We start from the raw sequence: 71,729 nt of genomic DNA on the forward strand, positions 1-71,729 counted from the left end.
GAGATGTTGAAATTAGACTAAATGCAAATAGAGTCTATTAATACTTAATATGGCGTTAAAAGATTGAAAGTAAGGACTCACTTTAGTAAGCTACTTCTGCAAAAGTATAAGTTGATTTTTGCTAAAGCCTCTCCTTGATTCCTATTTATCCAGCATACCCTTGAGAGTCTTTTCCTTAGTCGGGTAAGACTTGCTGAGTAATTCCATACTCAGGGTTTATCCCTTTGTTGTTTTTAGGTGAGGAAGCGACAAATTTTTGTTGCTTTTGCTCCAAGGTGGTACCCAATGAAGAAAAACAAGACTGAAGTGCGGGAGGACTTGGTCCTCCATATAGAACTTTTACTTAAAACTTATCGGGAGGAGTTTGTGCCTCCCTTGGTTTGTATAATGTTACTACTCAGCACTCGCCTTTTTAGTTCTGGTCTGTAATAAAATAACTTAAGCTTGCTTTTAAAATAAATGTAATTTATGTAATCGCTTCCGCAATTCTTTATCTCCGATGTTCTATAATGTCTGCAAGACGGGTGGGACGTTCCTGGTAAGGTAAGGAAAGATACCGAACTTGTCAAGTGACTTAGGAACATCTACAGGGTGTCTGATGTCTGTTAGACAAGGACAACTGTAGGTGGGCCTAATTACTTGGGAGGTTCCGTCGCAAGGGTCTTCTCCGAGAATCCGGCCCGAGCAGGCGGCTCGGCTGGTCACCCCGAGGCCTTGGCCAGCTGTCCCCCGAAGACATCAGCCTGGCCCGAGGCCTCGGCAGATCAACTCCGGCGTCGGTCCCGCTAACGGACGACCCGGCCAGGCTCCGGCCGACCAAGTCCTCTTTTCGGGCCAACTCTGCCTCTGTCCGTGCTGACACCGCTACCCCTGGCCTCAGCTCATCGAAGAGCGGCCGAGGGGTTCCTTTAACTAAGCAAGAGAAGCCTCGGACAACAAGGCTGACCGAGCCGAGGGACTCCTACGCCTCCGAGATACGGATATCTCACTCGTCACCTTTACACGGGGCGACTCACGCTTGGTGAAGCGGTTCAGACAACCAACAGGCGAGTCTTAGTGCTCGAAAATGAGGAAAAAACACGGCTCCGTGCCCAAAATTACATACTTGTTCAAGCCTCGACAGCCACAATGAACAAAAACACTGGCATTCACAGTGCCATTACAAACGGAACTCCGGTTCCGTCCCTGCGGGTATGAACAACCTCCACACCGGGGAGCCTGCAGGGCGACGAGTTCCGGGTGACTCGCCAGCGACCTCTGCAGCAGCAGCCATGGTCCCAGGACGGACGCGACCGTCGGAAGGCTCTCGTTCGTGTTCCCGCTCAAGGGACGCGAACCAGCCATCAAAGCTAAAGAGCGGGCCGCTCCGAAGCGCACCGGCAGGTCCTCGTTCCCGTCCTCGCCACGAAAGCGAGGAAGAGGGGGGAATGTTGCATCCTAGCTGGGCAGCAACAGTTCGCCTTCCCTGGCATGGCTGGAGGACGCCTCCTCCGCAGAGCTGGAGGATGGTTGCCACCACCAGAAGCTGGAAGAAGAGGTGGCCAGCCGGCCCGCGCGGGAGGTAGAGCCCCGGCTCGCCTCGCTCTCCGCCCCAGCAAGGATGATGAACATCCTTGAGGCTGAGGGCGGGACCAAGATCACAGCCCGGCTTGCCTCTCCCCATCCAGGGGCTGGAGGTCACCGTCTTGGGTAACCCCCGGCGGAGGGGTGCAGCCGGGCTGCATGATGAAAATCCTTGAAGCCGAACGATGGCTGAAAGGTACCAACTCCCACGGAATTGCGTTCCCCCAACGACAAGGCGGAAGGACTGCAGGCATCCCCCCATCCGGGGGCTCAGAAGGTGGAAAGACACGATGCATAAGGGAGCACGAAGACATGGTCACCTTTCAAGGGGGTCACCCTCCTTTTAAAGGCGACTCTCCCTACTTGCGTCCCCAGCCGACGTGGGCTGAGTCTTCTCCAACACGCTCCAAGGTCCTCCCCCTGCGGCGCGGGGGCTAGGTCCCACGCGTCATGCAAGCGGGCTCAGAGCAGAAGAAGCCAAACCGCCGCGCGGTGCATGCAACCGCCCAGCGGTTACAAGCGGCCCTCCACTTTTGCCCAGACCAACGGGCGAAAGGGTGGGCAGCCATGCAGGCGGCATGCAAACCGCGCCAAGTGGGCGCACTTCTCCGACTTCCAATACGCCCAGCATGGAGGCCCAGGCCCACGCGTCATGCAACCGGCGCGCCGGATGCTGCGTGCGAGCAACTGCACCGCCGCCCGCGCCACTACCGCGCCTCCTCGACTGCGGAACCAATACCGTGACTCGAGGTGACCCAGCGCACGACCCAGCAGCGCCAGCTTGGCGCGACGGTCAATGCGGCCAAAAATGGGTCGGCAGTAATGGCGGTGGCAAGCGGGCAGGAGCAGCGGTCACGTCGTCAGCCAAGCTTATGTCCCATCCGGGGGCAGCGAGAGAACCCTCTCTCACGGCGTGAAGACGACGCGCCCGTGTTCCGTTCCTCGAACGGCCCGCGCACGCGCAACGGCCGCCCCGCGAACCACTCGCCTCGTCGCATTAACTCCACGGCGGGACAGGCGGCGCCTCTGGCAGGGGAAGCGAGCGACGCTTCGCCTTCGCCATAATGACCACGTCAAAAAAGGTACGCCACGTCGTTCAAATTCTGCATCCTTTTCCTTTTCCTCTTTCTCTCTCTTACAACAGGGACCGGGAAAGGGGGATACCCCGAAAAGGATCCTTCCCCGTGAAGAAACCAGGCTCCGAGCCTCCCTACTGATTAGAGGTTCGAAGGCTGGCCCCTCGGAGGGGTTCAACAGCCGCCTCAGAGCGCGTGGGCTCCACACCCACTACTGGTCAGAGGTTCGAAGGCCGGCCCCTCGGAAGGGTTCAACGACCGCCTCAGGCTACTCGGGCTCCGCGCCCACTACTGATCAGGGGTTCGAAGGCTGGCCCTCGAAGGGTTCACAGCCGCCTCAGACGCAGAGCGAGGGATGACCATGGGTACGTTCGATACATAACCAAGGGTCGGGTTGCGCTCTCGAGGTACCCTAGGACATTTCCGAGACCAGCGGGAACGATTTTGTAATGGAATCCCATCAAAGGGAGGCATCGAGCCCTCGGACCCCGTCGACAGGGGACCGGGTCCGGCAGATCACCCGCAGGTACTTTTGGGCGCGCCTCTGAGCCTCTAGCCGACCCCTAGCAAATGGGGCACGGACATCCGCTCGGATTACCCGCCAGCAGCTCACCGGAGACACCATGTTCGGCGCCCACCGAGGGCAACATGGCGCTTTCCCCCCCCTCCTCCTTGCGGAAAGGCGACGCAGGGGCGTATGTAAAGAAGTCGAGTCTGTCCCTGATCGTCCTCTCGCCCTGTGCAGAGGCTCGGGGGCTGCTCTCGCAAACCCGGCTCCGGCCAAACCGTTGACAGCGTCAACATACCAGCCCGAGAATTTGGGACCCGACCGTGCACCCGGGCTACGGCCAGCTCGCATGAGGGAACGACCAGACCAGCCAAGGCATTGCGTGAGGCATTAAGACCTCGGAGGAGTCAAACCACTCCTCCGAGGCCTCGAGGGCTACACCCGGCGGGTGCGCTCGCGCGCACCCACCGGAACAAAACGCAACCGAGAAAGGTTGGTTCCCTTGCAAAAAAGTGCGACAAAAGCCTCCAAGCGAGTGTTAACACTCCCTTCGAGGCTCGGGGGCTACTGTCGGGGACCATAATTAGGAGTACCCTCAAGGCTCCTAATTCTCAGCTGGTAACCCCCATCAGCACAAAGCTGCAAAGGCCTGATGGGTGCGATTAAGTCAGGGATCGGTCCATTCGAGGGACTCGATCACGCCTCGCCCGAGCCTAGCCTCGGGCAAGGGCAGCCGACCCCGGAGGATCTCCGTCTCGCCCCAGGCCCCCCTCCAGCAACAAACATACTTCCGGCTTGCCCGAGGCCCTGTCTTCGCCAAGAAGCAACCCTGACCAAATCGCCGCACCGACCGACCAAATCGCAGGAGCATTTAATGCAAAGGTGGCCTGACACCTTTATCCTGACAGAGCATTCTCTGCCCGACCCAGGGCTCGGATTTGGGCACAGCCCCAGAAGACGACGAACTCCGCTCCGCCCGACCCAGGGCTCGGACTTGGGCTAAGCCCCGGAAGATGGCGAACTTCGCTCCGCCCGACCCAGGGCTCGGACTTAGGCTCAGCCCCAGAAGACGACGAACTCCGCTTCGCCTGACCCAGGGCTCGGACTTGGGCTCAGCCCTAGAAGACGACGAACTCCGCTTCGCCCGACCCCAGGGCTCGGACTCAGCCCTGGCCTCAGCCGACGGTCTCCGCCTCGCCCGACCCAGGGGCTCGGACTCGACCACGGCCACGGAAGACAGACTCGACCTCGACCTCGGAGGAGCCTCCACATCGCCCAACCTAGGGCGCGGACCGACCACGTCGACAGGAGGCGCCATCATTACCCTACCCCAAGCTGGCTCAGGCTACGGGGAACAAGACCAGCGTCCCGTCTGGCTCGATCCGCCAGATAGGCAATGATGGCGCCCCGCACGCTCCCTGACGATGGCAGCTCTCCGCCCCCTTACGGAAGCAAGAGGACGTCAGCAAGGACTCGACAGCCCCGACAGCTGTCCTTCCGCCAGGCTCCAGCGCTCCTCCGACGGCCACGACACCACACGAACCGGGTGCCAAAACCTCTCCGGCTGCCACGACGGCATGTACTTAGGGCGCTAGCTCTCCTCCGCTCGACACGTAGCACTCTGCTACACCCCCCATTGTACACCTGGATCCTCTCCTTACGCCTATAAAAGGAAGGACCAGGGCCCTCTTACAGAGGGTTGGCCGCGCGGGGACGAGGACGGGACAGGCGCTCTCGTGAGGCCGCTCGCTCCCTCTCCCGCGTGGACGCTTGTAATCCCCTACTGCAAGCGCACCCGACCTGGGCGCGGGACGAACACGAAGGCCGCGGGATTTCCACCTCTCTCACGCCTGTCTCCGGCCACCTTTCTCCCCCCTTCGCGCTCGGCCTCGCGCCGACCCATCTGGGCTGGGGCACGCGGCGACATTTCACTCGTCGGCCCAGGGACCCCCCGGTCTCGAAACGCCGACACTTTTCTTCTTCCTTCTTTCTTGATTCCAACTCAATTGTAACCAAGGCAGAAGACACCAATTGTGTGGTGGTCCTTGTGGGGACTTAGTGTCCCGTTTGATTGAGAAGAGAAGCTCACTCGGTCTAAGTGACCGTTTGAGAGAGGGAAAGGGTTGAAAGAGACCCGGTCTTTGTGACCACCTCAACGGGGAGTAGGTTTGCAAGAACCGAACCTCTGTAAAACAAATCACTGTGTCATCCACCTTATTTGCTTGTGATTTGTTTTTCGCCCTTTCTTTCGGACTCGCATTTACTTCTAACGCTAACCCCGGCTTGTAGTGTGTGCTTAAGTTTATAGATTTCAGATTCGCCCTATTCAACCCCCCTCTAGGCGACTTTCAGGGAGGCCGAGGCCGGTGTGAGGAGTTGGGGGAGCTTGGGGCGGTCCTTTTATAGGTGGCCGAGGAGGGGGAGGGAGGAGAGGTCGCGAGCACCGGCGATGCTTGCCGCGGCGGCGATGATGGCGCACAGTGGTGGCGATGGGATGGCTCGGGTAGACGGGTGACGGGATGGCTCAGTGTAACATCCCAAAATTCTAACCCAGGTTCGAAACCAAAATCTACCCCCCCCCTCTTCTTATTATCTATCCCAAAACTCCCTTAGATTTTTTCCATCATATGCATACACTTTGTTTGATCATAAGCACCTCACTTAGATTTTATTTTCCAACACCTAGATTATCCACTAAATGATTTGTTCAAAAAGAAAAGAAACAAAAATGGAAATGAGTTATTAAAAATAAAAATAAAAAGAAAAAGCTCTTCTCCCCCCTGCTGGGCCAAATCTGGCCCATGTCGCGGCCGCCTCCCCCCCTCCCCCGCGCCCGCGCATCCTCCCTTCGGCCCATTAGCCGGCCCGCTCGCGCGCGCGAAGCCGCCCGCGCGCTCCCCTCACTCTCTCTCGCTGACGAGCCAAACCCACCTGCCAGCCCCTCTCTCGCGCGCGCTCCCTCTCACTGGTAGACCGGCCCTACCGGTCAGCCGCGTCGTCTTCCTCGCGTACGACGCACCGCCGTCCCCTCCATCGCCGTCCCCTCGCCCATCCCCTCGCTGCACAGGAAGAGTTTGGCACCGCCCCGTCCTCACTGCTTGACCACGTCCTTGCCCAGTACCGCCCCGCCATGGAGTCTCATCGTCGCCGCTGTGTGACATTAATGCCGGCGCTGTGCACCTCACCGGCGCCCGCCGAGCTCCACCGCTCCCCTCCCCTCGGGCGCCTATAAAAAGGTCGCCCCGGGCACCTCCTTCCCCGCACCGGCCTTGGCCACTACCCTCCTCCCCTCGCCCGAGCGCAATTCGCGAAGCGCCGTCGTCTTCCCCCTCTCCGGTGAGTTCTTCCCCCTCTTCTCTCTTCCTCTCCGCTGGTCCAGCGAGCGATTAAGTTAACCGAGCAGCTTCCTCACGATGCCGCGAACTCAAAGCACCACTTCCCCGCCCCAATCCCTCGCCCAAAGACCACCGGCGACGATCCCCGCCGCGGAGCTCCGCCACCTCCCTGCAGACAACCCCCTCCCGGCCCCCTCTAGCCAAATCAAGCCTACCCCTAGGATCGCCAGCCCCTGCCCGTGCTAAGCCACCTCCCCGTAAGCCAAGAACCGGGCCACCGGCGGCGAATCGCCGTCGAGCCCACCGGCGGCCGGGTTTTCTCCCTCGCGGACGACCAGTTCGCCCGCGCCGTCGACCCGCGGCACCGTTTCCCCCTCCGCTCTCGCTGACATATGGGCCCCGCGGTGACGCCGTCGCTCCCGCGCACCCGCGCCGTCTCCCCGCCCGTGGACCGCAGCTGGGCCGCAAGCGCGCCCGCGCGCGTGCTTGCGCCCTGGTGGGCCGAAATTCCCCCCGGTCCAACTAGCTGGAAATTCCTTTTTCTTTTTTTCCCATTTCTTTTCCCCATTTTCATATATATACTTATATGCTGATATTTTATGTACCAAAAATAGTCCAAATAAATTATAGGGCACCAAAATAATGAGATATAAGAAATGGCACACCCCCACTAATGTCACCATGATTGATGTATTGTTATTATCTGTGTTTGATTAGCGGAAGAGGGATCCGATCCTCCGGAACTTATAGCTCCGAAAGAAGGGAAAGAATCCGACCCCTCCGAGATAAACCTCTTGTGCCAGGAAAACTTCGACGAAGGCAAGTCCATCCTTCCCTTGATGCATAAATTACCTATTCTTTCTACCACTGCCTAGGCCGGGAATTCAGGGTGGGATAATTGCATTGTGAGTGAGAGATGGCCCGCATTGACATATATATATTCTGGATATGAAATGTGGATTGGGAAAAAGGGCAATGTGTTTCTTCAAATAAAGTCTCTTTTTAAAAGGTTATGCGATGAAGGGTATTCACCCTCATCACCTTGGGAGTGGGATGGTCAAGGACTCCCTGGTTTAGGGGAGGGCCTAAGGTGTTGGCTCAGCTGGTTTAGGCGTGAGCAGAAGGATCGTCCCCTCATATAAGGACCGGCTTGTCATTTTCACTACCTGCACTGCACTCCTTAACAGTACAACCACTCGAGACTGTGTGGGCAGTCACTCAATCCGAACTCGTGCGGTCCAACCCCAGGGTTATGAAGGCTGGGGAGCACCGGGAGGATAAGGAGGGGGAAAGTTTTGTCCGGTTTGGACATGGTGGTGGCCTGACTCCTTCGGATAACCGTTAAGGTTAGGACATACGAGGAAGGAAAGGAGATCCGGCATTCGGGTCTCGCGACAGTGAGATCGCAGAAACCGGGCTAGTGGGTAAAGTGTACCCCTCTGCGCAGAGTTGAAACCTATTCGAATAGTCCGTGTCCACTGGTATGGATGAGTCTGGTATGGTATGACAATTAGAGATTTTCTATAACCTCCGTAAACAGGGAAACATGTGTAAGTGCATTTTGGAAAAAGAAAACAAGGTCACGGGAGCGGGAAGCTCAGTGGCGGTTGAGTACTTTGCTACTTTTAAGTCATTGGGAAAACCTTACAGCAACTGCCTATCTCTAAGAAAATGAAGAGTGACTTCAACTCCACCATATAAAAGCATGTATGATATAGGTCTCTTTCTCTTTAGGGGAGCGGGGTGGGCTTGCGGAATACCTAGTGTATTCACCCAGATTTATTTATGTTTTTCAGCAGCCGAAGACTTCTTTTCTGCTATGCTTGATTGAGAGGGTTGTGTCTGCACCCAGTTCTGCCTGTGGCTTGGGCTAGTATATTTTCCTACTGCGCTTCTTATTTTGGCTCTCTTGACCTTGTACCCCGGTATTGTAATAACCTTCATCTAAACTCTATACTATTTGAAGTAAGAAATGTGTTTACTAGCCTCCTGTGACTAGTAATTATATCACATTTGAGTCCCAAAGGATCGGGACGCTTCAGGTGGTATCAGAGCCCATAGGACTGGCCGTAGGTCGCAGCCCTGACCCTAAAACTCGCCCTAAAAGAAAATACCTCTTACCTCAAGAAAAGTCTTCTCTCCTCTTTCCCGATTTTAACAGACCCTTCTTTTCCTATTCCAGATGGAAGACTCTCTGGCCATTAGGATATCCTACTGCTCAGAGGTGGAAGGGTTCCCACATCTGTTGCGAAGTTGTGCGCTTCGCATGGGAATCCGCAAGAAGCCGGAATACGTCTGGAAGGAGTATCTCGAGAGCGGAATGGAGAAATGCTCTATGGCAGTCTACCTGGGAGAAAGCCGAAACTATCCGAACCATCCTTCTTTCCAAGTCACTTTTACCGGATACCGCTTCCCAGATACTTGCCAGACTGTTGCCCGAACAGCCCTCCGACAACTATGCCAGAACTACAACAAGGTGATCTTTGAAACTCCCCTTCGCTACTTTCCACCCAGCAACAAGAATACCCCCACCTGGAGGAAAAGACTTCAGGCCCTGTCAGGAGGAGATCCTATTGAGGATGATCCCACCATCGTCTACATGGCTGGATACCTTCACACCCTTGATAACCAATATGATGACCTCACCCTCCACTGCACCCACCTAACCTCCCGGGTAGAATGCCTGGAGCAAAAAGTCAGGGAACTTTCAAGGGAAAAGGTGTCCCTTCAAGAGAGCCTCGCAATAGCAGAAGGCGAGGAAACCAATACCCGTGAGGCCTACCGCACCCTAAAGATGGATTACGACAAGAAACTAAAGAAGCTCGCCCCCGCAAGAAAAATCTGCAAGAAGACCAAAAGCCAAGGATGTCAGACTGAGCAGAAGGAAGAAGCCCCTCCAGCCCTACCCCCTGTCGGGTTAAGGAACTCGTCCGACACCGAGGAGATGTCCCTAGCCAGCCTTGATGACCTCAAGGAATTTGGGGACACTTTAGAGAAGGAGTTCGGGAGTACCGTAGATAGCACTCGCGTGTAATGAGCTTATGGTAGCTATGTGTTGTATTATGTAATGGCCTGATGTAATGAATAAAGTAACTAGTTAAAAAAATGGCATGTGCATGATAGTGACTCTCTTCCCATGGCAGATGGCTTCAGATAAAACCACACCTACCGCCTCCGGGATTGGAGCAGGTTTTCCTCTGAGAGCCGAAGGAGAAGCTGGCGGAGAATGGAGTGAGACCCACCTCCCCGCACCTCCGGATCTACCACTAGACCTAGCCCAAGTTCTAGCCAACCAAACCCGACTCATTGAAGTCCTCACTAGAAGTCTGGAAAACCAGTGCCCAGGTGGTGGAAGGCCACATGACAGGATGGGAGAATTTTTTAGAATCAAGCCTCCCACGTTCGCGGGGTCCAGCAATCCCCTCGATGTAGATGATTGGCTTCACACGATCAAGAGGAAACTGGAAGCCATCGGATGCCCCGAAAATCAGCGAGTACAACTAGCTGCTCATCAGCTTTCTGGAATGGCCCTAGCATGGTGGGACACCTTCAGTGAGGCCGTCAGAGATGCTACCTGGGCAGAATTCGAAACAGCTTTCCGTGAGCACCATGTACCCCAGGGGATAGTTCAACTCAAGGAGGATGAATTCCGGGAGCTAACTCAAGGTGGGAGAACAGTCAGTGAGTATGTGCACAAGTTCACAGAGTTGGCCCGTTACGCGCCTGACGATGTCAGCACCGAGTCCAGGAAGATGGCCCGTTTTCTGAAAGGACTAAGACCCGAGCTTAAGACCATCCTCGCCAGCCAAGACTTCCTCAACTTTTCTCACCTCTCCAACAAAGCCATCCAAGTGGAAAGGGCAAAAGAGGAAGAAAAGGGGCACCTCAAGAGGAAATTCCAAGTTCTCCGAGCTTAGCAGCAAGAACATCACCAGAGGGCTCGACCCTTTGGGCTTCCACCCAGGGGACCAAGCTTCAATAAACCATTTGGACCCACTCCGTCCCACTACAGTCAACAGAGTCAGAGTTCCCTTCAGGCCCCCTCTATTGCGAGCAACCAACCACCGGCAAATGCCTGTTGGCACTGCGGAGACCCCAGTCACTTCAAAAATAACTGCCCCTAGTTGAAGGCAACCGGACCTACCTACTCCAACTCGGTGAATGGCCCCAAGATTCCCTTGGCACCTACCTCCAAGGCACCTCCTTCCAACAGTCAGCAGAGCAGGACTCAGTACCAGGGCAGAGCACGAGTCAACCACGTCGACACTCAAGAAGCCCAGCAAGCTCCGGGAGTAGTGCTCGGTGAGTTCCTTGTTGAATTTACTCCCGCTACTGTGCTTTTTGATTCAGGAGCATCCCATTCATTTATAGCCACTAAGTTTGTGGAAAAGCATGGCATCCCCTCTACACCCCTAGCTATCCCTTTGGTCACCTGAACCCCTAGATCAGACCTCCTATGCCAACTCAGGTGCTCCCAAGTCAGAATTCTCTTAAGTGGGGTAGTGTTCCTGGCGGACTTAACCGTCTTGCCATCCCAAGGGATTGATGTGATCCTAGGAATGGATTGGCTAACTAAGCACAAGGGTATCATAAGCTACGCAAGTAAGACCGTCCTTCTCACCGATCGCCAAGGAAAAGCAGTTTCCTATCAAGCCCAACTGCCCGCCAACGATCCAATGATGTTTAATCTGGCAGCAGAAAACAAGTCCGTAATAGAAGAGTTTGTGGATGTATTTCCAGAAGAGTTGCCTGGAATGCCACCAGAAAGAGGAGTGGAGTTCTATATAGATCTCATTCCTGGCACTGCGCCCATCGCAAAGAGACCATACCGCATGGCCCCCACAGAGTTAACAGAATTATAACTCCAGATTGCAGAGCTGCAACAAAAAGGGTACATCCGTCCCAGTTCGTCTCCCTGGGGAGCACTCGTCCTTTTCGTTACCAAAAAGGATGGAAGTATGAGAATGTGTATTGATTATCGATCCTTGAATGAAGTTACAATCAAGAATAAGTACCCTCTCCCTCGGATCGACGACCTCTTCGACCAGCTGCAGGGAGCCAAATATTTCTCCAAGATAGACCTCAGGTCAGGATATCACCAACTGAGGATCAAGGAAGCAGATATTTAGAAGACTGCATTCGTCACCAGATACGGACAATATGAATTTACAGTGATGCCGTTTGGGCTAACAAACGCACCCGCCTTTTTCATGAACCTCATGAATAAGGTATTTATGGAAGAATTGGATAAGTTTGTCGTGGTCTTCATCGACGACATCCTCATCTATTCCAAAAATCGCAAGGACCATGAGCGTCACCTTCGAGTCATCCTCGAAAGACTCAGGGCACATCAACTTTATGCTAAGCTCAGCAAGTGTGAGTTCTGGTTAGAAAAGATAGCCTTCCTGGGGCATATCTTGACTGCAGAAGGGATAGAAGTGGACCCATCCAAGGTGGAAGCCGTTTCAAAATGGAAACAACCATTCAACGTCAGTGAAGTACGAAGCTTTCTGGGAATGGCAGGGTATTACCGCCACATTATTAAAGGATTCTCCAGCATAGCGAAACCTATGACCGAACTTCTCAAAAAGGACAATAAGTTTGTATGGACTCCCAAATGTGAGGAAAGTTTCCAGATCATCAAGGAAAAGCTTACAACCGCGCCCGTTTTGACACTATCGGACATACACCAGGATTTCATCATTTTCTGTGACGCTTCAAGACAAGGCTTAGGGTGTGTCTTGATGCAAAATGAGAAAGTTATTGCCTACGCATCCCGCTTACTCAAGCCACACGAGCAGAACTACCCTACCCACGACTTGGAGTTGGCAGCCATAGTGCACGCCCTGAAAATATGGAGGCACTACCTGATTGGGAACAAATGCCACGTCTTCACCGATCACAAGAGTCTGAGGTACATTTTCACTCAGCCGGACCTCAACCTCCGTCAAAGAAGGTGGCTTGAATTGATCAAGGATTATGACCTCGAAATCCATTACCACCCCGGGAAGGCCAACGTGGTAGCAGACGCCCTCAGCCGAAAACCTTTCGGGGTTAAGGGGACCAACTTTTTAGAAGATTGGAAGAAAGAATTAGCTCAGCTAAATGCATGTCTGGGAAAAAACGGTAGCCTGGAAGTCAAGCCAATGCTAGAAGATCTCATATGTAAGGCTCAACGCCTGGACGCTGAGACAGCCAGACTTATGGAAAGAGCTCGCAAGGAGCAACTTCCGGATCTTAGGGCAGATGCACAAGGAGTCCTTTGGTTCAAGAACCGTCTGTGTGTACCAATGGGAGAGGCACGGGAAGTCCTGCTCAATGAAGCCCACAACTCAGCTTACTCCGTCCACCCAGGAACCACCAAAATGTACCTGGACCTCAAAACCAGATACTGGTGGAAAGGGATGAAGAAGGAAATAGCACAGTATGTGGCCCGGTGTGACACCTGCCAGTGAACAAAGGTCGAACATCAGAAGCCTGCAGGCCTGCTGCAACCCCTCCCAGTACCTGAATGGAAGTGGGAAGAAATAGGCATGGATTTTGTAACCGGACTGCCCCGAACGCAAAAAAGGGAATGATTCTATCTGGGTAATAATCGACCGTCTCACCAAGGTGACCCACTTCGTTCTAGTAAAAACCACTTTTGGAGGAGCCGCCCTTGCCCAAATATACCTTAATTAAGGAGATAGTCAGACTCCATGGCATTCCGCGGAAGATAGTGTCAGACAGAGGAACGCAGTTCACCTCAAAATTTTGGAAAGGCCTTCAGCAAGCAATGGGCACCAAGTTAGATTTCAGCACCGCTTATCACCCCCAGTCAGATGGCCAAATGGAAAGAGTCAACAAGATCCTCGAAGATCTACTAAGAGCATGTGTGTTAACATTCGGTAGGGATTGGGAGTCCAGTTTGACGTACGCCGAATTCTCATACAACAACAGCCATCAGGCCAGCATCAAAATGTCACCGTTCGAAGCACTGTATGGAAGAAAATGCCAGACTCCCCTAATGTGGTCCAATGTAGGGGAAAGGACACTAGAAGGACCCGACTTTGTTAAAGAAGCCGAAGAGAAGGTTGCCTTGATCCGCAAGAGGTTACTTGAAGCTCAGAGTCGATAGAAAAGTTACGCAGACAACAGACGAAGAGAACTCAGATTTGAGGAAGGAGATTTCGTTTATCTCAAGGTCTCCCCCATGCGTGGTGTCAAAAGGTTCCAAATGAAAGGAAAACTAGCACCGCGTTTCGTTAGCCCCTACCCCGTCATTAGCCAAGTGGGACCCGCAGCATACCGCCTTGAGCTACCAGAATCCATGTCAGACATTCACAATGTGTTCCATGTGTCCCAGCTCCGCAAATGCCTGCAAGTACCAGAAAACCACATCGAGGCAGAGGCAATTCAGATTCAAAAGGACCTCCAGTACCGAGAAAAGCCAGTGAAGATTCTCGACTCAGCAGTCCGAAGGACCCGCAACTCAGAAGCAGAGATGGAGAAGAGGAAGCCACCTAGGAAAGTGAGGACTCTCTGAGGAAGGAATACCCTTACCTTTTCTCGAGCCCCGTCTGAATCTCGAGGGCGAGATTCCTTTAAGTGGGGTAGGTTTGTAACATCCCAAAATTCTAACCCAAGTTCGAAACCCTAATCTACCCCCCTCTTCTTATTATCTATCCCAAAACTCCCTTAGATTTTTTCCATCATATGCATACACTTTGTTTGATCATAAGCACCTCACTTAGATTTTATTTTCCAACACCTAGATTATCCACTAAATGATTTGTTCAAAAAGAAAAGAAACAAAAATGGAAATGAGTTATTAAAAAGAAAAAGAAAAAGCTCTTCTCCCCCCCCCCTGCTGGGCCAAATCTGACCCATGTCGCGGCCGCCTCCCCCCCTCCCCCGCGCCCGCGCATCCTCCCTTCAGCCCATTAGCCGGCCCGCTCGCGCGCGCGAAGCCGCCCGCGCGCTCCCCTCACTCTCTCTCGCTGACGAGCCAGCCCCACCTGCCAGCCCCTCTCTCGCGCGCGCTCCCTCTCACTGGTAGACCAGCCCCACCGGTCAGCCGCGTCGTCTTCCTCGCGTACGACGCACCGCCATCCCCTCACCGTCGTCCCCTCCATCGTCGTCCCCTCGCCCATCCCCTTGCCGCACAGGAAGAGTTCGGCACCGCCCCGTCCTCACCGCTTGACCACGTCCTTGCCCAGTACCGCCCCGCCGTGGAGTCTCATCGTCGCCGCTGTGCGACATTAATGCCGGCGTTGTGCACCTCACCGGCGCCCGCCGAGCTCCGCCACTCCCCTCCCCTCGGGCGCCTATAAAAAGGTCGCCCCGGGCACCTCCTTCCCCGCACCGGCCTCGGCCACTACCCTCGCCCGAGCGCAATTCGCGAAGCGCCGCCGTCTTCCCCCTCTCCGGTGAGTTCTTCCCCCTCTTCTCTCTTCCTCTCCGCTGGTCCAGCGAGCGATTAAGTTAACCGAGCAGCTTCCTCACGATGCCGCGAACTCAAAGCACCACTTCCCCGCCCCAATCCCTCGCCCAAAGACCACCGGCGGCGATCCCCGCCGCGGAGCTCCGCCACCTCCCCGCAGACAGCCCCCTCCTGGCCCCCTCTAGCCAAATCAAGCCTACCCCTAGGATCGCCAGCCCCTGCCCGTGCTAAGCCACCTCCCCGTAAGCCAAGAACCGGGCCACCGGCGGCGAATCGCCGTCGAGCCCACCGGCGGCCGGGTTTTCTCCCCCGCGGACGGTCGGTTCGCCCGCGTCGTCGACCCGCGGCACCATTTCCCCCTCTGCTCTCGCTGACATGTGGGCCCCGCGGTGACGCCGTCGCTTCCGCGCACTCGCGCCGTCTCCCCGCCCGTGGACCGCAGCTGGGCCACAAGCGCGCCCGCGCGCGCTCGCGTCCGGGTGGGCCGAAATCCCCCCCCCCCGGCCCAGGTAGCTGGAAATTCCTTTTTCTTTTTCTTTTCCCATTTCTTTTCCCCATTTTCATATATATACTTATATGCTGATATTTTATGTACCAAAAATAGTCCAAATAAATTATAGGGCACCAAAATAATGAGATATAAGAAATGGCACACCCCCACTAATGTCACCATGATTGATGTATTGTTATTATCTGTGTTTGATTAGCGGAAGAGGGATCCGATCCTCCGGAACTTATAGCTCCGGAAGAAGGGCAAGAACCTGACCCCTCCGAGATAAACCTCTTGTGCCAGGAAAACTTCGACGAAGGCAAGTCCATCCTTCCCTTGATGCATAAATTACCTATTCTTTCTACCACTGCCTAGGCCGGGAATTCAGGGTGGGATAATTGCATTGTGAGTGAGAGATGGCCCGCATTGACATATATATATTCTAGATACGAAATGTGGATTGGGAAAAAGGGCAATGTGTTTCTTCAAATAAAGTCTCTTTTTAAAAGGTTATGCGATGAAGGGTATTCACCCTCATCACCTTGGGAGTGGGATGGTCAAGGACTCCCTGGTTTAGGGGAGGGCCTAAGGTGTTGGCTCAGCTGGTTTAGGCGTGAGCAGAAGGATCATCCCCTCATATAAGGACCGGCTTGTCATTTTCACTACCTGCACTCCTTAACAGTACAACCACTCGAGACTGTGTGGGCAGTCACTAAATCCGAACTCGTGCGGTCCAACCCCAGGGTTATGAAGGCTGGGGAGCACCGCGAGGACAAGGAGGGGGAAAGTTTTGTCCGGTTTGGACATGGTGGTGGCCTGACTCCTTCCGGATAACCGTTAAGGTTAGGACGTACGAGGAAGGAAAGGAGATTCGGCATTCGGGTCTCGCGACGGTGAGATCGCAGAAACCGGGCTAGTGGGTAAAGTGTACCCCTCTGCGCAGAGTTGAAACCTATTCGAATAGTCCTTGTCCACTGGTATGGACGAGTCTGGTATGGTATGACAATTAGAGATTTTCTATAACCTCCGTAAACAGGGAAACATGTGTAAGTGCGTTTTGGAAAAAGAAAACAAGGCCACGGGAGCGGGAAGCTCAGTGGCGGTTGAGTACTTTACTACTTTTAAGTCCTTGGGAAATCCTTACAGCAACTGCCTATTTCTAAGAAAATGAAGAGTGACTTCAACTCCACCATATAAAAGCATGTATGATATAGGTCTCTTTCTCTTTAGGGGAGCGGGGTGGGCTTGCGGAATACCTAGTGTATTCACCCAGATTTATTTATGTTTTTCAGCAGCCGAAGACTTCTTTTCTGCTATGCTTGATTGAGAGGGCTGTGTCTGCACCCAGTTCTGCCTGTGGCTTGGGCTAGTATATTTTCCTACTGCGCTTCTTATTTTGGCTCTCTTGAGCTTGTACCTTGGTATTGTAATAACCTTCATCTAAACTCTGTACTATTTGAAGTAAGAAATGTGTCTACTAGCCTCCTGTGACTAGTAATTATATCACATTTGAGTCCCAAAGGATCGGGACGCTTCAGGTGGTATCAGAGCCCATAGGACTGGCCGTAGATCGCAGCCCTGACCCTAAAACTCGCCCTAAAAGAAAATACCTCTTACCTCAAGAAAAGTCTTCTTTCCTCTTTCCCGATTTTAACAGACCCTTCTTTTCCTATTCCAGATGGAAGACTCTCTGGCCATTAGGACATCCTAATGCTCAGAGGTGGAAGGGTTCCCACATCTGTTGCGAAGTTGTGCGCTTCGCATGGGAATCCGCAAGAAGCCGGAATACGTCTGGAAGGAGTATCTCGAGAGCGGAATGGAGAAATGCTCTATGGCAGTCTACCTGGGAGAAAGCCGAAACTATCCGAACCATCCTTCTTTCCAAGTCACTTTTACCGGATACCGCGCTTCTTATTTTGGCTCTCTTGAGCTTGTACCTTGTTATTGTAATAACCTTCATCTAAACTCTGTACTATTTGAAGTAAGAAATGTGTTTACTAGCCTCCTGGGACTAGTAATTATATCACATTTGAGTCCCAAAGGATCGGGACGCTTCACTCGGGCTAGCGCAAGGAGACAGGGACGCAAGGCGCCAACCTTGCTGGCGAGCGCGTTAATGGCGAGGCGATGGGGCGGGTGGTGACCAGTGGCGATCGCGCCGATAGCTTGATCACAGGCGCGAGGGAGGGGCTGACAAGTGGGGCCCGCTTGCCAGAGGGAGCGCGGTTGTGAGCGGGTGGGGTGTTGCGGCTAACGAGTGGGGCCGAGCGGTCAGCGGGAGGGGAGGCATGACGCAAGCGAGGGCGGGCGCGCGGGAGATGGGCCATGTGGACCGGGCGGGGAACGCGGCGCGCGGGAGGGAGGGAGAGAGGGTTGGGCCAGATTCGGCCTAGCCGAGGGGGGAGATTTTCTTTTTTTCTTTTTCTATTTCTATGTCTATTTCTATTTCTCTTTCTCTTTAATCTCCTTTTTCTTTTGAACAAATATTTTTCTATATTTCTTGGGTGTCAAACATATTCTATGTGAGGTGCTACTAACAACCATGGTGTATGCATATGATGAATGAAATGTCTTATGAGGTGGGGGCCTTAGGAGATAATTAAGGGGGGTTAGGAGTTTTTGGGTTTCTAACCTTGGGATCAAATTTGGGATGTTACATCTCCTTAGCCTGAGGCAGGTATGTTGCTCAATTGGGAAGAGGGAGGACTTTTCGAAGGTGGAGGCAACAAGTCCCTCGTCATCGGAGTCAGATGACAAGCAGTCCGAGTCCCACTCCTTGCCGATTTAAGCCTCACCCTTTGCCTTTCGATAGTTCTTTTTCTTCTCCTTCTTCCATTTCTTCTCTTGTCCCGGGTCATTTTCATTATCGGGACATTGAGCAATAAAATGACCAGACTTACCGCATTTGAAGCACGAACACTTTCCCCTAGATTTATTCTTGTTGGGGTACTCCTTGCGTCCCTTTAGTGCGGTCTTGAAACACTTGATCACAAGCACCATTTCTTCCTTGTTAAGCTCGACAGCCTCCACTTGCGCCACCTTGTTAGGTAGCGCCTTCTTGCTGTTTGTTTCCTTGAGAGCAAAAGTCTGTGGCTCGTAGAGAGAAAGTGGTCCATTGGCAATGTCATCTACGTACCTTGCCTCCTTCACCATCATGCTCCCGCTTACGAATTTTCTGAGAATTTCCTCAGACGTCATCTTGGTGTCGGTGTTTGGGACCCGACCGCGCACCTGGGGTTACCCCTCGAGGTGCTTTTGGGTAGGACGGTGTTACCGACTGTAGCTCGATGGTTCGTGTCAGGCGCACGAGAGACGATAGACAATTTTATATAGGTTCGGGCCGCTTAGAGAGGCGTAACACCCTACTTCCTAGTATGGATCTTTATATGGTGGGTTACAGGGGAATTCTCTAGTATAGAGGATGCTAGAGATTTGAGTACATGGCTAATGAGTGACATGTCTTTTGATGGGGTGCCCCCTAGGCCTTATATACTCGAATGTGGGGCGTTACATGCGGGTATGATAACTATGTGCTCCTAAGTAATAGTGAACCGACTGAACTTATCTTCCTATAATCATGCCGACTTATCCTCGTTTAGTTCCGACGTCTGAGAGCACTGCGCGAGAGAATCGGATCAACACTGTGGGTGATGCTTAGACCCAATGAGCCATCTGGGCTCGAGTCTATCCAATCTTGCGTCAATCCATTCCGCCAGTGGTTCCTCCCTTGGCCCACGAATGGATGGCCTTGCGAAGTAATGGGCCCAAAGTCTTTCGAGAGGCCTTCTAGCCTTCTAGTGGACCCGGGGGATATCTGTCCCTCACAAGCCCCCAATCTTTGAGTTGATTTGGAAAAAATCGGCCCAAAGATTTTAGGTCCACCTTGCAGTTTTGATTTTAGGTCGTGGATGTTCTGAAAGTACACCTGTCGAATTGTTGCTTCTGAACTCTAATCAATCTGGTAAAAACAAACTTCTGTTATCCTTCTTCAGCTCTTTCAACGGTCTTCACTTTATACTTCGAAAATCAGTGCTCGGTTACCAGCTTATGCTTTATAGATCAACATTTTGTCCTTAGGGGTTGAGGATTCATTGGGTGCATCGGAGGTGCACCCAATGGGTGTAGCCCCCAAGCTTTGAGTGGATTACTGAAAATAATCCACTCAAAGGTCTTCATCTTATGCTTTTTAGAAATCATTGGTTGATCTTCGTCTTATGCCTTAGAAATCAGCATTTCGTCGTCGGTCCATGCTTTAGAGATCAACATTCTGTCTTTAGGGGTTGAGGATTCATTGGGTGCACCGGAGGTGCACCCAATGGGTGTAGCCCCCGAGATTTGAGTGGATTACTGGAAATAATCCACTCAAAGGTCTTCATCTCATGCTTTTAGAGGTTATTATCTTATCTTCGTCTCATGCCTTAGAACTCATCATTATATCATCAGCTTATGCTTTAGAGATCAGCATGTTGTATTCATTTCCTGTTTTAGAGAATAACAGCTTGATCTACCCATGTCCTGTTAGGTTTGAAATTTATTTGATCGGCGACAGATTGGACGTCTGGTAGATGGCTCTTGGCTGGTCTTCATTTCGCTTTGTGCTTCAATGCTTCTGTTGATTAGACTTGTACTTTAGTGGCTATATTTGGCTTTCCTCCGATCTCTATCGATATCTTTCTTCTGTCTTGATACATTCATTGCATATAATGTGTGGATGTGACTGCTTGGGAAAATCTATTGAAAATTCTTGGATGTCCTCCGAATGGTGTCGTGTTACGTGAAACGGCGCCTGCTGCCTGCCTTGCTTCCAGACGATTTGAATTGCTTATTGAATACTTGCGATTATTCAGTGACCATGGTAGGAGATGAGCGGTTGCTTCTGGCCTCTATAAATAGACTGCCTTCCTCGCTGGTGTCTTCACACATCTCCTGGCCATTTGTTGCTTATTTCCCACTATTCTCTTCTCTTCCAATCGACCATGGGCAAGAACAAGAAGGGTGGAAGTTTGTCGCACCTCTCCGGCGACAAGCGGAAGCGTGAGCCAAGTTCCCCCACGGAGGACTTTGGTGACTCTGAGTACTCGGAGGAGGAGTTTTCCTCCGAGTCTGAGGGGTCGCCGGTCTACGCCTCTCCCCCGGTGTCATCCGATGACTTGGACGATTTCCAGGGGATCGCCGCCGAGGTGTGGACGTACATCCGGCTCGTCGAGCGCTCCGGGCTCGAGGGCTCGGATGAGTTGGAGGTCTCCTCGGATGAGGAGAACTCCTCCGACTCGTTCGAGGAGAGGAGCGGCGGTGACGGCAACGACGAGGGCGACGTCGGTGATGACGGCAATGGCGACGGCAAGGGCGACGGAGGCAACAGTGGCAAGGGCGACGACGACGGTGGCAAAGGTGACGGCGACAGCAAGGACAGCGGTGGCAGCAGCAAGACCAGTGGCAAAGCGCCACTGGTTTAAATATTAGTATAGGTAATTAGTAATAGTAGTAGTAGTAGCAGAATAATGTAGTAGTAGTTAGTAGTATAGTGTAGTGTGAGTAATGTAGTAATGTAATGTAGTGTAGTGAAAAAGGGAGAAAAGGCCGACTCATAATGAGTTGGTCTTTAAGTTTGTGGAAAAACTTCCCTCCTCTATATATCCAAGAAAATTTCAGCTTGTTCTAGGCAACCTTTTGCTTTTCCGCCGTTCTTCTTTTATAGTTGATTGATAGTTTGCCTTCGTGCCCGACGCTGCTGACGTTATTAGAAATAATTACCAAGCAATAACTGGTAACTGTTGCGCCATGCTTGGTGAGTCTCGGTGTTTTTAGAGAAAATGGTCGAGTTATGACAGACATTGTCGGTGTTTTAGAGGTAACAACCGAGTTATGGCAGGCACTGTCAGCGTTTTAGAGGTAACGACCGAGTGGTATTTGACTCTGTCGACGCTTTAGAGGTAACGACCGAGCTATGGCAGGCGCTGTCGGCGTTTTAGAGGTAACGACCGAGTGGTATTTGACTCTATCGACGTTTTAGATATAACAGCCGAGCTATGGTAGGTGCTGTCGGAAATCTCGTTTTCCCGAGTGATGACTTGGCACTTTTTTAGAAACGGTGCCCAACCCAGGAAAACCCCATTTATACTCATGTCGTCATGCGCTCTTGAGTTCTGAGCCCTAACTTCACATTTCCGCTTCAAAACACTCCTTTGTTTTCCTCTGATTTCGCCCTTGTTCGACCCACCGGCGAGATTGCGATGGTGCCCAAGCAGAAGAGCCAGAGTTCTGCTGCGGTAGTCATTCCTCCCATCGACCCAATAGCCAGTTGTCGTTCGTAGGTAACCACATGTCTGTTTTCTCAGAATCAGATCTCCTCCGCCTTATCGATGTTGGAGTTCTTCCTCCAAAATAGCTCTGTTCTTGGCGGATTTACCGTGGGGTCACTGTTTCGACAGAAGATACCCACGAGTCTGTCGTCTACGTTCCTTTCCTCATCCGCGGTCTTGCTCTTCCCATTTCTCCCTTCTTCTGCAGCATCCTTGATTTCTACAATCTGAATCTGACTCACCTGAATCCCAATTCCATCTTACAAATTTCCATCTTTGTACATCTGTGTGAGGCCTACCTCGGAATTCTTCCTCATTTCGGATTATGGAAGTATTTGTATCACTGTCGACCTGGGATGGCTGGGGGCAGCACCAGCTCGTTGGTGGTGCAAGTCTGGAAATGCACCGCGGGAGGAAGACGGAATACCTTGACATTCCTCTCAAGGACAGCATTAAAGGGTGGCGCTTTGAATGGTTTATTGTGGAAAACCATGGCAAGTCCCTCCCCCCCTCGGTCGGGGAGACAGCCAGATGTACGCACTCCGAGTTGGGTTGAGTCTCCCACTGCCTTGGAGGTGACGAAGGCTAGGGTTCTGCTTGCTGAGATCTGTCTGCTGAAGGAGAGAGGTCTGACTGCCGAAGCTATGGTTGCTGACTTTGTTTTCAAGAATATTTAGCCTTTGAAAGTCAGGGCGTATCCAGCTTACTTGTACAGTGGTATTACTGACTCAACTCGGGTCACCAACAGGAAAATTCCTACTGAGGTCCTGGTGAGCCGACTAGACATGATCCTGAGGGGTAAGGTATCAAATGTTGGTGCTCCTGTTGCTTATTCTGCTTGGAATCTGCCACCTCCTAGGTCATTTTTCAATTTTGTGTCCAACCCTCCTGCTAGTGATAGTGGTTTGGGTCTTAGAGTGCGACCCTCTCCTGAAGACATTGAAGCTCTGGTTGCTCCTCTTCTTGATCTTCCCAATGATGAGAGGCAAGTTCACTTTTCGATGACAGCAAGTCTGGATCATGCAGAAATATATGTTGTACTCAATATGTTGGCCGGAGAATCTTCTGACTCGGCCCATGCTGAACCGATGGCTGTTACGGTTAGACAAGAGGTTACCAAAACAGTGGACTCCTGAAAGCCTGAGGGTACACGCCCAAAACGTCCTCGCCAGGTTAGCCGTCCAACTACGCCTGTTGAGGAGAAGAAGAAGAAGAAGAAGAAGAGGCGGCTTCGGCGACTATCATGCTTGGACCAGGATGCTGGCCCTTCTGCTTCTGTTTATGAAGATGTACCGGTAGATGTCCCTACTGAGGTTGATCCCAATGGTGGTGTACATGTTGAAGCTGAACCCAATGGGTGTGACCTTGTTGAAGCTGATCCCAATGGGTGTGACCGTGCAGAAGCTGATCCCAATGGGTGTGACCGTGCAGAAGCTAAACCCAATGGGTGTGACCGTGCAGAAGCTAAACCCAATGGGTGTGACCGTGTAGAAGCTGACCCCAATGGGTGTGACCGTGCACTGGATATTGTTCGTATTTTTGATGAGGACGAAGAAGAGGAAGAAGAAGTTCCGCTAATTTGTAAGAATAGCCGGCGTTACAGAGGTAGTAGGGGGGATAGTGATATTCCTTCTCCAGCTCTGTCTGCTCTTGTCAGCCTTCAAGAATTGTCCATAACAGATTTTGATGAGGCCCTTGAGGATGTTATTCCTGAAGATATGCTGTCGGAGCCGACTGCTGGCGACATGATGGATGTTTGCTCTAAAATTCCAGATGTAGGATTAGAGGTATCCCGAGCAGTATCTCGCGCATTGTCGACTTTGGAAGGCAGTCTTCGATGTCAAGAAGTTGGTCAGGATTGCCCGACTCCCATGGAGGTGACTGAGGATCCTTCTGCCTTAGAGGTGGCTGTTGTAGAAAACCCAGCCCCCGAGGGTGGTGCTAGCAGTTACCCAGCCCCCGAGGGTGTCGCCGGTAGTGATCCGGCTCTAGTGGGTAGCGCGAGCTACAACCCAGCCCCTGAGGGTGTTGCCGGTAATGATCCGGCTCTGGTGGGTGGCGCGAGCTACAACCTAGCCCTCGAGGGTGTCCAAGTGAGCTCTCCTTCCACACCTCCATGGATGTCCATGTTGGGTCATCTCCACCACGATCTGATGGGGTGATGGCGATGCGTGCTTCTTTGACTTCGAGCAAACGAGTCGCCTTGGAGGTCGACGAGCCAGATGCAAGAATTCTGATATCCACTGGCGGGGCTGAGTCAACCCCTGACAATGTTCTTCAAATTATTCCGGCTGATCTTCCTTCATCGAGCTACGATGCAGCTTCTCCTGACTTGGGATTACCCTCATTTTTTCCAATCTTCAGGTAACTCAGCTCTTTCGTTCTATCGTTCCTCCTGGTAAATCATCTTCTCTGTACTCATTTGTCTTTGATAACATGCTTTGGTTGACGGAATGTCCGCTCAGTTGAGATCACACGGTGCCACTATCCCAGAAGGGGCTCTGTCTCTGACGCAGTGGAACCCATTGCTGCTTCAGAAACAGATAGCTAATTTGAAGGCGTCAAATGCTGGTTGGTAACTTTGTTTCTTCCTTGGCCGATTGATCAACTTGTTTTTTACCGTGTATCCTTCTTTGACTGCTTTGTTAGATATGGCTCAGCGGTGCTCTGAGCTTGAGGAAAAACATCTTCAACATCAAGCCGACTCAACCCGACGGTACTCTGACCTTGAAGAGAAGTATTCTCAAAGTCAGACCGACCTGGCTCGGGTTTCTGCTTCTTTGGACGATGTGCATTCTTTGAATTTTTCTCTCAATGCTCAGCTTAACTCTGAAAGGGCAGCTCATGAGGTAAACTTCCTTAATTGGCTCTGTCGTGCTTACTGCTTACTGGATGCTTGAAAGTTGATTCTTGTTTGTAGGAGGAGAGGCGAGCACTTGCAGCTTCTCGTGACAATCTGGATAGGTTGTATCGTGATGCCAACAACTCATTAACCATATTGGAGAGAAGCCATTGTTTTTACTATGTCAGACCTGGATCATCATCGTTGCGAACTGCAAGTGTCCCAGGATGAGGTTTGCGGCTTAGACAGTTGGTGTCAAGCAAGGATTCCATCGTCAAGGATCTGCGTGCCTCCAAGAAGTCAATCACCCAGGAGCTAGAGGTCGCTCGATTGGCTACCAAAGTTTCGGAGGACAATTGCGCCATTTTGAAGGCTCAATGCGACAAGACTATGGACAAAGCCATTCGCGTGGGGCGGATCTTGATGAGAAGGCCTGGTGTGGTTGTTCCTGATGACATTGTTGCCGACGTCAAGGCTGCGCCTGATGCCTCGAGTCGCCCTTCTTCTTCAATTGCCCCTGCGAAAGACATTACCAAATAGAGACGTTTCGCCGCAGTGAATGTTTTTAGAAAATACTGAATGTATTTGTGAATTCTATGTGTGTGTGATCATTGTGTTTGGATATTCGGTGGATAGAGCACTAGAATGTGTCCTTGGTGCTGATAACTATAACATTTTGTTTCTGTTGTTAGGATTCAACAGTCATCCTGAACGATTGCTGAAGTAAATGCGGCGTGATGATTTTGGAGTTTTTTCCTGACTTATGCCAATCGCTTGGCTGGTAAGGCAAAGTGGTTGCCCTAAGATGAGTAGACGTGAGCATGTCGCACCGTCTTAAGTCGTTGCCGACTTAAGCCGATTGCTCCGTTAGTAGGGTATAGTGGTCACCCTAAGTCGAGTAAGCGCGAGCATGTTGCACCGTCTTAAGTCATTGCCGACTTAAGCTGATTGCTACGTTAGTAGGGTAGAGTGGCCACCCTAAGTCGATTAAGCGCGAGCATGTTGTACCGTCTTAAGTCATTGTCGACTTAAGTCGATTGCTCCGTTAGTAGGGTATAGTGGTCACCCTAAGTCGAGTAAGCGCGAGCATGTTGCACTGTCTTAAGTCATTGCCGACTTAAGCTGATTGCTCCGTTAGTAGGGTATAGTGGTCACCCTAAGTCAAGTAAGCACGAGCATGTTGCACCGTCTTAAGTCATTGCCGACTTAAGCCGATTGCTCCGTTAGTAGGGTATAGTGGTCACCCTAAGTCGAGTAAGCGCGAGCATGTTGCACCGTCTTAAGTCATTGCCGACTTAAGTCGATTGCTCCGTTAGTAGGGTATAGTGGTCACCCTAAATCGAGTAAGTGTGTTGATTCCAAGTCTTAATCAAATAGAAGTCAATTGATAACCAATAGTTTGAATGCCTTTGAGAACGAAATCTTTTATTGATGACGTATTCTCCAATTACAGAGTACAACATTGCTCCGATAGTATTTGAAGTCTTGCTAAGGATAAAACTTCCTGAGATGCTCTATATTCCATGAATTCCCCACTTATGTGCCATCCATTTGAGTAAGCCGATACGATCCTGGCTGAGTGACCTCCGATACCGTGAATGACCCTTCCCATAACAGTGACAATTTGTGCCATCCTTCTCCCGTTAGAATTCGGCGAAGGACTAAGTCTCCCACTATAAAGGATCGATGTCGTATAGCCTTATCATGACAGCGCCTCAGGGTCTGCTGGTATCTGGCTGACTGAATTACTGTATTCAATCGCTCTTCCTCCAGCACGTCAATATCTTCTAGCCTGGTAGCTTCTGCTTCAGCTATGCTTTCGAAGACCAGCCTTAGTGCCCCAAACCTGACGTCGGCAGGTAGCACTGCCTCCGAACCATAGACCATGAAGAAGTGGGTGTTTCCATGCAGAGCTCGACTGGGTTGAGTTCTTAGGCTCCAAACCACATAAGGTAACTCTCTGATCCACTTCCCTGTGAACTTTTCATTCTTGTCGAAGACTTTCTTCCGGAGTGCTTCCAGTATCATTCCATTAGCCCTTTCCACCTGACCATTAGCTCTTGGGTGTGCTACCGATGCATATTTGATCTGGATGCTCCGTTGTTCACAGAAATCAAAGAATTCAGAGCTAGTGAAGTTGGATCCCAGGTCGGTTATGATGTTATTCGGTATCCCAAACCTGAATATTATATCTTGTATGAATTCCACTGCCTTGGCTGAAGTTAGAGAAGCAATGGGTTTGTACTCTATCCATTTGATGAATTTATCAATGGCAACCAACACGTGAGTATAGCCTCCCTGAGCTTTCTTGAAGGGTCTAATCATGTCCAGTCCCCAGCACGCAAATGGCCATGTTACAAGTATGGTCTGCAGCTGCTGTGCTGGTAAATGCTATTGCTTTGACAAGAATTGGCAAGCTTCACATCTCTGGACTAACTCGGCTGTATCACTCTTTGCTGTTGGCCAATAGAAACCAGACCTGAAGACTTTCCCAACCAGAGTTCTGGATGCTGCGTGTATTCCACACTGTCCGGCATGAATCTCATCTAGTAGCTGTCTCCCAGTAGTCGAGGAAATGCACTTCATGAGGACTCCCGTTGCACCCCTTCTGTACAGTGCGCCCCCTATGAGGGTGTAGTGGGCCGACTGTCTTGCGATGCGTTCTGCTGCTGCTTTATCATCCAGTTCTTCTTTGTTTTTTATATACTTGATGATAGGCTCTCTCCAGTCATTAGAGTCTGACTCTGGCTGGTTCAAAACTTTGCACTCTTCCGCCTGGTCTGAGGGAATGCTTGGGCGCGACACTTCCTGGACGAAAACTCCGGGTGGGACCTGTGTTCGACTGGATCCTAGCTTCGACAATGCGTCAGCTCCTGTGTTGCGATCTCTTTCCACGTGGTGGAATTCCTCCTTTCCCTGAAGACTCGTTCATCAGGAGTTTCTCCCACCTCCGAGATCTCATCTCGTGATACAGGCTACGCCGGGTCTCGTTCTCCGGCTTCATGATGTCGCCGAGCATTCTGGCGTCGGTTCCTTTATCGGCGAGCTTCTCGCTGAGGAGGTTCTTCTCCAGGCACGGTTGGCTCGTCGTCGGAGATAGGGGACGATTCCACTCTTCCCCCGATGAAGAGGACATCGGGGTAGAATGGAGTTGTCGTGACGACAGGCTTCTCTCTGTTCTCCTTTGAGGGCGAAGGTGCCAGAAGAGCAGCTTGATGGGTCTTTATCTCGTTTGCTTCTTTTCTCCTTGCAATCCGCGTCCATTTTTTCGTGGATGAGGTGGACAACAGGGTTCTCCGAGTAGGCGAATTCTCTATTCCTGGCTTGCAGGAGGTAGTCTTTGCCCGGAGCACTGGAGGTTGCGCTATTTCCTGCTTCGTTCCGGCTTTTTCGGAGATTTTCGAGGAAGGCTTCTTCTCCGGTGGATCCGCTATATGATGCAGAATCCCTTCTTCGTCTGCCATGGACGAGATGGTTCCGAAGCAGAACACGGATCCAAGTAGGGATGGCAACGGGTACATACCCGTCGGGTAGTACCATTCCATACCCGTACCCATAAAAAAAATTATACCCATCGGGTTACCCATATATACTCGCGGGTATAAAATCTTACCCATACCCGTACCCGCGCGGGTATTTTTACCCGTCGGGTAACCCGTACCCGCTAGGAAAGAATTAAATTCCAATATACCAATCACTCAAAATATTAAAGAAACATATAAAAACAACTTCAATTTCACATATAACAAATTATATGATTACATAACTTGGTATCTAGACAAATGATAATTAGAGAAGGGTTATATTCTAGCTAAGTTAGACTCTATTAGATGTTTATAGTGCTATTGATGCGGGTATATTTTACCCACGGGTAGACGGGTATGGGTAGTATCAACCCATACCCGTACCCGTCTACCCAACGGGTACAGGTTTTTACCCATTAACATACCCGTGGGTAGAGAAATCATCCCGTACCCGCCTTCATATCGTGTAAAACCCGTCGGGTATTCGGGTTTCGGGTACCCATTGCCATCTCTAGATCCAGGGCGGAGAGCGATCTTGTGCTGGAAAATGATGGCCATTGAGCTAGCTTGGATCAGCGACACACCCCCTACCTGGCGCGCCAGTTGTTGGTGTTTGGGACCCGACCACGCATCTGGGGTTGCCCCTTGAGGTGCTTTTGGGGTAGGATGGTGTTACCGACTGTAGCTCGATGGTTCGTGCCGGGCGCACGAGAGACGATAGACAATTTTATACAGGTTCGGGCCGCTTAGAGAGGCGTAACACCCTACTTCCTGGTATGGATCTTTATATGGTGGGTTACAGGGGAATTCTCTAGTATGGAGGATGCTAGAGATTTGAGTAGATGGCTAATGAGTGACCTGTCTTTTGATGGGGTGCCCCCTAGGCCTTATATACTTGACCGTGGGGCATTACATGCGGGTATGATAACTACGTGCTCCTAAGTAATAGTGAACTGACTGAACTTATCTTCCTATAATCATGCCGACTTATCCTCGTTTAGTTCCGACGTCTGAGGGCACTGCGCGGGAGAATCAGATCAACACTGTGGGTGATGCTTAAACCCAATGAGCCGTCTGGGCTCGAGTCTATCCAATCTTGCGTCAATCCATTCCGCCAGTGGTTCCTCCCCTGGCCCACGAAGGGATGGCCTTGCGAAGTAATGGGCCCAAAGTATTTCGTGAGGCCTTCTAGCCTTCTAGTGGACCCGGGGGATATCTGTCCCCCACAAGCCCCTAATCTTTTAGTTGATTTGGAAATAATCGGCCCAAAGATTTTAGGTCCAGCTTGCAGTTTTGATTTTTGATCGTGGATGTTCTGAATGATCTCGAATGAACACAAGGGTAAGGGGAGTAGAAACACACACAAGAACTTAAGTTGCAGCAACAACACACACAAGTCAAGAAAAAGAGCACACAAAAACAACACAGTGGAGTCATAGCTCAAAGAAGCGCCCAAATCTCTATCTCAATGAAACAATGTCGTGATTGTGAAGTCTCGGCGTTGTAGGATGGTTCAATGGGTGCTTGGTGTGGTGCTCCATGCACCTAAGCTAGTGGCCCCCCTTTTATAGCCCCAAGGGACTTAGGAGCTGTTCGAGCTCAATTTGGTAGGCTTTGGTTGACTTATGTCCACAGACGCACCAGACAATGAACAATGCACGGGCAGAGAATCACGTGATTGGCTGGTTTCCTATTCTGGGGCACCAGACCGTCCGGTGGGGGACACAGACTGTCTGGTGCACCACTTGACGGTCCAGTGAATTATAGCCGATGCAGGCTAGAATTCACGAGAGCAGGCAGTTGACCGAACCGTGCACCGGACTGTTCGGTGCTACACAGTCCAACACACTTTTTCCTTTTTTCTTTGTTGTTCTCTTTTGCTCCTTTTGTCTTGGTTTCATAAAGTCCTTGTCACTTAGACAAATATGATTAGCACATAAAACTATTGTCTAAGTGTACCGAGTTTACCTTTTTACTTAGTCCATATAGATTTGCATTGTGTCCTCTTTCAAACTCAATTTGCTTTATGTACCTTTACTCAATCATCATGTGTTTTGCATTTAATCACCAAAACAATATAGAAATAGCCCAAGAACATATTTTTCTTTCACTATTTCACTCTCTATTTCAAACTCGACTCTGTAAACAGTACTTTACATGGTCGTTTACATGACCTGCTGGAGATGAGCTTATACAGGTTGGTTAGGCCATACGTGGAGAAACCTACGCGCAAAGTTACGCATGACAGTTAAAACTTATGCTTTAAAAAAGGAGAGATTTTGTAATGCAGTAGACACTATTTATAAAGTGAAATTTAAAATAGGGAAAGTAGACGTGAAATTTAAAATAGGGAACACAACATAATTTGAAATAAGAGCAACTACAATAGTTATGTAAATTTTAGCTCTCTAAATCACAGATTTAAGAAGTTGCTAAATGGCTTTTGGAGTAAAAAAATGTGAATTCTCCAATAGTTCTCTAAATATATATTGTAATTTTGTTTTGTATCTATCCACATAAAACATAAGTCAAAAAAACTATATAATGCAGTCAATATTTTTGTTTAGTGAGTTGTTAAATGGTTGCCAAATGTAGAGAGAAAATGAGGTTAGATAATAAGTTGTTAAATTTAGAAAGTTTATTTAGAGAACTGTTGGAGAATAGTTTTCATGTTAACTAACTAAATTATTGATTTAGGAAGTTTTTTAGAAAACTACTGGAGTTGCTCTAAGGAGAGAGCGAGAGAGACGCGACTGAGAGTGGAATAGATTGTCTTCTGTAGATAGTCTCTGCCCCGCACGCATGTCACCGAACAACCGGGACCGGGCAATTCGTCCAGCAGCATGGACGCGCCTCCGCCCTCACAGCCGGACGATGCTGCTCCGGCGCCCTCCTCGACCTTGGCTTCTGCTCCCTCTCCGGCGCCAACATCCAACCCACCCACTTCCGCCGCCGCCGCCGCACCCGCCCCGGACTCCGCCATCGCCAACCCTAACCCGAACCTAGGTACCGTCGCAAACCCTGCTCAAACCCTAGAGGCTCCTGGCCCCAGCTCCGCCGCCGCGCGGCCGCCGCCGCCGCGAATGAGAACGCCTTACACGCACCTGGCCGCGCCCATCACGATGTCGTCCTCCTCCTCTGCTGCCACAGCCGCGGCCTCCTCGGCATCCGTTCCGGCCGCATCCTCCTCGGCTCCTCCTATACCACGCGGAGGGGTTGTCCTGGGGGTGCCCGCGCCGCGTTCCGCACAGACGCCCGCTGGTTACACTGGGTTCGTTCCGCCGCCTCCGCTTGCTCACCAGTTTGGATCGATGCATCGAGGCCCCGACCAGCCCCCACCTTCATCTTCACAGGTTTATCTACCCGGTCAATTTCATTGCTTTGTTTCTTGATTCGCAAGTTGATCAAGCTTGGTTGAAATGTAGCTTAACTCTGGAATAACCATGGCAAGTGACTAGTGAGTACTAGCTGCAGTGGTTTCTTTTCACTAACCCCATGACATGTGTGCATTAGACACAGTTGGTTAAATTCTGCTAGCTAGTTATCACAGAATACTGGAAGTCTGGAACCCTACTTTGCGATGCACACCTTATTGACCATAGGGTCTCAGAGAAAAATCCAAACTATCGAATGCATACATGTCTTTTGTGATATTTGTCTTACAGATTTGGCTGCTTATTTCTTGTCACCCTAGCCACTCCTGAAACTGTCAAATTCAACTCATAATGTGGGGTGGAGTGAAAACACTCAGTTGCTTATTTCCTCTCACCTCCTATGTTAACTCATGGCATCCTTGCAACACATGGAAGTGTCAAATTCAGCTGTATAAATATAGATGGTGTAGTATCCCTGTTTGTAGGTCATTTATGCTCTGGTTTGGTAGATTACTTTGTACTTAGTTAAGGCATGTCAAATCAGTATAACTGTTTCCTGCCTGCTGGTCTGGGGCCTTTCATTATCAGTAGGTTGCAACCTTTATCTGTGCTTTTGACTTTGCTGAAGATTCCTTGTTCTTGATGGCCTCCAGTTTAGGCAACCTTCCCCTGGGACTCAGAATATTGGGATTGTTGGATCACTCAATACATCCCAGATTAGTCCAGGCACAATATCTGGTCCGCAGAAGCCCAGACCTGGTCTTCCATCATCAACTCCTATTCCATCTGGTAGCCAAATGCCAGGTTCACAAGTAAGAAAAACTTGTTCATTAGAGCAACAAATATTGTACTTTAGGAAACTTATCTTTCTGTTTAAGCTATGGGGTAGTCATATATCTAAACTCTGGTCATAAAAGTTACAATGTTCGGTATCCAAGTTAATATAGGCACAAAATGCATATTCAACTTGTTTGCCATGGGATGCGCCATTGCAGTTCTGCTACAAACATGGATTTACCAGTTACTAGTCTACAAATGCTTCATCATTCTGGTTTATTATAACTGTTTTTGTCTAATTGTACCGCCTCTGTAGTACTAGCACCTTAAATGCTTTTGCTTAAGTTCTATTCTTCACCCAATCCAGTGCACACAGGAATGACCTTTTTATTTATCCCAGTCATGTCATAAATCTCTGGTTGATTAAACTAATTTCCCGCAGAGACCCCCATCTCAGTCTTTAATGAGGCCGGTGACTGTGAGTTCTCCTTCGCTGGCTTCACAACAAACTCCACAAAGTTCGTCTTCAACATTTAGGCCCCAACAGAGGCCACAAGTTTCACAACCAAGACCACAACAATCTCAACTTGTTACTCCACCTCAACAGAACACAATTTTAACACAGCAGCAGCAGCAGCAGAAACAACAACAGAGTGCCTCACATCAAAATCAACAAATTGCTGCCCCTAAAAATCAGCCACAGCTTTCTCAGCATCCAACTGCTCGTACTCCAATATCAATGACACCAAAGCCTGATTTGCCTGCTATACAAAATGTTGCTGTTTTACAATCTGTGGATACAGCTGCAACTGATGCAAATGCTAGTGAAACTGGTACTCGATTACTCACCAAGAGAAGTATACATGAATTAGTTGCACAGGTATGTTGCTACTTTTTTGTTCTCAAATATGGGTATGTTGCTACTTCTTCAATGTATTTTGAAAGGTAGATGGTCAGCATTTTTTCCTCTTCTTTTTTTCTTACATATCAACCATTTCATCAGTTCGCACCGCAGATTATTGAGAAGTGTAAAATGCTCCAGTGGGCCCCTTTGGTTTCCTCAATCCATTTTGCAAGTACATCTTTTGCTAGTTCTTTACAGTGGCTGTGGAAGTCATAGCAACAATTGGGCTTGTTTTTTTTGGCGAAAATGATAATTCAAATTCATATGGTCATAGGAGTAACATAAAGGATACTTCATCACTGCATACTATTGTGTTTTAGCAGCTTACAAGAGCTAAGTAGAATTCATTGGTGATACTTAGGGCATGTACAATGCAAGGTACTTAAGCATGAGTGCTTAAATGAGAATGGTTCTTAATAAGCACTTGCATAGAATTTAATTCCTCTAATGCAAATGGGATCTTAATAAGCTTTAACTACCTTGGTAAGCCCCAGGAGCAAACTTAAGAATCTTATTCTCTATATAAGCATCTGGGGCAAATTACATTATGTAAAAACAGATTTTTTAGCTGTGCACACCCCCATTGTACAAGATCTTAATGCTTCGTTTTACCACAAGTGGCTGTGATTCCATTTTCAAAATTCCCATTCATGTGCTTCTGATGACCTGTGCTAAAGCTTTCCTACTTGGTCGAATGTTGAAGTAGGATATTAGTAAATAGTATTGGTTATTTCTGCGAGCAGCGAACATTACATTTGTTGCATTGATATGCACCATTCAATACTTGACAGATTGATCCTAATGAAAAGCTGGATCCTGAAGTTGAAGATGTTCTTATTGACATCGCAGAAGATTTTGTTGAGTCTGTAAGTTATTCTACTCTCTGCTTTATTGTCAATTTGGAAATGTATTTCCTTTCAACAAGAAGAATAATAACAGAGCATTTTTAGTCTTGTAAGCAAGTTGGGGTAGGCAAGGAAACCTATTCATCTGTATGTAATCTTGCTTTAAATGCCTAAACTCCTACAGGGTTGAAGGCTCCTAATCTCCATTTTGTTAGACTATCAAAATTTCCCTCCCTTCCTCTTGTTCATCAGATTGGTCTATCCTTTATTGTTGAAATTACATTATTCTATGAGGTCTTCATTGAATAATTGGTGGATGAAAACTTTTCAAAAGATTTGTTCAGTTAGAATCATGTATCATCAAATCTGTATGTCATGATATCATCAATCAACTTCATTTTTCACGCCTTTTGGAACTCCTTGTAGTTTGCTGATAACTGTTTTAAGCAGGTCACAACTTTTGCTTGTTCTTTAGCAAAGCATAGGAAGTCAAGCACATTAGAAGCAAAAGATGTACTCCTACATGCAGGTTCCCATATTTTATCTTGTAGAATATATGTGATATTACCCTTTTAGGTAACCTTTTACTTAAAATATGGTTTTATTGTAGCTTAGTGTTGTCCATTACAGAAAGAAGCTGGAATATCACCTTGCCAGGCTTCAGTGGTGATGAAATCAAACTGTACAAGAAACAGGTAGTTCATAATTGATATTTGTACATTTCTATTTATTGCTTGTTTTCAAATTTCTCCAAGTATTTATTTTCTTTTTTGTTCATCCTGTACTAACCATCTTTGTCTTGATGATTTTGCAGCACATAAATGATATTCACAGGGAGAGGCTTGCTCTGGTACCCACTTTTTAAGAATTTGAGCAACTACCCATCTAATTTCATGCTTGATTGTGTGCATATAGCCGTACATCTCCCATCTTATGGTTGACTAGTCAGTTGTTCGTGCATTGCTACGGTTTTTATATATCACATGGATAGACTTTATTTTAATAAAACACAAAAATATGTGTTCTATTGGTTAGGTGGGTGTGAATGTGGAGCCAACGACCAAGGTTCAATCCCCACTCCTGCACAATTTTACTTTATTTTTGCATTAAGCGGGAAGTGTGATGTGGGACGCCTGTTGAAATTGGTGCTTTATATAGTAGAGAAAGGCATGAGGATGTTCTTGAAAATGTTATCGGGGTTGGAAACATAATATAACTGTTGAATAGGCAAAACTCCAACATATTCCCTCCGTCCCAAAACAGTTGTTCCAAAATGCTTGACCTTGTTTCCCAAAGCACATTTCCTTTCTCTCAATACACTTTTATTTTTCCTAATATATCTCTAGCTCTAAGCTCTGTCGGTCTCTCCTCATAGGGACATTTTGGTCTTTTAGCTATAACATTGGTAGGTGTGCACGATCCTAAGGGCGTGTACAATGCAATTAAAAACGGCGTATCTTTAGCTGCCGGCGGGGGCTATCTGTAAAATGCAATTAAAAACGGTGTATCTTTAGCTGCCGGTGGGGGCTATCTGTAAAATTTCTGGAGAGATTTGTCTTCACCAAACAACTATCCTAGCGCTTGGCTCGGTGACGAAGATACAAATCCTGCCTGTGTTGTATGGTGCATGTCGTTTCTTTTGGATCCAATGTGACATGTGACCTCTTCCTTTCCCATTTACTGCATCTTTCCACCAAATGGCCATGATCATACTTTAATGCACTTAACACAATGTATTTATTAAAACATTTAATCTAAGACAATGTATTTAAGAGTGTCTTGTGTATGTTTTGTGCTTGAAAAACCATAAGAGAGGGTTCTATGTTGTACATGCCCTAAATCGCCCACAATTTTGGGGCGGAGGGAGTATATTGAATGTTGTTTCGAAAAATAACTATCTGCCTGAGCATTCTTCTCACTGTTGAATCTGCTACTTGCATCGGCTGCTGTCCTTTTCATGTTGAGTTGATGTGTTATTCTCTTTTTCTTGTAATGATCATCAGATAAAGAAGTCCATGGCGACTGACACGAGAAACTCTGCTGCCCAAGCTGCAGCTAACCAGAAAAATCAGACTCCGAAACCACCTGCCCCAGCTTCCCCGTGAAACATGTCCACAGGCCCTGCAAACACAGTATCAGTGTACCACGCATCACATCTGTGGTGTTCGGACAGTTGTCGGTTGTATGTTGGTAGTGTTGCAATGAGTACATGTATAGATTATTCTGTCGTTACTCGTTACTAGGATCTGGTTAGAATGTTGTTTAGTTAATCCAATGCATGGTTTCTGTTATTGTATATCACTTCTGTTCTAAACTATAAATCATTTAGGGCTAGTCTAGGAGCCACAAAACCTGAGTGGATTGAAGGGGTTAAAATCCCCTCATTTAATTTTAAATAAGAAGGGAAAATATCATATGCAATCACTTATCCTGGTGCAAGCATACAATCAAGCGATCTGGTGCATTCGATCTAGATCTAATGATGACTGTTATTTTATATTTAACCCATTCTACCTAAAACATAGTACCTATTTTACTTTTAACCCCTTCTATATGAAACCGTTGGATCTAGATTGTATGCTCTGGATAGTTTGATTGCATGCTTGCACCAAAATGAGTGATTGCACAGGATATGTCCTCAAGAAGGGAAAATATCCTCCTCTGGTTTTTTACTCCCGAACTAGTCCGATTGGTTTGGTGACTAGCGGATTGAAGGGAAAATTAGTTCTACTCCAATTCCCATCAATTTCTAGTCACTAAGGCTGCCTGCAACGCTGCCCCTGGCCAGCCCCCTCCTCTTACATGGCGCCTGCAGGGGCACTCTACGGCCGCAGCGCTGCCCCATGTAGCGCCCTTTAGCGTGCGGTCACCTTTTCTCTCCCCCTCTATCTAGGGGATCACTGTTCATCCCCTACAGCACTGTGCTATGGGGCTATGGGGCCACGAGTAATTGTTAGTAGATAACAAATTGGTAGTAGATATAGAAAATGATATTTTATAGTTGTAGTGGGGTATAGGGGGAGTATTTAGGGGGAACCGCTGCGGGAGATGAAAACATAGGAGATGAAATGTTAATGATGTGATTCAAAAAAGTGATATAGGGGAAAAAATTTAGGGGTAACGCTTGCTCACTAACCAATCGCGTTGTAGTGCGGTCCCCTTAGCCTTTTTTTATTACTTGCATTTTGCGCTCTCTTTCTCTCTCTCATTACAATCGCGTCTTGTGTTGGGCTTATGCTAGTTTATGTTGACCTAGTTTGTTTTGCTAACGAGGCTTGGCGAACAAACGCAACCAAATGTGGGTCCACACTTTCGCACAGGGAACAACGTGTTGGCAGGATCGTGTATCAATTGGGTTGTAAAGCGCTGTGTATTAGAATCAACACTTATCATGCTTGAGAATCTAAAACCAGGTTAACTAGCCTTTGCTCACTAACCAACTCGCAGGTGCTTTTCCAAACATCAGGGCAACAGGACGAGTCGACGACATTTTTTTCATCACGGGTACTGGTTTTGGGTGATCACGGGTCTTGTTTTGGACCTGTTTAGGCCGACTCCAGCACCAAAAGTTTAATCATATATACTGTTCTGCACTGTAGACGGTACTATTCGTAAAGTGAATTTGAATATAGTTATAAGGATGGATAGTCTTATGTCCCTTAACAGTCACAAGAGATGAACATGTTCATCAAACGACGAAGAAAAAGCATTGTGCAGATGGGTCCAACCAGCTTGACTGTATACTGACACCGGCACACCGCCACACGTTTAGAGGAACACAAGGCGTCCAACAGCCTGTTGTCGCCAGGGGCCGGCACGTGGCCGTCCGGCGACCCAACATACTTGTTTATGAACTGGTGTCGAGCTTCCCATTCGTCTAAGAGTCAGCTTGCAAAATGTCAGGCGATGAAGCTGAAGATTTATTCCGACGGACAAAACTGTCTGGCGGTGTGGTAACTCCCTGTTTGTCGTGCATGCCCCATGTTAAGATGAGAGAAACACACGTGTGATGAGCTCATGTGGAGGAACAGTGTCTGGAGATGGCGCCACCAGATGTTGCTGATGCCATTTCTGGTCGGGCGCCGGGTGCTGTGCAGAACGGTTCGGCGGCCCTTTTCGGCAACGGGACTAGGCGACTCGGGGACAGTTGCGCGCCTGCAATACACTGCTGGCCGCTGGTACCTCCAAAATTTCGTGACCCTGCTACCATGTACAGATGTACTACTAGTAGTAGCCAAATAGGCGGGTGTACGACGGAAACATACATCATGCATTCATGTTTCTACAGATTCCCTTCTTGGTGCATTTTTTGTACGTCTTTCGCCATCCACATCCACTTGTTGTCTTTGGGCTTGAGCTCAAAGTGACAATTCAAGTCCAAAATCCAACAAGATTTCTAAGGGTGTGTTTTATTGGGGAGTCAACTGGAACGTAGCGGCGTTTCTGAGAATAAAGTCGTTCTATTCTGTGTTTCACAAACATAATAGAGTCGTTTTTTTTTGTTTGGTTGAAGAGTAGAATAGAATAAAGTACTTCGTTCTTTGTTTGGTTGGAGAGTTATATGAGTTTGGAGGGAATGAGAGGGAGTAGAGTGCTCACGTCCAGAAGAGCGCTCCCGTCCGGTCATTTTGGCGGAGTGAGGGACATCCCAACTATTTATGGTATATTCCTATATGAATGCTCCAGGAGCCGCTCTGCTACTCTTTCGTTGGAAAGCAAACATCCAGAAAATAGGAATGGAGTCGCTCCATTCTCCTCTACTCCTCAACCAAATACACCATATGATGGATCAATCAACTTTAAGGTCCCCATGATCTTGTCTTGTAGGATTTATTTGACTTCTCTAGATACGAGTAAATCATGCTTCTGATATGAGGCACCTTTAGTGCGACTAGGTAGACTGAAACCTGACCGACTGAGCTCCAGTCAGGACACATCTGGTTAAGGCTGTCGACTGGATTCAACCGATAGAAGTCCGATTAACTCAGGCTTGATCAGAAGACTTCCGTCGATCTCGAGTTTGTCGTTTTGCACATCTTTCGTTGATATTTTGAAGATTGTGTTTTCCAGAAAATCCGATCTGTGCACCTAATGGGTGCGCCCAATGGGTGTGTACAATGCCCTATTCGCAAAATAGTTGTTTAAGTTGACGGGGCGTAATAATGCGTCTGAGCAGCTAATTTACTAATCACCGGTGTCGTGTTACGCCAAAGGGTGACAGAAGTGTGTGGTTTCTTGGAAACCCAAGCAACACTTGAAGGCTGGTGATTGTTCATTGTACGACCAGAATACCATGAGGCACCCCTTCGCCTCTTTAAATAGGCCACCGTGCGCTGCCAACTCCTTCACTCGCCCTTGCTTCTCCTTTCTCACTTCCTCCAAAACCCCGATGACGGGAAAGAAAGATGGCAAGGGCAGGAGGAAGGCCAAGGGCAAGAAGAGGAAGCGTCCTCCGACTCCACCGTTGGAGGACTCCGGCGACTCGGAGCCCTCTGACGATAGGACTCCTCCACCTCCTCGGCTCCCCGACATCTGTTTGCATGGACGACTCCATGGGGCTGTCAGCGAGGAGAGGGCCTACCTCCACGACATGGAGCACACTGGCCTCAATGACTCAAAGAAGTCCGAGGAGGGGATCAGGACGACGATGATGGGTATAACGACGGCGACACAGGCGGTGCGTCCGGCAAGGTCGACACGACAGTGACAAGGACGACGACGACGATGTAGGAAACGGTGACGCCTAAGAGGGGGTGAATTAGGACTTCTAAAACTTCTTTCTAAACTAGACCACAAAGTAACCCCTAGAACAAAACCTATGCAAATAAGCAATCTAGAAAATGCAAACTAGGTTTTGTCTATGTGTTGCTATCTCTAGCGCAAAAGGAGTTATGCAACCTAAGTTCCAATCCTATATAATCTACACTGAGACTAGTAAGGATTGCAACTTAAGTAAAGAGAGTAAATGCAGAAGATTAAATAGCTAGCAGAGAAAGCAAACTCTCGTGGACGGCGCCAGTTTTTTTACCGAGATATCCGGAACCACGCAAGATCCCAACTAATCCTCGTTGGTGCCCCTGCGCAAAGGGTAGTCTACAGGAGGGCCAAGTACCAGACGAGTAACTCCATAGAGAGCCACGAGCCTTCTCCACACGTAAGTGGTGCTCCGCTTCTGGCCTCCTCTCAGATGCTCCCCGCCGTCATCACTATCAAGCTTTCGACCGAAACGTCGTGGGCCTCGTTCCCTCTGGTACACGGTGGAGGTCGTGACATAAACTTGGTTGTCACGGTCTCGCAAGACTCTCGTCCCACTTGGTACAATATTACAGCGGCTCGCGCAAGATCCAAGGGGTTTCATGGGGTTTTTTAAACTCACTCAACTAACTACGAACAACCTAGAGCAAGCGTATAAGCGGTCTAACTAACCTAGGCACTTTGCAAAGCACCTACACTAATCACTAAGTGATTCTATTAAGCACTTGGGTCTTTGAGCACTTGGAAATGTGTATAACCTTCCTTGGTATGTAGCTTGGGCTCCCACACCACCAAATGGCTGGTTAGGTGAAGTATATATAGGCCCCAACTCAATTATAGCCGTCGGAGAAAAGCTACTGTTCTCTGTGGTACACCGGATAGTCTGGTGCTTCTTGTCGTTGTGATCTTGACCATTGGATTCGAATGTTAGCACTGTGCAGCCTCACACCAGATAGTCCGGTGGTTCACCGGACAGTTCAATGGCTCTATTTTGTGAAGCCGCTAGAACTAGTCGTTGGGCTACAGTTATCTGGCACATCGGACTATCTGGTGAGCCACTGGACAGTCCATTGCACACAAACACGGTCCGCGTGTGGCTATATTTTCTTCATGTCTTGGACTTTGCTTGATACTTGTTGATCTTCTCTTATTGTCTTTATAATGTCTTCTTCTTAGGTGTTGCTTCCTCGGTGCCTCAGCCCAAGGCATTTTTGCATCCTGTGAACTACAAATACAAACACTAGCAAACACATTAGTCCACATATTATGTTGATCATCAAACACTAAAATCATTTAGTCAAATGGGTCGAGGTCCATTTTCCTTACAGGCGGCAAAGGTGGCTGCGACGGCAACAACAGCGGGGGCAGCAACAGCGGCGACGACGGCAAGGGCTGCAACGGCGACGGTGACGCTGGTGGCGAGGCTCCACCGTGTTAAGTAATAGTAGTAAGGGTAGTGTAGGGGTAGCAGTAGGGGGTACAAGTCTTTTGTTAGGATTAGTTCATAATGAACTGATTATGCTCGTGTAATGACACCCCTCTTATATAATAAAGTTGTCGTCTTCTATCCTTTGAGTACTGATGTCGAGTACTTGGGAACCGGGTACCCAAAATAGGCCCTTTAAAAATGACCAACTCTGTCGACCAACTCTGTGAGGCGGACCGGCTTACCAACTCTCTGATGACCAACTCTGATGACGAACTCCGATGACCAACTCTCCAGTGACCAACTCTGATGAACAACTCTGATGACCAACCCTGATGAGATATAAAAAGGGAAGGACACCTGCTTATCCCCACATGAGCACACCAGTCGTAACACGCCCTCAGCAATACTACGATCAACACTACACTAGACTAGGGCGCAAGCCTGAACTAGTATAACCCACCCTCTCAAATCCATCGTTTGAGTCCTAGCGGTTCACCATTCGGAGTGAGTCCACGCTAACTTCCCCTTCGAACACAAATCTTACTGCCCCCTAGTTTTTGAAACCGCGACATTTGGTACGCTAGGTAGGGGACCGTTAGCGTGCGAAGTGACATCTTCCACTCCGATGGCTCGCACTTCAACGTTCATCGGTGGAGAGAGCCTCGCTCTAGGAAGCCACATCACGTTCAGCTCTCTTAACTTCCTCGCCACTACCATCGGCGAACCCTGGCTCCTCCACTCCGACAGTATCCTGGGCAGCTCGCCGACATTGGGTGCACTAGGGGTTGCAAGGGTAGCACCAAGATCTGTGTGGTCCTCCACGATGATCACCAGTTGAGCCCCATGGCGCATAAGTTTGCCACCGTCAGCCATTAGCCAGGCTCCGCCATTGTCACCTACGAGGACAACCCAAGTCACCACCTAACCGAAGAAGTCTGACGCCCGTCGTCGCTCGAGCAGTTGGTGGGGCACCTGCACCATTCATCCGAAAGGTAGCATGAGAGTGAACTGTTGTTCACTTGTTCTCGATTGCTATGAATCAAGAGCAAGACAACATGTTTGTTATATGTTAAAGACCTTCGTCCTCCAAAGCATTATTCCCTCTCAGGTATAATGAATCTTAGACGAAGGTCATAAATAATAAGTCTTCATTATTCACAAACATATAAAACTATATTTGCATGGTATAAATGTATAATATTATGCCACGTATTTATATCATAGTGAATGTAAAAGCACTATCAAAGTTTGTATTACATTGATACCTTCGGCTTATTTGAAGGTGATGGCGCAAGGGCAATTACAATCCAGCGTGAACAATACAGGGGTACTGTTCATCTATTTATAGACAATCGTACAACTTCGTATGTTATTACATTCATGCCCTCAACAATTACATATAGGGTTTACAAATGTCACAAGGACAATATCGGCATTTGTATTCAATAACTTGAACAACACCTTCTTCCTACGTCGTGTTCCTGTCCCACCGTGATGAAGCTTGCTTCGTTGTACTTCTCTTGAGTTATGTCAAAGCTTTTCTGGTGATGAAGCTCCTGTAATATTTAGTATTACGCTAAAAGCAAATGATTAGCCGTGTTTTTGAGGACCTTCAGAAGATGAAGGCCCCCAACATGAACTCTTCCTTTGTAATAGGATAGTATTTACCTGTGATCCAGTCGGTGAGGTCCATCCTCACAAATTCGGTCTCTAGAATCCATCACACAGTTCTTTTTGTACCTGGTGAGGTCCACCCTCATAAACCCGGTCTCTAGCGTCCATCGCCTAACTCTTATGTATCCAGTTATCAAGGAAGAATTTGCTCTCAGTTCAATCATTTTCCTGCTTTCATTTACATATATTGTTTCCTCTAACCCCACGTGGTTTTCTAACTTCTGTTGTGATCATGTAACTAGCTTGTCGCTTAGTTTGGACCCCTCTTTGGTGCTGAACAGGGATCGAACTTCTAGGGACCTCTAGCGAGGGGAAAGGACCATGTTCTCGGGGGTGGTCCGGAGCTAGGTAGCCACTTGGCCTGGTTCCGTACCGTAAGACTACCCCCTTGAACAGTTGTCCTAATACCTCAGACTAGGTCCCTAAAGATCCATACCTCGACCAAACTTAAGGGATGGTTCCTAAAACTGTGCTCGACAAGCTCCAGCTACATGATTTGAAAGATTGAGCACAACAGAGTAGGAGCCCCGAGGGTACAATGCTAAGTGTTGATCTTGAGTTGTGTATAGGATTGACTTCTGACTTGATCGTGGCTTCAGAAGTGCATTACCGCAAGGGTACACTAGTAACGGGCGAAGTGGCTAACCACCCCATCACGCGCACCTGTGCACAATACGGTGAACGTGCCATTTCACGTCCCATCAAGTCACACATGCCATAGGTCAGTTGCTCGTGCCCATATCCAAGGTCGTACCTCACATTCTCATGCGGTAACCTAGCTGACAGGGTGGCCATGGGGCCCTCTTTGGTTGGCCAGACCAGCCAAAGTGCCGATACATGATCAAATAAGGAAGGACTCAATGAGATGCCCTGAAAGTCACCTAGAGGGGGTGAATAGGCGAAACCTGAAAATTATGAACTTTGAACACACACACTACACATGGGGTTAGGGTAAATTTGGAGTGCGGAAGATTGTTTCTCTTTCTATGAGTTGCTCAATCAATGCAGATAACTTTGGAAGCAACTCAAAACGATGTGAGCAAGAGAACTTTAGAGAGAGGAGAGGGGAGAAACAAATCAAGTAAAGATCAACACAAGTGAACACGATAATTTGTTTCCCGAGGTTCGATTCCAAAGAACCTAGTCCCCGTTGAGGAGGCCACAAAGGCCAAGTCTATTTCAACCCTTTCCCTCTCTCAATCGATCACTTAGACCGGTCGAGTGCTTCTTTATCACCCGAGTCACTAAGACCCCGCAAGGATCACCACACAATTAGGTGTCTCTTGCTAGCTTTACAAAGCACTTAGAAAGATTAGAGTGAGAAGAAGAAACCAATCCAAGCAACAAAAGAAACACAAATGACCCTCTCTCAAGTCACTAAGCACTTGATTTGATTTTGGAACTTGGAAGGGATTGAATGCTTTGATTGTGTCTTTGGAGTGTATTCTTTGCTCTTGTATTGAATGAGATGTGTGGGAGGCTTGGATGGCTTGAATGAAGTTGGTTGGGGGTATTTATAGCCTCCAACCACTTCCTAGCCGTTGGCTGACTTTCCTGTCGATGGGCACACCAGACAGTCCGATGGTGCACCGGACATGGCATTGTTCACTGTCTGGTGCGTGCCACGTCAGCCAACCGTTGGGGTTTGGAGTTGTTGACCATTGAAGTCATTTGTCCTCTTGCGGCATCGGACAGCCCGGTGCGTTCTGACTTTGCAGTTTTGACTTCTGACTTCTGCATTGTTCACTGTTCCTTTGTTGGCGAAGTCGACCGTTGCTTCGTTGGCTCACCGGACAGTCCGGTGAATTTTAGTGTAGTGGCTCTGAGAAAACCCAAGAGCGGCCAGTTCGCGAGGGCTGCAGCCTGGGGCACCGGACAGTGTCCGGTGCGCCACTGGCTGCGCCCATTCTTCTATGCTCCAAACTTTATAGAGTTCCCCAAGTCACTTTCTTTGTTGGTTTATGTTGAACTTTATGCACCTGAGATAAATGACAACTAGGCAGACTAGTTAGTCCATATGGTTTGTGATGGGCGTCAAACACCAAAATCGATCATAGGAAATGGTTAAGCCCATTTCCCTTTCATGCCCCAACAGGTCGAGCCCCCCAGTGGGACCACTCACTGAGACCTAACACTACCGAAGGGTGGTGAGAGCACCTAGAGGGGGGGTGAATAGGTGATCCTGTAAAATCAAACACTAAATTCCCACAAACCTGATTATAAAGATATTAGTGCGAGTTAATCAAGTCTATGAGGCGAGCTCTTGCGAACATAGACAATCAAAGAGAAAGCACACAAGAGACACAACGATTTTTATCCCGTGGTTCGGCCAAGTAATACTTGCCTACTTCCACGTTGTGGCGTCCCAATGGACGAGGGTTGCACTCAACCCCTTTCAAGCGATCCAATGATCAACTTGAATACCACAACTTTCTTCCTTATAGTCTTTCTCCCGTTTGCGAGGAATCTCCACAACTTGGAGCCTCTCGCCCTTACAATGATGATCACAAAAGAAACACAGAAGTTAGGGAGGGGAGAGCAACACACACAAGACTCAAATCCACAGCACAACCACGCACACAAGTCACAAATTGAGCTCGAAGTACAACACACGGAGTTCGCAACTCAAATGGAGCTCAAATCGCTAACACAAAGAATCAAATGCGTGGAGTCGGAGTCTAGGAGTCTTAGAATGTTTCTTGTAAGCTTATGTATCTCCTCCATGCGCCTAGGAGTCCCTTTTATAGCCCCAAGGCAGCTAGGAGCCGTTGGAGGCCAACTTGGAAGGCCAAACTTGCCTTCTGTCGGGTGGTGCACCGGACAGTCCGGTGCACCACCGAACAGTCACTGTAGCTGTCCGGTGCGCGATCTCCTTCTTTTTCTGGCGCATCTGACCGTTGGTACTCGGGGTCAGTTGGCGCACCAGACATTGTCCGGTGCACACCGGACAGTCCGGTGTGCCCAACCGACCGTTGCTACGGGCCACGCGTCGCCCGCGGATTGCGCGGCCGACCGTTGGCTCACCGGACAGTCCGGTGCACCACCAAACAGTCCGGTGAATTATAGTCGTACACCGCCGTCAAATCCCGAGAGCGGCGAGTTCACGCGGACCAGCCTGGCGCACCGGACACTGTCCGGTGCACCACCGGACAGTCCAGTGTGCTAGACCGAGCTGAGGATTGGCTGCATAGAGCCAAACTTTTCCCTATTCCTTTCTTCTTCTTTAGTCACTGTTTCTAGCACTTGGATAACCATGTTAGTACACAAAACAATTCACCAAATCTAAAAACATACCTTTTTCCTTGATTTGCACTTCTGAAAGGGAAATGTGCCCTTGGGCCATTTCTAAGTATTTTGGTGATTAAGTGTCCAACACAAGTGCCTAAGTGTTAAATTGTGCCAAGGACTCAAGAAGTGCAAATCAAGATTAAAGGTATGTTTCTAGACTTAGTATATTGTTTTGAAGACTAATGTATTGTGTCTAAGTGCTAGAAACAGGAGAAACAATTTTGGAGAAGTTGGCTGTGTACAGCCAAAAGGCTGCTCGGTCTGGGTGCACTGGACTGTCCGGTGGTGCACCGGACAGTGTCTGGTGCGCCAGGCTGGCTCTGGTGAAAAGGCCGCTCTCGGGACTTCGATGGCGGCGTACGACTATAAATCACCGGACTGTCCGGTGGTGCACCGGACTGTCCGGTGAGCCAACAGTCGGCCCGGCCAACGGTCGGCCACGTAATCCGCGCGCAATGCGTGGCAGAGCCAACGGTCAGAAGGGGCACCGGACTGTCTGGTGTGCACTGGACAGTGTCCGGTGCGCCAATGGCTCCAAAGCGCCAACGGTCGGCTTCGCCAAAGAAGGAAAGAAATCCGCACCGGACAGTGTCCAGTGGTGCACCGGACTGTCCGGTGCGCCAGGCGACTGAAGGCAAGAATTGCCTTCTTGAAATGCTCTCAACGGCTCCTAGCTGCCTTGGGGCTATAAAAGGGACCCCTAGGCGCATGGAAGAGTACACCAAGCATTCCTTGAGCATTGTTGATCACTCACACTTCATTCTTGCCAACTTGTTCGACATTCTTAGTGATTTGAGCTCTGTTCTAGTGAGAACCTCGAGATATTGTCTTGAGCTCAAGTCTTGATCTTGTGTGTGCGTATTTGCTGTGGATTTGAGTGTGTTGCTTCCCTCCCTTACTTTTGTGCTTCATTGAGATTCTTATTGTAAGGGCGAGAGACTCCAAGTTGTGGAGATTCCTCGCAAACGGGAAAGAGTAAAGTAAAGAAGAACATCGTGGTATTCAAGTTGATCATTGGATCACTTGAGAGGAGTTGAGTGCAACTCTCATCCGTTGGGACACCACAACGTGGAGTAGGCAAGTTTTGTACTTGGCCGAACCACGGGATAAATCCTCGTGTCTCTTGTGCTTGTCCTTATTGTGTCTATTGTGCTTCACAAGAGCTCTCCTCTCTACTCATTTGATTTCATTGTTCTAACTCTTAATCAAGTTTGTGGTTTTAAGTTTTAAGTTTTATAGGATCACCTATTCACCCCCCTCTAGGTGCTCTCAATTGGTATCGGAGTCGTTCTCTTCAAGAAAGGGACTAATCGCCCGAAGAGATGGATCCTAAGGGCAAGGGGATGGTGGTCAACGAGAAGGAGAAGGAGTCTTTCGTCAATGATCCAAAAGATGACAAGCCTACCGACTCGGGCTCAAGCCACAAAAGAAAAGACGGGAAGAAGAAGAAAACAAGGCGCATCAAGGAGATCGTCTACTACGACGACAGCGACGAGTCCTCTTCTTCCCAAAAGGACGACGACAACTACGAGAAAAAGAAAACGGTCAATTCAAACTTTTCCTTTGATTATTCTCGTATTCCGCAAAATACAAATGCTCATTTACTCTCCATTCCACTTGGTAAACCTCCTCACTTTGATGGAGAGGACTACGGATTTTGGAGTCACAAAATGCGTAGTCACTTGTTCTCTCTCCATCCAAACATATGGGAGATAGTAGAGAGTGGAATGCAATTTGATAGTAGTGATAGTCCCATGTTTATCAATGAGCAAATTCACAAAAATGCACAAGCTACTACTGTTCTTCTAGCATCATTGTGCAGGGATGAATACCATAAGGTGAGCGGCTTGGATAACGCCAAGCAAATTTGGGACACCCTCAAGATCTCACATGAGGGGAACGACGTCACCATGCTCACCAAGATGGAGTTGGTGGAGCGCGAGCTTGGGAGATTCGCAATGATCAGGGGCGAGGAACCAACCCAAACGTACAACCGGCTTAAGACCCTCATCAACAAAATAAGGAGCTATGGAAGCATGCGATGGATGGACCACGACGTCGTCCGCCTAATGCTAAGGTCGTTTATTGTCCTTGATCCACATCTTGTGAACAATATTCGTGAGAATCCTAGGTACACCAAGATGACGCCCGAGGAGATCCTTGGAAAGTCCGTAAGCGGGCGGATGATGATCAAGGAGGCAAGATACGTTGACGATGCGTTGAATGGCCCAATCCAAGAGCCTCAAACCATTGCTCTCAAAGCAACGAGAAGCAAGGAGACGCTTCCTAGCAAGGTGGCACAAATTGAGGCGGCCGGGCTTAATGATGAAGAAATGGCCCTCATCATCAAGCGATTCAAGACGACACTAAGGGGTCGCAAGGAGCATCCAAACAAGACCAAGACTAAGGGGAAGCGCTCATGCTTCAAATGTGGTAAGATTGGTCATTTTATCGCTAACTGTCCCGATAATGATAGTGACCAGGAACAAGGGAACAAGAGGGAAAAGAAGAAGGCGTACAAGAAGGCTAAGGGCGAGGCACACCTTGGAAAGGAGTGGGACTCGGATTGTTCATCATCCGACTCCGACAACGAAGGACTCGCCGCCACCGCCTTCAACAAATCGGCCCTCTTCCCCAACGAGCATCACACCTGCCTCATGGCAAGGGAAAAGAAGGTAAGCACTCGTGATACTAGTACTTACGCTTCCTCAAGTGATGAAGAATCTAGCGATGATGAAATAGACTATTCATGTTTATTCAAGGGCCAAGATAGAACTAAGGTTGATAAGATTAAGGAATTAATTGATGCCTTGAATGATAAAAATAGTTTATTAGAAAAGCAAGAGGATCTTTTGTATGAAGAACATGATAAGTTTGTAGAGGCACAAAAATCCCTTGCTTTAGAAATAAAAAGGAATGAAATGCTTTCTTGTGAATTGTCTACTTGCCATGACTCTATTTCTAGTTTAAAGAGCATAAATGATGATTTGATTGCTAAGTTAGAAATAACTAGTAAAACAAACTCTCGTGAAGAACAAGTTGTAGTTTGCAATAGGTGTAAAATTTTTAATGTTGATGCTTGTAGCGAACACCTAGTTTCAATTTCTAAATTGAATGATGAAGTGGCTAGTCTTAATGCCCAACTTAAGACTAGCAAGAGTGATTTTGATAAACTAAAATTTGCAAGGGATGCCTACACGGTTGGTAGACACCCCTCAATTAAGGATGGGCTTGGCTTCAAGAGGGAAGCCAAGAACTCGACAAGTCATAAGGCTCCCATCTCCATCAAGGAGAAAGGGAAGGCCCCTATGGAAAATAGTGTGCAAAAGAACCATGCTTTCTTATACCATGATAGGAGATATTCTAGGAATGTTCATCATGATAGAAGTTGCAATGATATTGTTTCACATGCTTATGATTCAAATGCAATGTTTGCTTCAAGTTCCTCTATGATGTATGATAGAAGTTTGGCTAGGAAAAATGTCATTCATCATGTGCCTAAGAGAAATACTCATGTGCCTAGGAAAACAAGTAATGAACCTTCTACAATTTATCATGCTTTAAATGCTTCCTTTGCTATTTGTAGAAAGGATAAGAAGGTAGTTGCTAGAAAATTAGGGGCAAAATGCAAGGGAGATAAAACTTGCATTTGGGTCCCTAAGGCTATCTGTACTAACCTTGTAGGACCCAACAAAAGTTGGGTACCTAAGACCCAAGCCTAAATTGCCTTGCAGGTTTATGCATTCGGGGGCTCAAGGTGGATTATCGACAGCGGATGCACAAACCACATGACGGGGGAAAAGAGGATGTTCTCTTCCTACGTCAAGAACAAGGATCCCCAAGATTCAATCATATTCGGTGATGGGAACCAAGGCAAGGTGAAAGGGTTAGGAAAAATTGCTATTTCATCCAAGCACTCTATTTCTAATGTGTTCTTAGTTGACTCGCTTGGATATAACTTGTTGTCTGTGAGTCAACTTTGTAATATGGGATATAACTGTTTATTCACAAATGTAGATGTGTCTGTCTTTAGAAGAAGTGATGGTTCATTAGCTTTTAAGGGTTTACTAGACGACAAACTTTATTTAGTTGATTTTGCAAAAGAGGAGGCCAATCTAGATGCATGCTTAATTGCTAAGACTATCATGGGCTGGCTGTGGCATCGCCGTTTAGCACATGTGGGGATGAAGAACCTTCACAAGCTTCTAAAGGGAGAACACGTGATAGGTCTAACTAATGTAACTTTCGAAAAAGATAGACCTTGTGCAGCTTGTCAAGCAGGTAAACAGGTGGGAAGCTCTCATCATGCCAAAAATGTGATGACAACATCAAGACCCCTGGAGTTACTTCATATGGACCTCTTCGGACCCATCGCCTATCTAAGTATAGGAGGAAGTAAGTATGGTCTTGTTATAGTTGATGATTTTTCCCGCTTCCCTTGGGTATTCTTTTTGCAGGATAAATCTGAAACCCAAGGGACCCTCAAGCGCTTCCTAAGGAGAGCTCAAAATGAGTTTGAGCTCAAGGTGAAGAAGATAAGGAGCGACAATGGGTCCGAGTTCAAGAACCTTCAAGTGGAGGAGTATCTTGAGGAGGAAGGAATCAAGCACGAGTTCTCCGCTCCCTACACACCACAACAAAACGGTGTGGTAGAGAGGAAGAACAGGACGCTACTAGACATGACGAGGACGATGCTTGGTGAATTCAAGACGCCCGAACGGTTTTGGACGGAAGCCGTGAGCACGGCTTGCCACGCCATAAACCGGGTCTACCTTCATCGCCTCCTCAAGAAGACTTCATATGAGCTTCTAACTGGTAACAAACCCAATGTGTCGTACTTTCGTGTATTTGGGAGCAAGTGTTACATTCTAGTGAAGAAAGGTAGGAATTCTAAGTTTGCTCCCAAAGCTGTAGAAGGGTTTTTGTTAGGTTATGACTCAAATACAAAGGCGTATAGGGTCTTCAACAAATCATCGGGTTTGGTTGAAGTCTCTAGCGACGTTGTATTTGATGAAACTAATGGCTCTCCAAGAGAGCAAGTTGTTGATCTTGATGATGTAGATGAAGAAGACGTTCCAACGGTCGCAATGCGCACCATGACGATTGGAGAAGTGAGGCCACTGGAACAAAAGGAGCAAGATCAACCTTCTTCCTCAACAATGGTGCATCCCCCAACTCAAGGTGATGAACAAGTTCATCAAGAAGAGGCGTGTGATCAAGGGGGAGCACAAGATGACCATGTAATGGAGGAAGAAGCACAACCGTCACCTTCAACCCAAGTTCGAGCGACGATTCAAAGGAATCATCCCGTCGACCAAATTTTAGGTGACATAAGCAAGGGAGTAACTACTCGTTCTAGATTAGTTAATTTTTGTGAGCATTACTCCTTTGTCTCTTTTATTGAGCCTTTCAGGGTAGAAGAGGCCTTGCTAGATCCGGACTGGGTGTTGGCCATGCAAGAGGAGCTCAACAACTTCAAGAGGAATGAAGTTTGGACACTGGTGCCTCGTCCCAAGCAAAACGTTGTGGGAACCAAGTGGGTGTTCCACAACAAACAAGACGAGCACTAGGTGGTGACAAGGAACAAGGCACGACTTGTGGCAAAAGGTTATGCCCAAGTCGCAGGTTTGGACTTTGAGGAGACTTTTGCTCCTGTGGCTAGGCTAGAGTCAATTCGCATACTGTTAGCCTATGCTACTCACCATTCTTTCAGGTTGTTCCAAATGGATGTGAAGAGCGCTTTCCTCAACAGGCCAATCAAGGAGGAGGTGTACGTGGAGCACCCCCTGGCTTCGAGGATGAACGGTACCCCGACCACGTGTGTAAGCTCTCTAAGGCGCTCTATGGACTTAAGCAAGCCCCAAGAGCATGGTATGAATGCCTTAGAGACTTTTTAATTGCTAATGCTTTCAAGGTTGGGAAAGCCGATCCAACTCTTTTTACTAAGACTTGTGATGGTGATCTTTTTGTGTGCCAAATTTATGTCGATGACATAATATTTGGTTCTACTAACCAAAAGTCTTGTGAAGAGTTTAGCAGGGTGATGACTCAAAAGTTTGAGATGTCGATGATGGGCGAGTTAAGCTATTTCCTTGGGTTCCAAGTGAAGCAACTCAAGGATGGGACCTTCATCTCCCAAACGAAGTACACGCAAGATTTGATCAAGCGGTTTGGGATGAAGGACGCCAAGCCCGCAAAGACTCCAATGGGAATCGATGGACACACCGACCTCAACAAAGGAGGTAAGTCCGTTGATCAAAAGGCATACCGATCTATGATAGGATCTTTACTTTATTTATGTGCTAGTAGACCGGATATTATGCTTAGCGTATGCATGTGTGCTAGATTTCAATCCGATCCAAGGGAGTGTCACTTAGTGGCCGTGAAGCGAATACTTAGATATTTAGTCGCTACGCCCTGCTTCGGGATCTGGTATCCAAAGGGGTCTACCTTTGACTTAATTGGATATTCAGACTCCGACTATGCTAGATGTAAGGTCGATAGGAAGAGTACATCAGGGACGTGCCAATTCTTAGGAAGGTCCCTGGTGTCGTGGAGTTCTAAGAAACAAACTTCCGTTGCCCTATCCACCGCTGAGGCCGAGTATGTTGCCGCAGGACAGTGTTGCGCGCAACTACTTTGGATGAGGCAAACCCTCAGGGACTTTGGCTATAATCTGAGCAAAGTCCCACTCCTATGTGATAATGAGAGTGCTATCCGCATAGTGGATAATCCTGTTGAACACAGTCGCACAAAGCACATTGACATCCGACATCACTTTTTGAGAGACCACCAGCAAAAGGGGGATATCAAAGTGTTTCATGTTAGCACCGAAAACCAGCTAGCCGATATCTTTACCAAGCCTCTAGATGAGTCGATCTTTTGCAGGCTGCGTAGTGAGCTAAATGTCTTAGATTCGCGGAACCTGGATTGATTCATAGCATACATGTGTTTTATGCCTTGATCATGTTCCTTAATGCATTTTGTTGCTTATTTATGGTACTCAAGATGTACAAGCACTCCCCGGACCTCACAAGTCCATTTGCAAGTGATGCACATATTTAGGGGGAGATGTGCTACAACTTGACCCTTTGAAGACTAACTGTGTGCTTGAGTTTGCTTAATTTAGTCTCAAAGGAAGGTTGAAAGGGAAAAGGTGGACTTGGACAATGCAAGACTTCCACTGCACTCCGTAAAAGAGTAACTGATTCCAAGTTCATATTTGTACTCTTATTGCCTTTTTACTCTTACTTGAAGATTTTGGTGAGGCAATGGGGTTATAGGGCCAAAATTGATCCCGTTTTGGTGCTTGATGCCAAAGGGGGAGAAAATAAGGCCAAAGCAAGAAATGGATCAGCTACCACTTGAGAATTTTGAAAACATTAGAATATAGTTTTTGGTTTGTCAAAAATCTCTTATTGTCTCTCTTGTCAAAAGTTGGCCTCTTGTGGGGAGAATGGTTGATTATGGGAAAAAGGGGGAGTTTTTGAAACCTTTGATTAATTTCTCTTGGAACAACTCTCTTTATGTCTCAACAAGTGTGTTTGACTTAGAGATAGGAAATTGATGTTGATTTGCAAAAACAAACCAAGTGGTGGCAAAGAATGATCCAAATATGCCAAATTTGAATCAAAACAAATTTGAGTTTTCATTTGCATTGATTTTGCACTTCTTTTAGTTGCTTTTTATTGTGTTGGCATAAATCACCAAAAAGGGGGAGATTGAAAGGGAAATGTGCCCTTGGGCCATTTCTAAGTATTTTGGTGATTAAGTGTCCAACACAAGTGCCTAAGTGTTAAATTGTGCCAAGGACTCAAGAAGTGCAAATCAAGATTAAAGGTATGTTTCTAGACTTAGTATATTGTTTTGAAGACTAATGTATTGTGTCTAAGTGCTAGAAACAGGAGAAACAATTTTGGAGAAGTTGGCTGTGTACAGCCAAAAGGCTGCTCGGTCTGGGTGCACCAGACTGTCCGGTGGTGCACCGGACAGTGTCCGGTGCGCCAGGCTGGCTCTGGTGAAAAGGCCGCTCTCGGGACTTCGACGGAGGCGTACGGCTATAAATCACCGGACTGTCCGGTGGTGCACCGGACTGTCCGGTGAGCCAACAGTCGGCCCGGCCAACGGTCGGCCGCGTAATCCGCGCGCAACGCGTGGCAGAGCCAACGGTCAGAAGGGGCCCCGGACTGTCCGGTGTGCATCGGACAGTGTCCGGTGCGCCAACGGTCGGCTTCGCCAAAGAAGGAAAGAAATCTGCACCGGACTGTCCGGTGCGCCAGGCGACTGAAGGCAAGAATTGCCTTCTTGAAATGCTCTCAACGGCTCCTAGCTGCCTTGGGGCTATAAAAGGGACCCCTAGGCGCATGGAAGAGTACACCAAGCATTCCTTGAGCATTGTTGATCACTCACACTTCATTCTTGCGCACTTGTTCGACATTCTTAGTGATTTGAGCTTTGTTCTAGTGAGAACCTCGAGATATTGTCTTGAGCTCAAGTCTTGATCTTGTGTGTGCGTATTTGCTGTGGATTTGAGTGTGTTGCTTCCCTCCCTTACTTTTGTGCTTCATTGAGATTCTTATTGTAAGGGCGAGAGACTCCAAGTTGTGGAGATTCCTCGCAAACGGGAAAGAGTAAAGTAAAGAAGAACACCGTGGTATTCAAGTTGATCATTGGATCACTTGAGAGGAGTTGAGTGCAACTCTCGTCCGTTGGGACGCCACAACGTGGAGTAGGCAAGTTTTGTACTTGGCCGAACCACGGGATAAATCCTCGTGTCTCTTGTGCTTGTCCTTATTGTGTCTATTGTGCTTCACAAGAGCTCTCCTCTCTACTCACTTGATTTCATTGTTCTAACTCTTAATCAAGTTTGTGGTGTTAAGTTTTAAGTTTTACAGGATCACCTATTCACCCCCCCCTCTAGGTGCTCTCAACTTCTCACTTTATTTGGCACATTAGAACTTAATTAAATGTGTTGGGCACTTAATCACCAAAACATTATAGAAATTGCCCAAGGGCACATTTCCCTTTCAATCTCCCCCTTTTTGGTGATTTATGCCAACACAACCAAAAGCAACCAAAAGAAGTGCAACATCAATGCAATTGAAGACCAAATTGTTTTTGACTATAATTTGGCATATTTGGATCGCTCTTTGCCACCACTTGGTTTGTTTTTGCAAATCAAATTCATTTTCCTATCTCTAAGTCAAACACACTTGTTTGGGTACATAAAGAGTTATTCCAAGAGTAAAATTGATCAAGTGCCAAAAACTCCCCCTTTTCCCATAATCAAAATTCTCCCCCACAAGAGACCAAATTTTGCAATAAGAGTATTTTGGATAAATCAAAAATTCTAACTCTATTATTTTTGAAATTCACAAGTGGTAGCTGATCCATTTGCTTTAGCCTTAATTTCTCCCCCTTTGGCATCAAGCACCAAAACAGGATCATTATTGGCCCTTTAACCCCATTGCCTCACCAAAAATTGTCAATTAAGAGCAAAAAGGTAATGAGATTGCAAGTATGAACTTGGAAGTAAGTACACTAATACCGGAGTACAGTGGAAGTCTTTTCATTGTCCAAGTTCACCTTTCCCTTTCAATGTACCTTTGAGACTACAACAAGTATACTCAAACAAACAGATTAGTCTCAAAGGGTCAAGTTGTAGCACATCTCCCCCTAGATATGTGCATCATTCACACATGGACTTGTGAGGTCCGGGGATCCCTTGCACAACTTGCGCACCATAAATAAGCAACAAATCATATAAATGCATGAAGTAACATGATCAAAGGCATAGAACATATGTATGTTATAGACCAATCCAAGTTACGCGAATCTAAGACATTTAGCTCACTATGCAACCTGCAAAAGGTTTTCTCATCCAACGGCTTGGTGAAGATATCGACTAGCTGGTTCTCGGTGCTAACATGGTACACTTCGATATCTCCCTTTTGCTGGTGGTCCCTCAGAAAGTGATGTCGGATGTCTATGTGCTTAGTGCGGCTGTGTTCAATGGGATTATCCGCCATGTGGATTGCACTCTCATTGTCACATAGGAGTGGGACTTTGCTCAGATTGTAGCCAAAGTCCCGAAGGGTTTACCTCATCCAAAGTAGTTGCGCGCAACACTGTCATGCGGCAACGTACTCGGCCTCAGCGGTGGATAGTGTAACACCCCTGGTGTTACTGTCAATAAAACTTGAGCATAACATCATAAGCATTGGCATATCATGTGATTGTTACACTTAGAATGCATTCACTAGGCAAAAATTTTACATAAGTTGTATTGATGTGACATTTCATGGGTGAAACCCTAGGGTACAGTACTTAACCCTAAACTGGGCTTAAAGGAGCAAACAAAGTCTAAATAAGAGAAAACTTCAAAACTTATTAGTAATAATCATAAAATGTCACCATGGATGGACTTAAGTAGCATCCAAACCCTAGAAGTACCAAAAACCCTAAATAGACCCCTAGAAAACCCTGGACTGAAACCCTAGGGGGTTATGTGTAAAAATGTGCACATTTTGGACCTAAGTGCAAAAATCATGGAAATAGGGTACCTCATGTCAAATGGTTCACATGTTTGAAGATTTACAGGCCAAGAGGTGTGAATTGGGCTTATTTGCAAAAAGCCATTCAATTCCTTTTATAAGACTAAGTCTGAATTTCAGTGAATGGGGTCAACTTTGAAGCCCTGTACCTTCAAAACTATAAGGATTTTGCCCTAGGTCAGCACATCAAATTTGTAGAGCTATGTAAGGAGAACAACTTTGCTATAGGAATTAAGCCTTGATGTCATGAGAAATTTGGAGATAATTAGATCCAAAGTATGACTGTCAGGCTGAAAATCTGTGTGGTTCAGAAAATCCAGTGCTACTGGGCCAACTTCAAGATTTGGTGGAACTCGATTTAGTGGGTATTTGGCTAAGACACTTGTAGCAGGATTAAACTTGGATTATAGAAGGGTAACTTTGGTACAGTCATCTTCTTCGGTTGTTGTACAAAAATCGAAGAAACAGCAGCCCAAAGTTGTTGTGTCAGAACTGTGTTGAGAAACTGAAACTAAATTCTAGAACAGGAATGGTCACAGTGAAATGGGGTCGAATTGGATGCGCCATATCTTTGAATTCATTCGGTTTTGACCCAAGGACCCTATAGTAAGTTTGAAGATTGTTGTTTAGTGAACAAACTTTATTAATGGAGATTACCCTGTTCTTAACAAGAATCAAGAGAATGGGAGGGTGAAAGGTGGTCGGTTCAGTAAAACACTGAAGATCAAAACACTGTAAATATCTAAAGAACGCTGATAAAGATCTGAGGCACTGTAGAACTGGATGTGTTCGAGTGATCTGCTGAAGGGAATCGATCGTGGGGAGATAACTTCAGACGTGGCACCATCCCACGAACCTAGCCGAGAGTGGCCGGAGATATTCCACCGGCGGTCGCCATGGCTCGGTCACTTCCGCCGTGGTGTCACTCATGCCTCGCTTCCCCCTTACTGTGCCTCTTCTTTACATGGTAACCATGCGTGAACAATGCAATCCACGGCCGTGGATCGTTAGCCGGACCGCCGTGCCTATAAATAGCGCCAAGAACCACGGCGAGGCACTCACAACTTCATCAGTGAGCACGATTGAAGCCAAAATTCGCACTGTCTCCTCCTCCTTTCCCCAAATTAAGTGTACACGGTGAATCAGTAGCACTTTGCGACCGTGTAGCCCCAATCTCACCTCCTAATTTCACCAGAGCCCGTCGCGGCACCAAATTTCCCCCTTCTCAGACGCCGGTGAGCAGAATCCTCCGCGCTCCGTGGCCAGTCGCTCCCAGGTCTGCTCCTACTCTTCCTGATCGTGTCTTAGCACCCGTGCATACTCGTGATACTCATCGGCTCAACCCTTTATGCTTGACCACACTCAATCAACCAGAACACTTGAAATTGTATCCGGTATTCGCCGTCGCCATGGTCGAGCTAAGCTGGGGCCATAATAACCCAATTAAAGCTTGTCCTAGATCAATCTTGGGTCAGTGATGCTTGCCCATTAGTTAATTCGGGCAGTCACCGCCGATCATGGCCGATCCGAGCGACGGGGTGATCGACGACGTGCGCATCGTGGCCAGGGTTTGTTCTAGAGAAGAAATAGAAAGTTGAGGACCTTAATGTAAAGTGTCAGTGAGACGCGTAAATAGTGCCAAGGACTGCCGTTCTGATTTTTGAACCGGTAGGGACATTTCTGCAAAACCAACAGGGCGGGCGCGTGCGGACGCGTTTTCGTCTGTGTATGGGCCGACTCGGGCTGGTTTGGGCCCAACACTGTTCATTGTTTCTCCTTTTCTTTTTGCTGACATATTAGAGAAATCATAGAAAATTCTAGAAAAATGTTAAAAATACAAAACCAATTTTGCTAGGTTCTTAATTTTCCATAGTATTTAATAAAAATAGTTTCATGATTTTTAGTCCAAATAGGAAAGTATAGAGTATTTAAAATAGCCAAAACCCATGCTTCTGGAATTTTTGAAATTAATTAATAATTCCAAAAATCACCAAACTTTTTAGATAAGCTTTAAATAGTATTTAGAAGCCTTTGGTAAAGGTTGGTATGATTTGGAACATGTTTGATAACTAGAACCAAAACCCTAATCTCCTGCCTTATGAACTTCACTATAGACTCCAAAAACCCTAGTTTCTTGGAGATTCGTGAAGGAAAATTATATTCAAGACATTAGATAATATACTTTTATTATCTTTGCATTTTCATGAGCATTACATGAGCATTCATGATTATATATGGCTATATATAGAAAACGAGGAAGAGATAGAAGTTGAAGAAGCGAGGACTACACCACCACCACCTGAAGAACCTCAGGCAGGAAACTGCTTTTACTTTGATATCTGTGGAGCAGAGCCTGACTCACCTATCACACAAGGCAAGCCCCGGTGCATTTGCCACCTCCTTGCTATTTTGAAATCTTTCTCACTTACTCGATGCATTAGGTGATAGGAATTGTGTGCTAAATCAGTTGCTGCATTTCCTTCCTTGGATTTGATTACTTCTCCTTAATCCCCTGTTTTACAAAAGGGTTTTTCTTATGCTTAGCTTTGCTCTAGAAAAACAAAATGCTTTGTTTTGATAAAGGATGATGCTTCAAAGTGGGTGGGATGTTTTCAAAAATAAAACTTGATGGTGGATCCATCATGGTCGTGATGGGTTCAACATCAGAAAAGATGTACCGCTGCCAGGTACCGAACTTTGGGTTTGAAATGATAAAGTTGAGACCGGGCAGGTGACTTGCACGAGAAGAGAGTCTTGGTGTAGTGTCTCTGTCTGAGTCGATTAAGGACCTTGTCGATGTAGGCCTGCTGACCGAGGACCCTTTAACTGGTCACATGCCTTGTCATGGGTAAGCTTTGCCTCGGGCAGACTAATACCAGAATAAGATAACACGCAATGGGAGTGGAGAGATGGTGAGAGTAGCGTGTACCCTCCGTGGCAAGAGGCTGGACAGTGGTGTATCTGTGCTCTCGGTTGGCGTGAACCTGATCTGGTCTTAAGAACCCCGGTGGCGAGTTGACATATGCAAGGGTTAAGTGCTACATATGTCGTGTGATTGGAGATCCTCAGCTGAGTATAATCGATTCAGATCGCCGTAACTTCGCGGACATGAAGACTTGGTCACTGACTTACACGTAGCATTCTAGTGAATATGAAGGGTTGATAAGAAATTGGCTAGTATAGGTCAAGTGCTTGAACTAGGGTAGAAAGAACTCTAGATACAGGTAACTTTAGTTAACCGGACAATTAAAACTGGATTTTTAAGGATCCACTACTAGTAAGCATTTCTGCAAACAGAGTCTTTGATTCTCGATAAGCCTTACCTTGACTCCCTTAAAGCCAGCATATCCTTGAGAGTCTTTTATTTTGACGGGTAAGACTTGTGAAAGTACACTTCATACTAAGGGCTTTGTCCCATGTTGTTTTAGGTGAAGAAGCAGCAAATTTTTGTTGCTTTTGTTCCAAGGTGGTGCCCAAAGAAGAAAATCAAGACTGAAGCCTCGGGAGGAAGTGTCCTCCTTTAAGAAAAACTTTTACTGTTTATCGGGAGGGGTTTTTGCCTCCCAGGTTATGTAATAATAATACTCCTGCACTCCTATATTCGTTTTGGTCTGTAATAATACTACTCTCTCTTACTTTAAAATAAAGTAAGTTATTGTAACTGCTTCCGCATTCTTGTACCTCCGATGTATTGTAATGTCTGCGTGATGGGTAAAATACTCTTGGGCAAGGTAAAGAATACAGATATCGAACTTGTCAAGTGATCAGGGGCACCTGCAGGGTTGTCTGAGGTCCATTGGACAAGGACAACTGTAGGTGGGCCTAATGACTTAGGAGGTTCCGTCACAGATAGGGCAACGGATGTTTGTTTCTTGGAACTCCCGGACACCAGAGACCTTCCTAGAAATTGGCACGTCCCTGATGTGCTCTTCCTATCAACCTTGCACCCGGCATAATCCAATCAAGTCAAAGGTAGACCCCTTTGGATACCAGATCCCGAAGCAAGGCGTAGAAACTAAATATCTAAGAATTCGCTTAACGGCCACAAGGTGACATTCCTTGGGGTCGGATTGATATCTAGCACACATGCATACACTTAGCATAATGTCCGGTCTAATAGCACATAAATAAAGCAAGGAACCTATCATAGACCGGTATGCCTTTTGATCAACGGACTTACCTCCTCTGTTGATGTAACGCCCTGAATTTGGGGGTAGATTTTTTTCTTCTTTTCCCTCACCAAATTCGGGCGTTACTCTCTTTTCTCTTTCCTGTTTCGCTCCTTCCTCCCAATTTCAAACCCGTATAGTGACGGTGTCCGTGTCATGTATAAACCAAAACCTAAGTGTTATGTGTGTTGCATCATGCCGAGGCGCATTTCTTTGTCTGATATCGCGTGTTCGTCTCGTTCTGTCTCGGTTTTCGGTTCGCGATTGGAGCCGTGTCGTGCGTCTTTGTTTGGGTTGTGCGTGTCGTGGGTTTCGATCCGCGAAGTGGCCCGGCCCAACCCAACCCAGCCCGGCCCGGCCCTGCGCGCCCCTGGCGCCCACCCCCCCCCATGCGCCCCCCTCTCCTCTCTCTCTCTCTCATTTGGATCTCCCGCGCAACAACTTCCCTCTCCCTCTTCCACCTCTCTCTCCCCGTGGTGCCCTAGGAGTTGGAGACGGCGATCACCGGAATTTGGACCCCGAGGTGAGCTCCCCTCCCCTCCTCCTCTCTCTCCCTCTCCCTCCTCTTCTTCCTCCCCCCCCCCCCCCGCGTGCGCCCTCCCTTTCCCCTGCTCGCGCGCGCCCCTGCCCCTCCCCTGCGCGCGGCGGCGCTCTCCCGCCCCCCCCCCCCCCGCGGCGGCGACCCCGCCCCCTCCCCCTGCTCGCCGGCGTGGCCCCGCCCCGTCCCCCTACTCGCCGGCGCGCGGCGGCCCCCCGCTCGCCCCCTGCCCGCGGCGGCGCGCGGCCACCGCCCCTGCCCGCGCGGCAGCGCCCCGGCCCCGCCCCCCTGCTCGCCCGGCGCGGCCCCTGGCGGCTCGGCCCCGGCGCGGCCTCCCAGGCCCCGGCGCAGCCCCAGCCCCCTGCGCGTGGCATCCCGGCCCTCGGCGTGGTTCGCGTGGCCTTGGCCTGGCCTCGCGCTTCCCCGTTTACCGCTAGCGAGTTCCCGCGTGCGCAAACCCGCGCTCGCGGTGATTATTTTTGGTCGGTAGTCAATGTCAATCTCCGTTAGTTAGTGTGTTGCGTCGTGCGCTTCGTCGCGCGACGGATTTGTCTAATTTCAGATTCTATTTATGTGTTGCGTCGTGCGCTTCGTCGCGTGACGGATTTGTCTGATTTCAGATTCTATTTATGTGTTGCGTCGTGCGCTTCGTCGCGCGACAATCCATTTTAATTTCAGGTTGTTTAAGGTGTAACATCGCGCGTGTATTCACGCGACGTTCCACTTTAGACTCAGTCTAGTCGACATATGCCGTCGTGCGTTTCGTCGCGCGAAGCTTAACGTCTCTTTATAACTAATGCGAAGTGCCTCGTTGCGTGCTCGGTCGCGCGACGAGTCGTTAATTTCTTAATTCGTTTTAGAGTGCTATGTCGCGCGCCTCGCCGCGCGACGATTCTTTTTATTTATCTTCATTCGCTTATAATGATTAGACATGAAACATGACTTTACTTTACGCTAAACATAGTGTCTACATTAGCTTCCTTCTATTAAACGAGTGGTTAATTTATAATCATGTAACGTGATCGTTTCTCGACTTTCTTTTTCTCTTTCTCTCTTAACCGTAGTTGCGAGCCCACGTGGAACGTCTGTTTACTTACTGCATTCTATTGTATGGTGTACTGTTCTTTTGTATTAAATATGTGGATGTATGTATGTTTGCAATCGCATAGAGAACGATTCGGTCGAGGAGCCCGAAGAACTCGCAGGAGAAGCCCCTGAGCAGCAGTCGGTTGGTGGAGGCAAGTGTCCCTTGACCTATCTCTGTCCTATTCATTCTTTAATTCACCTCCCGCTTTACACATTTATGCCTAAGGATTGACTAGCTTTTGTTATCCATGTCCTTGTTTACCTATTTGGGTTGGATTATTATTGTCTAGCTTTATGCTATTGCTTAACTCTAATCAATGAACATGATGAGATTATCTATGATACGCTGTTTTCCCCTCTCTTATGATGATGTTATACTTGTGGTCTTCAAGGGGGCTCGAGCGGTTTCTCGAGTGCCTCTCCGTAAGGACCTGTTCTATGGATGACCGCCCGGGAAAACAGTGCAACCATGAGGGTGGAATGGGATGCCCTTAGCTGAATAATTAGAGGATCCGGGGTGTAGTTCACTTAGCCGTCGTGCCGTCAATGGGGCTCGGTGTATGCGGCTCGCTCTGCCAAGTTTGGGTTCGCCCCTTGGGGAGGAGTGCGGTGCATTTAGGAAACCTAACGGGTGGCTACAGCCCCGGGGAATCTTTGTAAAGGCTATGTAGTGATGCCCTGCTAGGCCACCTAGGTAGTGGTCAATGGGGAGTAGCTCTCTCCGGGCAGAAAGGGAAATCACGGCTTGTGGGTAAAGTGCACAACCTATGCAGAGTGTTTGAAAACTGATATATCAGCCGTGCTCGCGGTTATGAGCGGCCAAGGGAGCTCCAGTGATTAGTGGTACTTGATCAGAGACATTATGGTACAGGTGGCTATGAGATCGATGGTTTTGGTTATGAATATGGTGCTGGTAAGTGGTATTCTTTCCGTTTGGAAAGGGTACATCGGGCTAATAACTTGGGTTAATGCTAAAACTTGGCTTTCTACTAGTAAATAATAATCTGACCAACTAAAAGCAACTGCTTGACTTATCCCCACATAAAGCTAGTCCACTACAGCCAAACAGGATACTTGCTGAGTATGTTGATGTGTACTCACCCTTGCTCTACACACCAAACCCCCCCCATCCCCAGGTTGTCAGCATTGCAACCACTGCTCAGGAGAAGATGAAGCTGTGGAAGGAGACCTTCAGGAGTTCCAAGACTACGACGAGTTCTAGGTGTGGGTTAGCGGCAACCCCCAGTCGGCTGCCTGTGAAGGCCGCGTTTATCTACGTTTCTTTTCCGCACTTTGATTTATTGTAAGGACTATATGGACGTCTCAGACGTATGATGTAATCGACTATTATTCCCTTTTTAATACTATTTTGAGCACTGTGTGATGATGTCCATGTTATGTAACTGTTGTGTACGTGAATAACTGATCCTGGCACGTACATGGTTCGCATTCGGTTTGCCTTCTAAAACCGGGTGTGACATAAGTGGTATCAAAGTTGTGCTGACTGTAGGACCGCTAACCTAGAGTAGAATGGTCGTTCTAAGGACTACAGACCTTTGTCCCTGCCTTGACTTTGATATCCCTTCAAAAGTTGGTCATACCGACCAAACCTATGTTCTACTATACATTATACCTTGCTGAAAATTGTGTTTTATTCTAATCCTTCATTTATTTATGATTCAATATTTGCTGGTCATATTAATTCTGTTCTCACCCTTTTGCTGGCGATGTCTTTTGTAGATGGCTCGACTTAGACACACTGCACGAAAGTCCGTCATCCCCTTCTTACCCTCCCACCTTGCTGAGCGTCCGCTTCGTCGTCCCGTGGCTGGACAGTCCAGCCACTTGGAGAGACTGCACCACCGCCTGCATGAGGAGCAGGAACGTCGACGACAGGAGCAGGAGCAGCAGGGCTCTTCTTTCTCGCTCCAACAGGAGATAGAGTCCGTGAGGAGCTGCTCCCCCGTGCTTCCTCTGGAGGCGCCCCCTGCACCACCACTGGGCGCCCCAGCCTCTGGAGTAGCTGCTGGAGGAGACCCAGACGACGGAGGTGGCGACGACAGCTCGAGCCACGACACCGACTTCTCTGCTGACCATGAGCCGGAAGGATGGGTTGCTCGACCCATCGCTCGCGACGCTGCTCGCGGGTGTCACTTCCACGATGCGCTCGACACCCTGCTACGTCGGGCACTTAACCGGCGTACTTGGTCCATCGAGTATCGTTGTGTGGTCTACCAGCATAGTCGTGGGGTCTACCCGGACCGCTGGGAGGTGACCTGCTTGGTGCGCCGCCCGGAGAACAGTCTCCAGGGTGCGGAGGCCTGCTCAGAGCACTATTCTATCTTTGAGCGGGACTCAGCTGAGGCGGCCATGCAAGATGCTGCACGGCGTGCGCTTTCGCACTACTGCTCGGTTCTCGGTGGGGTAGCTGACGGTCTTGACCTGAAGTATTACCCCCGCCGTCCATCTGGCAGCACAGGAGGCGTGATTGTTTCACCTGTCGGTGAGGACAATCCTAGGTTGAGCAGCACAGTCAACCTAGCCGCCGTGCTAAACACGGAGCTGGACCATGCATTAGACGAGCTGAGTAGGGCTTGTGCTGAGATCGCCCTGCTGCGGGCTGAGCGCGCAGAACGTCGTCACCTGGACGATGGTTCCCCCGCTCCCGTTGGGACTCAGCACCCGTACCGCTCACCTCGGCGTGGACACCAGCCTTATGGCAATCCCGACTGCAAGACCAAGATAAATCTAGAACCATAGATCGTTAGAGTTGGATCTTGTAATTAATACGAAATATATACGTAGAAGCTACAGTCTTAGCGTTAGTCTCGCTCTTAGTTAGTCTTAGTTAGACAGGGTAGTTTGCTATATCCTGTGCATTTATGTTTGTCATGATGAACTATGTTTGGTTTGGATCTTTGTAATGACTGTCACTAGAGTGTGGGTATCCTCTGCATTTTGGTTTACCTATTATGTTAATGGAGTTAGTTATATAGTTGGGAAAACCTTTTATTCCACTTTCCTCTTTATCTGAGAAGCTGTGTGGTCTGTGTTGGAGATCAGTGAAGATGCTCATCTGTTCAGTGCTGTTGAAGAATTCTATACTCTTTTCTTATGCTGCAAGATTTGCCAGATCAGTTCTGATGTGTGGTTGCATTCTGCAGATGTCAGAGAACAGGCGCAGAGGAGGAAGGCGTGCTTAGCAGGAGCGAGCCGCTCAACAGGAGGAGGTGCCCCAGCAACAGCACCTGCCGCCCCTGCCCCCGATGTCGATCGAGCAGATGTTTCTGATGCAGACTCAGGCAGTTCAAGCCATCGGTCAGACTCTGGCCGCCATTCAGCAGCAGCAGCAACAACAGCAACAGCAGGCCCCACCTCAGCCTCAGATGCCTCAGATGCCCAGAGACAAGCGTGCTGAATTCATGAGAGGTCATCCACCAACGTTCGCTCACTCTTCTAACCCCATGGATGCTGAAGATTGGCTGCGCACTGTGGAGCGGGAGTTGCACACCGCTCAGTGTGATGATAGGGAGAAAGTCTTGTATGGTCCCCGTCTGTTGAGAGGAGCAGCTCAGTCATGGTGGGAGTCTTATCTCGCCACCCATGCCAACCTCGACGCCATCACCTGGGAAGAGTTCAGATGTAGCTTTCGTCAGTACCATGTTCCTGCAGGTCTGATGACGGTGAAGAAGGAGGAGTTCCTGGCCCTTAAGCAAGGGTCGATGTCAGTCAGTGAGTATCGAGACAGGTTTCTGCAGTTGTCTCGCTATGCTCCTGAAGATGTCAACACCGACGCCAAGCGGCAGTACCGTTTCCTGAGAGGCTTGGTTAACCCTCTCCAGTACCAACTGATGAATCACACCTTCCCGACATTCCAGCACCTGATTGATAGAGCAATCATGACAGAGAGGAAGCGTAAGGAGATGGAAGATCGTAAGCGCAAGATCAGTGGACCCCAGCCTGGAAGCAGCAACCGCCCTCGTTTCTCAGGCAATCAACCTCAGCAGTTCAGGCAGAACCAGCGTCCACCTCAGCAGCATCAGCAGTTCCAAAGGCAGTATCCTCAGCATCAGCACCAGAACCGTCAGAGCAATCAGTCAGGAGGTCAGTTTCAGAGGCAGAATCAGCAGGCACCTCGTCTTCCTGCCACAGCAAACCAGCAGAACAATCAGGCAGCACCAGCTCAGGTTGGAAACAGAGCATGTTTCCACTGTGGAGAGCAAGGCCACTGGGTGATGCAATGTCCGAAGAAGGCAGCCCAGCAGCAGTCAGGCCCCAATGCCCCAGCAAAGCAGAATGTGCCTCAGCCTGGAGCAGGCAACCGCTCTCAACCGCGCTATAATCATGGGAGACTGAACCATTTGGAGGCTGAAGCAGTTCAGGAGACCCCCGGCATGATAGTAGGTATGTTCCCAGTCGACTCCCATATTGCAGAGATGTTATTTGATACTGGAGCAACACATTCTTTCATTACTGTATCTTGGGTAGAAGCACATAATCTTCCAATTACTACCATGTCAACCCCCATTCAAATTGACTCAGCCGGTGGTAGAATTCGAGCTAATAGCATTTGTTTGAATGTAAGTGTGGAAATAAGGGGGATAGCGTTTCCCGCCAACCTTATAGTAATGGGTACTCAGGGAATAAATGTCATCCTAGGGATGAATTGGCTAGATAAGTATCAGGCAGTTATAAATTGTGATAAGAGGACAATCAAGTTGGTGTCCCCACTAGGAGAGGAAGTGGTGACCGAGTTAGTCCCGCCTGAGCCAAAGAAAGGAAGTTGTTATCAGATAGCTGTCGATGGCAGTGAAGCAGACCCAATTGAGAGGATCAAGGTTGTGTCCGAGTTCCCAGATGTGTTTCCAAAGGACTTACCGGGTATGCCACCAGAGCGGAAAGTTGAGTTTGCCATAGAGCTTCTTCCTGGAACCGCCCCCATCTTTAAGAGAGCTTACAGAATATCTGGACCAGAGTTGGTTGAACTTAAGGAGCAGATTGATGAGCTGTCAGAGAAAGGTTACATCCGGCCAAGCACCTCGCCTTAGGCTGCTCCTGTCTTGTTCGTGGAAAAGAAAGATGGCACCAAAAGGATGTGTATCGATTATCGAGCTTTGAATGAAGTCACGATCAAGAACAAGTATCCTTTGCCTAGAATAGAAGATCTGTTCGACCAGTTGAGAGGAGCCAGTGTGTTCTCCAAGATTGATCTGAGATCAGGTTATCATCAGCTCAGGATCCGAACTTCGGACATTCCGAAGACAACATTCATTACCAAGTATGGTTTGTATGAGTTCACTATGATGTCTTTCGGTTTGACCAATGCGCCAGCCTTTTTCATGAATCTGATGAACAGTGTATTCATGGACTATCTTGATAAGTTTGTGGTGGTATTCATTGATGACATTCTGATTTATTCTCAAAGCGAAGAAGAGCATGCAAGTCATTTGAGGATGGTATTGCAGAGATTGCGAGAGCACCAGTTGTATGCAAAGTTGAGCAAGTGTGAGTTCTGGATCAGTGAAGTCCTGTTCTTGGGTCACATAATCAACAAAGAAGGATTGGTTGTGGATCCGAAGAAAGTGGCAGACATTCTAAACTGGAAAGCGCCAACAGATGCTCGAGGAATCAAAAGTTTCATTGGAATGGCCGGATATTATCGGCGATTCATTGAAGGGTTTTCGAAGATTGCGAAACCCATGACAGCGTTGCTAGGCAACAAAGTTGAGTTCAAGTGGACCCAGAAATGCCAAGAGGCCTTTGAAGCGCTGAAAGAGAAGTTGACAACAGCGCTGGTTCTAGTCTTGCCTGATGTGCACAAGCCCTTCTCGGTGTATTGTGATGCTTGTTACACAGGTTTGGGATGCGTGTTGATGCAAGAGGGAAGAGTTGTGGCTTACTCGTCCCGACAGCTGAAGGTTCATGAGAAGAACTACCCAATCCATGATCTAGAGTTGGCAGCAGTGGTTCACGCACTGAAGACATGGAGGCACTACCTATATGGACAGAAATGTGATGTTTACACAGACCACAAGAGTCTGAAGTACATATTCACTCAGTCAGAGTTGAATATGAGGCAGCGAAGATGGTTAGAGTTGATCAAAGACTATGAGTTGGAGATTCACTACCACCCAGGCAAAGCAAACGTAGTGGCAGATGCTTTGAGCAGGAAGAGTCAAGTCAATCTGATGGTCGCTCATCCGATGCCTTATGAGTTGGCCAAGGAGTTCGACAGGTTGAGCCTCGGATTTCTGAACAATTCGCGAGGAGTCACAGTTGAGTTGGAACCTACCCTGGAGCGGGAAATCAAAGAAGCGCAGAAGAATGACGAGAAGATCAGTGAGATCCGGTGACTGATTCTAGATGACAGAGGCAAAGATTTTCGAAAGGATGCAGAAGGCGTGATATGGTTCAAAGACCGCTTGTGTGTTCCCAATGTCCAGTCTATTCGGGAGTTGATTCTCAAGGAAGCTCATGAGACAGCCTACTCGATTCACCCTGGTAGTGAGAAGATGTATCAGGATCTGAAGAAGAAGTTCTGGTGGTACGGAATGAAGAGGGAAATCGCAGAGCATGTAGCTATGTGCGATAGTTGTCGAAGAATTAGGGCAGAGCACCAGAGACCAGTTGGATTGTTGCAACCATTGCAGATTCCTCAGTGGAAATGGGATGAAATCGGTACAGATTTCATAGTCGGATTGCCCCGCACTCGAGCCGGCTACGATTCTATTTGGGTAGTAGTGGAACGCTTGACCAAGTCAGCCCACTTCATACCTGTCAAGACCAACTACAGCAGTGCAGTATTGGCAGAGCTGTACATGTCTCGGATCGTTTGTCTTCATGGTGTGCCAAAGAAGATAGTGTCAGACAGAGGAACGCAGTTCACCTCTCATTTCTGGCAGCAGTTGCATGAAGCCTTGGGCACGCATCTGAATTTCAGTTCAGCTTATCATCCGCAGACAGATGGTCAGACCAAAAGAACCAATCAAATTCTTGAAGACATGTTGAGGGCCTGTGCATTGCAAGATCAGTCCGGATGGGACAAGAGATTGCCTTATGCAGAGTTCTCCTATAACAACAGCTACCAAGCCAGTTTGAAGATGTCACCATTTCAAGCGCTTTATGGAAGGAGTTGTAGAACTCCGTTGCAATGGGATCAGCCTAGAGAGAAGCAAGTGTTTGGGCCGGACATACTGCTTGAAGCCGAAGAGAACATCAAGATGGTCCGAGAAAATTTGAAGATAGCGCAATCAAGGCAGCGAAGCTATGCGGATACAAGAAGAAGAGAGCTGAGTTTTGAAGTCGGAGACTTCGTCTATCTGAAAGTGTCACCGATCAGAGGAGTCAGAAGGTTCGGAGTCAAAGGCAAGCTAGCACCCCGCTACATCGGTCTGTATCAAATTCTCGCCAGGCGTGGAGAAGTGGCCTATCAGCTCAGCCTGCCAGAGAATTTGTCCGCAGTGCATGATGTCTTTCATGTGTCTCAGTTGAAGAAGTGCTTGCGTGTGCCAGAAGAGCAGTTGCCAGTGGAAGGTCTCGAAGTCCAGGAGGACTTGACCTACATAGAGAAGCCAGCGCAAATCCTTGAGGTTGCAGACAGAGTCACTCGAAGGAAGACCATCAGAATGTGCAAAGTCAGATGGAATCACCACTCTGAGGAAGAAGCAACCTGGGAGCGTGAAGATGATCTGATGGCTAAATACCCCGAGCTCTTTGCTAGCCAACCCTGAATCTCGAGGGCGAGATTCTTTTAAGGGGGATAGGTTTGTAACGCCCTGAATTTGGGGGTAGATTTTTTTCTTCTTTTCCCTCACCAAATTCGGGCGTTACTCTATTTTCTCTTTCCTATTTCGCTCCTTCCTCCCAATTTCAAATCCGTATAGTGACGGTGTCCGTGTCATGTATAAACCAAAACCTAAGTGTTATGTGTGTTGCATCATGTCGAGGCGCATTTCTTTGTCTGATATCGCGTGTTCGTCTCGTTCTGTCTCGGTTTTCGGTTCGCGATTGGAGCCGTGTCATGCGTCTTTGTTTGGGTTGTGTGTGTCGTGGGTTTCGATCCGTGAAGTGGCCCGGCCCAACCCAACCCAGCCCGGCCCGGTCCGCCCGGCCCGGCCCTGTGCGCCCCTGGCGCCCACACCCCCCCATGCGCCCCCCCTCTCCTCTCTCTCTCTCATTTGGATCTCCCGCGCAACAACTTCCCTCTCCCTCTTCCACCTCTCTCTCCCCGTGGTGCCCTAGGAGTTGGAGACGGCGATCACCGGAATTTAGACCCCGAGGTGAGCTCCCCTCCCCTCCTCCTCTCTCTCTCCCTCTCCCTCCTCTTCTTCCTCCCCTCGCGCGCGCCCTCCCTTTCCCATGCTCGCGCGCGCCCCTGCCCCTCCCCTGCGCGCGGCGGCGCTCGCCCGCCCCGCCCCCCCCCCCCCACGGCGGCGCTCGCCCCCCCTCCTCCCCGCCCGGCGGCGACCCCGCCCCCTCCCCCTGCTCGCCGGCGCGTGGCGGCCCCCGCCTCTGCCCGCGCGGCGGCGCCCCGGCCCTGCCCCCTGCTCGCCCGGTGCAGCCCCCCCGGCGGCTCGGCCCCGGCGCGGCCTCCCAGGCCCCGGCGCAGCCCCTGCGCGCGGCCTCGGCCCCCTGCGCGCGGCATCCGGGCCCTCGGCGTGGTTCGCGTGGCCTTGGCGTGGCCTCGCGCTTCCCCGTTTACCGCTAGCGCGTTCCCGCGTGCGCAAACACGCGCTCGCGGTGATTATTTTTGGTCGGTAGTCAATGTCAAGCTCCGTTAGTTAGTGTGTTGCGTCGTGCGCTTCGTCGCGCGACGGATTTGTCTAATTTCAGATTCTATTTATGTGTTGCGTCGTGCGCTTTGTCGCGCGACGGATTTGTCTGATTTTAGATTCTATTTATGTGTTGCGTCGTGCGCTTCGTCGCGCGACAATCCATTTTAATTTCAGGTTGTTTAAGGTGTAACGTCGCGCGTGTATTCACGCGACGTTCCACTTTAGACTCAGTCTAGTCGACGTATGCCGTCGTGCGTTTCGTCGAGCGAAGCTTAACGTCTCTTTATAACTAATGCGAAGTGCCTCGTTGCATGCTCGGTCGCGCGACGAGTCGTTAATTTCTTAATTCGTTTTAGAGTGCTATGTCGCGCGCCTCGCCGCGCGACGATTCTTTTTATTTATCTTCATTTGCTTATAATGATTAGACATGAAACATGACTTTACTTTACGCTAAACATAGTGTCTACATTAGCTTCCTTCTATTAAACGAGTGGTTAATTTA

At 48.5% G+C, this 71,729-nt stretch overlaps 1 protein-coding gene across 5 annotated transcripts; it reads left to right on the top strand.

Moving 5' to 3' along the window:
• The first annotated feature begins 30,804 nt into the window (after positions 1 to 30,804).
• LOC103650984 (transcription initiation factor TFIID subunit 12) lies at positions 30,805 to 36,390 on the top strand. 5 transcript variants are annotated; one of them, XR_004857308.1, is made up of 8 exons: positions 30,805 to 31,415; positions 32,090 to 32,248; positions 32,656 to 33,093; positions 33,909 to 33,983; positions 34,413 to 34,491; positions 34,573 to 34,657; positions 34,777 to 34,812; positions 35,966 to 36,386. XR_004857308.1 is itself a non-coding variant. In XM_008676578.4 (8 exons), the coding sequence occupies exons 1-8, from the start codon at positions 30,906 to 30,908 to the stop codon at positions 36,065 to 36,067; spliced, it is 1,479 nt and encodes a 492-aa protein (XP_008674800.1). In that variant the 5' UTR covers positions 30,805 to 30,905; the 3' UTR covers positions 36,068 to 36,390. The 5 variants fall into 5 exon arrangements, 4 of the variants coding, with proteins under 4 accessions (XP_008674800.1, XP_008674801.1, XP_020406007.1 ...); XM_008676578.4 differs by having other exon boundaries at positions 34,578 to 34,657; positions 35,966 to 36,390; XM_008676579.3 differs by having other exon boundaries at positions 34,593 to 34,657; positions 35,966 to 36,390.
• Positions 36,391 to 71,729: the final 35,339 nt, after the last annotated feature.

This window comes from Zea mays, chromosome 3 (assembly GCF_902167145.1).
Source record: "Zea mays cultivar B73 chromosome 3, Zm-B73-REFERENCE-NAM-5.0, whole genome shotgun sequence".
In the NCBI taxonomy this organism is placed as follows: Eukaryota; Viridiplantae; Streptophyta; class Magnoliopsida; order Poales; family Poaceae; genus Zea; species Zea mays.

Coding starts and splice junctions, on each gene's coding strand:
- LOC103650984 (XM_008676578.4), top strand. CDS start 30,906: ATGGACGCGCCTCCGCCCTCACAGCCGGACGATGCTGCTCCGGCGCCC. Junction 32,249..32,655: donor GCCAAATGCCAGGTTCACAA/GTAAGAAAAACT, acceptor AATTTCCCGCAG/AGACCCCCATCTCAGTCTTT. Junction 34,658..34,776: donor TCAAACTGTACAAGAAACAG/GTAGTTCATAAT, acceptor ATGATTTTGCAG/CACATAAATGATATTCACAG.